Consider the following 72089-nt stretch of genomic DNA (forward strand, 5'->3'; position numbering starts at 1 on the left):
GTAAGAAATGATTCTAAATTGAGTGCAAAGAATTTTATAAACATTTTATAATCTACAATGACCAATGAAATAGGCTTATAATTATTACATAAGGTTGGATCTTTGCAACTTTTATGTACCAGGCACATTGTGGCTCCTTAAAAAGTGCTGGAAGTAGCACCAGACTCAATAAAGTGACTGAACAAACAGAACAGATGGGGAAGGATAATATTGGAGATATGCAGAAAAATACTACAGTAAAGTCATCTGGACATGGGGTTTTCCATGTTTTCAAAGAGTGCAATGCTCTAGAAATCTTTTGTGGGGTACGGTCCATCTTCAAAGAGGCAAAATATATATGAGGTGGTACAGATTTAGGTGTCTGTTGTAAAATGTCTTCAATTTGAAAATGTGGCACTACATTTTCTGGAGTGTATAAAGTTTTATAGAAATTGACAAATTCATTTAGGGTATCTTTGTGTTTAGTTAAGGAGACTCCTTGTGAGTTGATCAATTAGTCTATCTGAATTTCTTGTTTCCTCACTTTCAGATAATTAACTAATAGTTTGCCAGCTTTATTTTTCCCTCTATAGCACTGAGCATTACTTCTTAACGAGATGGAGGAGGCAAATTAGTGGTTAAAGTACTGAAGTGGAGTTTGGTGCTAAGTAACTTTTGAAGATTGGTATTCGATTTAGAGGTGAAATACTTCTGTTCTAAGGTCTGGATGGACGATAGTAATGATGTATATTCTTTGTTCCAAATTTGCTTTTTCTTGGATACATAAATAATGATGAATCTATGCACTGCTGCTTTAAATATGTCCCATAATAAAGGAGAAGGAGTAGTGGAAGAGTCATTAATGGAAAAGAATTAGGAAGTGAATGAGATAAAGGAGTTGGAGAATTGTGTGTTCTTTAGCAATGAGTTGTTAAATCCTCATCATAGTGGGGGGACTCAGTCCAAATCTGTGATAATCAGGGCGTGGTCTCAGAGTACTAAATGACTATTGAGGATTGCACTATATGCTGTGATAGAATTTTAGAAACAGAAATGTGGTCTAATCTCGTAAGGGTACCATGTGTAGCACAATAAAAAGTGTAATCCCTGGAAGTGGAAGTGAAAGGGGGAGCCTCCAAGAATCAACCATGACAGATAGTGGTACAAAATTGTTTGTGCATTTTGTGTGGAAGAAACTGGGCCCGGGATTGCCTAACCAAACTGATCCACCATTTGGCTACAATCTCCTCCTAGAATAGAATAAGTGCCACCGTATTGCATACATGTTTGTGCTACTGTGGGCCAAAAAGTATCATCAGGCTGAGTTAAGGGATAAATATTAAAAACAAGCAGAGGAATTTTATTGATTTGAATTTTGATAATACCCTATCTGTCCAAATCATCAATCTCTTGTGAGAGTACTATAACATTTAAGGTTTTCTTACATAGAATAATAACACCATTCCTTTTATTGGAGGTGGGAGACACAAACACAGAGCCAACCCATCCGCAGCTGAGTTTTAAAGCCTCAGGTTTGGTAAGGTGGGTTTCTTGAAGTAGGACTAAATCTGAAGCAGACTTCACCAAGTGGGGTAATACTCTGTCATTTAACTGAATTATTAAATCCCTTTATTTTCTATGGAATAACTTGCAACTTTAGAATAAAGATACATTAAGTAAACTACAAAGACATCAAACATCGATCAATTCCAAAATATGCAAATATAACAAGACATGAAGATGGAAAAATACAGAAAGTGACATTTAAAAATACATTAGGGATAAGTGAAACAGGGAAAAGGGAAAGTGGAGGCAAAAAAAGAGGGAGAACACATAGCAAAAAGAGAAACAACATGTCAAGAATTGATGACTAAAAGCACATACCTGAATACGATAAAGGGTTGAATGGGGTGGTGATGATACAAAATACAATAGTACACCTGACAAGAAGGGGGTCACAGCTACAGCCAAACAGCAGATGTATAAGGAGAGGGATGAGGAATGCAAACAATGATTGTGAATCTGCAATCAAAATAGGAAAGGTAATATTTACAGAGACATAACATCACCAGGAAAAGCAGTTTATCTAAAGTCACAAGATGAAGAGTCATCCAAATATTCCCATAGAGATGAGCATGTAGAAGGTCCAGCTGTATTCAAAGTCTCCACCATGTAAGAGTTTCTGAGTTCAGCAGGCTCTTTAAATGAGGTAGTCTTATTTTGATAGGTGAATTTAGACAGACCAGGATGAAAAAGGCAATATCAAACTCCCACATTGCTTAATTCGGCAGAGTTTAAGAAGTTCTTTCCTTCTGTTGGCTGTTGCATTGGAAGCATCTTGTGAAACAAAAATCTTTCTACTTGAGCAAATGGTATGCCTTTTGTATTTGGCAGCATTAAGAACTTTCAAAATGTCTGTGAACTCCAGAAACAGATAATAAACCCTTGTGATTTAGTAGGTGTCAGAGGAAAAGAGGGACGAGGACCCAGTCTATCAGCTTGCTGTATATTAAGAATGGTGGAGGGATGCAAGTCAAAAAGTTGCGGAAGAAAGGATACAAAAAAGAGGCAGGGACAGCACCTTCAATATCATCAGGAAGACTATAAATATGAAGATCATAGCACCTGTTCCTATTTTCCAAATCTTCGGAGTGCTTCTTTAATTGAAGGACCTCTTTCTCCCAAACAGCAGTTTTATTGATTTCTTCATTCAAGTCACTAAGCTGTTGCTCCACTAAAGACATTTGTGCCTTCATAAGGGACCATTTATCATCAAGATCTTGTATACGTTAGTTGGTCTCTTCAACAAGAGGACGGAGGGCTCATATTTCTTCCAACAAGATCTCCATTGATACAGGAGATGGTGACTTTTTTAATGAAGGAGTGTCTTGTTGAAGTCTCTTGTTTGCAAACAGGGAAGGCTTAGCCTTCTTTGAAGATACAGATACGGATGTGGAGCAAGGAGTACTAGAGTTTGCAATTTCAATAGAAGAAACCAGATTATCCATCAAGGAGTTCTTCGATGAGGATTGCACAAGTGTTTTAGGATTTGATTGGGCTTTACAGCTGAAATTAGGAAGTGGTATCTTTAGCCTACCCATACAATAGCCACGTAGAGAGTAATAGTTAGAGTTGCACAAAAATACTAAATATCAAATGTCATGTCATTATGTAGAGAGTGTTAGAAGCTTCTGTAAGAAGTAATATACAAAAGTGTATACACAATGGTTAAATATTGATACACATCTGCGGTGACTGAGGAAAACGTTGATGTGAGACTAGTCATAATTAATTCACTGGTGTGAATTAGGAATAGTAACAGCATTGACACAGAGCACAATGATATCAAGAGAAGCATCAAATACATGGAACTCCGTAGTGAGATAGTTCTGAATAAAACTCCATTGAGCGATGTGCTCATTAAAAATTAATATGTACTGGAATTGGAGCATGAAATAAATGAAGAGTAAACCACATCAAAAAGCATATGAGATAAAATAAAAAGAGGGCAGAGTGGATAGTACTGCAATAAAAAGAGACTGCTTCACAGTGTTGCATGTAGTGCAGCAGGAATGAGGAGTGATACTTCAAAACAGCTGCAGTAAGTCCCTTGTCGGCAAAGGGAGTGAAAAAATAATCAAAACAGGCTTCACCTTCCTTTCTGGACCAACATGACGTGCTCCCTGAAGTCCAACGACAAGGGAGCCTAAAATATACCCTCGAAGCATAGCGAACACCACCAACGATACAATGAAGGGCCGCAGAGGGCCGGAGCTCTGGGATCAGGTGGCCATGCCAGTTGGCGTCCAAGCCACACACCCTCAGATTTTGTCGATTTTGAAATCAAAGAACTGTAGGTGGTATTTACAGTGTTTTAAGATGCAGGAGCCTAAATTCCTTTTAAAATTGATATTTTATTAGCTGAATACAACATCCCATGTCACGTCCTCACTTCTCAGCAACTGCCTGCTTTCTGCTCCTGAAATTCCATAATCTAGAATACAGTAAGAAAAGCATCCAGTTGCTAAAATACAACATATTTTCATCCTTTATCACAAACATATTTAAAAATATATATATTTAAATAATGATGGAAAGCTCCTTTATGTACATACATAGTCATTATGACAAACAGTTTTTTTGGGCGATTTCTTGTACTTTGCACACTTCTTGGCTTCAGTTTGTCCTCCTCGTCAGAAACATTTTTATCCTCATCTTCACACTTGTACTTTTTACATTCTAACTCATTACACATAATGATTTTCCTGATGTTCCATCTTTTGTTAGCATCCAACCATACACTATTTCCAACCATCTTCCTCACTTCCTTTGGTTTGGACCACTTTGACCACCCAGATTTTTGACCGCCAACAAGAGATGGTCTCACCCAATCTCCCACCTTGAACTTGTTAACTTTGTGTTTAATTTATCATTATGTCTTCATGTATATTTTCCTTGATATACACTTACTTTTCCTTCCCGATCATCGATGTTAAGGTTTTTGTTATCTAACCTGTTAATATATGCGGGAGTCACCTTGGTGCTTGCCTGTCTACCTTTCAGCAAGCAAAAAGGAGTTTCACCTGTGGCAGAATGTGGTGTATTACGATAATTCCTTAACATATCCTCGACGACCAATTTGCAATCTTCTCCACGCCCAGCATTCAACTGTACACACTCTTTTATAACGCAAATAAATCTTTCAACAAGACCATTTTCCCTTTGTTGGTACACAGGAGTCTTATAATGTGATATACCCACACTCTTGTGTTCAGGGTAACCCTCTCTTCTGAATACCTCTTCACAAAAATGATCAATATTAGATGCCACATATGTCATTGGCGACTTTCTGCCATGGCTTCTCCAGTAATTTGGTGGGTAAAATAGGAGATTCTTCTGACTTAAGAGACTTATCACTGCACATACATGTCTCACAATTCCGTACAATTCTCTCCATTTCCCTGTCCATCCCCTGCAAAGAAACATCTGCACGGGCTCTCCTTTTAATACTTGACATGCCACCATGTCCTTCATGTAATAAATTTAACATCCTCATCCTTAAACGTGCAGGCTTCTATTTCTCCTTAGTATGCCATCCATAGAGACAGCTCTGACCATATCATTTTGTAGTCCCCATATTCCTTCTTTGCATATCTAGATTGGTATGTAGCATTAGGGAGATATGTAAATAATTTCACACCCCACCAGCATGCTAATGCTTCCCTTTTAATTACTGAATATGTTGATTCAGCTCCTTTCAATGTCCGGGATGCAAAGCTAGTACACTTTCTGGTCTGTTCTTTTCCTCCATTAACACAGCACCTAGACCGTATGCACTCACATCCACCACAATAATGGTTTTTACCTGGGGGCCAAAAGGTCTTAAAACTACAGCTCCTACGATCTCACCATTGATTCTCTCAAACGCTTGCTGACACTCATTTGTCCAATCACACTTTACTCCCTTTTTCATTAGATTCCTTAAAACATGTTCGTTATCAGCAACATTTTGCACAAATTTTGAATAATATTCAGCCAAACCGAGAAATGAGAAAAGTTGTTCCTTGTCAGTGGGTGAAGGTGCGCACTCTATCGCCTCGAGTAACTTCCTCTTGGGATTTACTCCATCCCAAGACAGGGTATGTCCCAGATAATCAATTTTTGATACACAGAATTTGCATTTTTCTTTACTTCCTGTTAAACCTGCCTTTTGCAACTTGGTCAAAACTTCTTTTGAAGTAATATCATGAGTGTCTAAACCTTTTCCCCACACTAAAATATCATCCTGGAACACAAGTACATTAGTAATTCCTTTTAACACACTTCCCATGAGCCTTTGGAATACAGCAGGTGCCAAAACTAAACCAAATGGCATGCGTAAATAATGGAACTCTCCTTGAGGAGTTATGAAGGAAGTAAGATGCTTCAATTCCGGATGTGATCAAATTTGATGGTACGTGTTAGATAGATCAATACTCGAAAAATATTTTGCATCTTTAATAGTAGAAATCATTTCATTTATGCACTGTGACGAATGACGATCAACCCAAATATTTGAATTTAGGTCCCTCAAATCCACACACACGCGTAATTTCCCATTGGCCTTGCACGCTAATACTATGGGACTAAGCCATTCCGAAGATTCTATAGGCTCAATTACACCAGCCACACATAGCCGATTCAGTTCTTCCTTAAGTTGTGTTCTTAAGGTTAAAGGAACATTCCTAACTTTATGTACTTTTGGTATGCTTCCAGATTTCAGTAAAATCCAATGCTAAAAGAAATTTAAGTATCCTAACTTATTGCAAAATAAATCCGGATATTTCACTTTCCAAACCAGTTCTTGTGTGTTCTCTGTCAATAGCACTTGTTCTGGATGATTAGGATCAAGGACAATTCCCAACATTCTTTGTTCTCTCCACCCTAATAAAGCCCTACCTTCCTCTGCTAGGTACACTTTACCTGCTGCACACCTGTTTTTATCTGATAAATCACCATTGACATAGCCCAACAATGGGAGTTTTACACCACAATAGCTTCAGTTTCTACATCAGGTGGTGATAACTTCCATTTTCCCATATCCTCCCACATGTTTTTATTAATTATGGTGTAAGGCGAACATGAATTTGCCGATATAGTAACATCTTTTCCATTAATTTTAAAAATGCATTTAGGAGGTCGATAATCTTCCTTAATCTCCCCTGGTAGGTTTTCATAAATCATCAGTACCTCAATTTCTTTTCCTTCACCACCTTCATTCCCCACATTCACAACTCGTTTGCTTAGATTCCGACCTTCTGCTTTATATACTCGTGAAAAGTGTGGTATTCTTTTACATTTGAAACATTTTGCTTTTGTGGCCGGACATGTTTCTGCATTCTCCTTTCACTTCCCTTTGTCCCTCATTAAGGCCCAGATTTAAGAGGGCCCAGTGCCATTCTAATGACACAGCATCATTTTTTTAATGCTAATGTGGCATTAGATGACCAAAATCGCAGTGCCATATTTACAAAGTGGCGCAATGCATGCATTGTGCCACTTTGTAACCCTTTGCGCTACATTATGCCTGCTACAGGTATAATGTATTCAAACAGGGTGTTCAATCATTGGGGAGGTGGGGCGAAAAAATGGCACAAAGAAATCCAAGAGATTTCTTTGCGTCAATTTTTTTGGCACTTTTAACGCCTGCTCAGAGCAGGCGTTAAAAGGAGGCTCCCATTGGTTCCAATGGAGCTCTGGGTGCTTTGCAAGATTAGTGTCAGAATCTTTTATGCTAAGCCTTCAAAGCGCTGATTTAGCGTAAAAAATTCTGATGCTAGCTCCCTATCTACCATCATGGTACGCCTTATATTAAATACAGCGCACACATGGTGACATTAGGGGGACGCCAAGGGGCGCAAGAAAAGTGGCACTGCGCTAGGTGCAGTGCAACATTTTGTAAATATGCTCCTAAGTTCCTTCACACATCAGGATGTGTTCTCTATACGTCTAGCTATGTTAATAGATTTTTGTAAGGATGGATCCTTTAGCTCTAATGATCTCTCTTGTATTTTTACATTGCTAGTCCTATTTATAAATTGATCTCTTATAATTTCTTCTTGTAACTCCCTGAACTTACATGTCGAAGCTAAAGTTCTTAATACAGATACATATTGTTCAACACTTTCTCCTGGCAATTGAGACATGTAAAAAAATGTATGTCTCTCTTCTACAATATAAATTGTTTCCATAGTTGTCTTCTAATGCTTTCATAGCACTTACATATATTCATTGCCAACTAATTCTTCTGATTCTGACACTTTTCTCCTTCCCAATCTTGATTTGTCACTGTGTAGTTTTTAGTTATGTTTTTAGTACCTTTCTTCCTTCAATACCTGAATTATGCTTTAACAAGGCAACTTACGGGAGGCCACAAAAGTTTTCCCACTGTAGCTTCCAAATATGTCTCAAATGATCATGCCAATCTTCCCAAATTATTACAGGGCACCCAGGATTTTATAAACATTTTGGAGGCGCAATCACTGAAGACATATCCATGGTATTCCTGCGAATATAACACTATACTGTAATATTTAACTTGAAATATTATCTTTAACATATGTTAACTATGACAATTATTACAAATTTGGCTGATTATAATAACTTGTTACACAATAATAATAAATACTTTATGCAAACAAAACAAACTAAAACACACAAAGTAGTCACCACCATTCTTTTCCCCAATAAACTAACTAAAATAAATAAGGTGGTCACCGTCACAAACAGTGAGAAACTTAGTAAAATCTTAGGTATGTGGTATTGAAAGAATGGTTTGTTGTCAGTAGAAAACAGCACCTAGGACAACATTAATAAGAGAAAAACATGCTTGAAAAGATTGGGGACTTTGGAATGTATGTTACAAGTCCAGAAAGGAGATAGGGCTTCATGTTCAAATAATTGTGAAACCCAGATAATACCTTTAGACCTCTAAGAATGCCATCAAGTCAGTCTGTTGCAAATATTAATAAAGTTATTATGCCATATGAGCATATTAAAAAAAATAGAAGATGTTAACATCACATGAACGAACATAGATCGTATCAAAGAAGTAGTGTGTTGAAAAAAGCGGGGACATAATAAAAGGAGTTTTAGAGGGAAAGAAAATAATTTATTTTGGAGCGAAAGTATGAAGTATAGCCTTCTCCATACCATACCAAACCATAAAGGAGAAAAGGGTGAGGTCTGGTTGGAAAGCCAGAAGGAAGCTTGATGCAGAGCAAAAGCTTTATGATAGTGATTAAAATCTTCTACATCAAATTTAGATTTTTGTAGAAGAGATAGAGAGATTCTTTCTTTTCTATTTTTCCACAAAGTTTTTTAAAGAGAGTTTATCTTCTTAAAGATAGCCTGGGGAATAGATACCACCAACATAGAGATAAAAAATAATAAAGACGAGAAATCATGATTTTAATGGCATCAAGCCTGCACCACCAGGACAAAAATAAGGGGTTCCCAGCAGAAAGTATGTTTTCTATTGTAGTAAAGAGTTCCTTAAAGTTAATAGAAATGGGAGGTTGCACTGAAACCAAATACCAAGATATCTCATTTCAGAAAGTGACGTGCACTGAAAATGAGACTCTTTAAAGGAATACCTGGGGGTGTATTTGTTTAGGGGAAGAATTTCAGTTTTATCTTTGTTGCTCTTATAACCTGAAACATCAGAGAAGAGGGCTAGTTCATTTAGCAGTACTGGTAAGGACGTTTCTGGGGATGAAAGAAAGAGAAGAACATCATCTGCATAAGCTGCAAGCTTCAATTGATGATCACCATATCGAAAGCCAGATATGAATGAATTAAGTCAGACACAGGAAAGGAAAAGTTTGAGAGCCAGGACAAATAATAGTGGGGAAAGGAGACAACCCTGCCGAATGCCTCTTTGAAGGGGAAAATAAGGAGAGGTTGTACCATTAACAAGAACAGACGTGTGAAGAGTCGGGTATCACGTAAGTGTTCTTTATTTCAAGTTCAATGTTCATTAATGCAGAACAGCAAAGTACCTCCAACCCCGACGCTCTCCCCAACCGTTCTCCCGTCGTATCTCGAGTCTCGAGGACAGGTTCTAGAATCCTTCCAAGACTCGACATACGAACCGAGAGAGAACCCAACATATCCTTCCCTTTAACACATGCAAAGTTACACTCAACAGTTGCAAAAATGTAACAAGTTATGCTAAACTAAAAATACATAATCACGGAACTTCGTAGGAAACCTCCTATTCCTAGTGGAAGATTTCATTTCCATGTCCATCAACTCAACTTCCTTCTTAGTATGACCTTCCAAATCCTTGACCTTCTGTGGATCATTTCTTGCATCTTGATTTACTTTGGTGGATTCCTTCAAAGATCTGTTCAAGAGTTCCACATCACGAGCCAAGGACAACCTCTCCTTATTCCACCAATTGCCATCTTCCAATTTAACAGCATTTTTACAGATTTTTATGACTTTCTTAGGATGAGAGAATCTAGATTCACCTTTCTGAACAATGCGGGCACTCTTGATTTTGACATAATCACCCAACTTTACACAAATTGTTTTTCTATAATCACCTTTGTATTTATTCTGAGCAGAAATCCTTTTTCCACTCATTTCCTCAATCAATGCCTCATCAACTCCATTTTCACCCATCCACTTCCTTTTCAACTTAGTACCAGGAGCTCTTCCCTTCAATAATATAAAAGGAGATACACCGGTATCTGCATTGGGTGTGGTCCGCACAGCCCACAACAACTTTTTAAGTTCATCCTTACAATTTAACCCTCCAGCTTTGGCCAACTGGATATTTTCTTTAATCACTCTGTTAAAGCGCTCAACAAGACCATTACTCCTAGGATGATAAAGTGAAGTCTTAACATGTTTAATGCCCATGAGCACTAAAAAATCAGAAAATTGAGAAGATGTGAATTGACTACCATTGTCGGTAAGTATCTCATCAGGAATACCCTCTCTGAGAAAAACAGATTCCAAAAATTCAATGATCTTATGCGAATTAGGTACTTTCACCAACTTAAACTCGGGCCAACGACTATAAAAGTCCATTAACACTATACCATACTCCGCTTGCCCATTGAGCAAATGGACAGGTCCAATCAAATCCACTGCAACCTTACTCCAGGCTTTCCCAGGCACTTCAATAACTTCAACCGGGGAAGGCAGGACAACCTGAGACTTGTCACTGATAGCACAGGCCAAACAATCTCTCACAAAGTGTTCTACATCTCTGTCCATTCCAGGCCACCAGAAATCCTCTCTTATTCTCCTTTTCATAGTCCGCATACCTATGTGTCCTTCATGTCCCAAAGATAATACTTTGTATCTTAAATCCTTAGGTACGACCACTGCATCCACACGCCTCAACACGTTATTTACAATAGATAACTCCTCAAAAACATGTTTGTACACTTCACACTGTTCCGACTTGCATACAGACCATCCTTGTGCAATCCCCTTCATGACCTCCTTCACTTGATCATCACTTCCACACGCTTGCCTCCACTCATCTTCCGTCACCGCACCACCCAAATGAAACTCTATAGAACATACCAGTACATCATCTTCTTCTGGTTCCTCATCATCTGACTTATTCTTGCAAGGAAGTCGAGAAAGAGAATCAGCAAGTGTATTCCTTGCACCCGGAATATATTCCACATGAAAATTATACATTTGTAATCTATACTGCCACTTAGCTATTCTAGGAGTGGCTCGATGCGCACCAGAGGTAGAAAACAATTGCACTAATGGTTTGTGATCCATCCTGACTGTAAAGTGCACACCCCACAAATATGATTTAAAATGCACGATGCCCCACCAACATGCAAGTGCTTCCCTTTCAATAGTTGAGTAAGTTTCTTCAGCACCTCTCAGACTACGTGAAGCAAAGGCTACCACTTCATCCCTACCATTTTTCTTCTGCATTAAAACAGCACCTAATCCAAGTTGACTGTCATCCGTCATTATTACTATTTCATCCCTTGTGTTAAAAGACTTCAACGGAACTGCCATTGCTACTTCCTTTTTAATGGCTGTAAACTCCCGTTCACACTCCAGACACCAATCAAATTTGAAATTTTTCTTAAAAAGAGATCTGATTCTATGAGTTTTACTTGCACAATTAGGAATGAACCTTGAATAAAATTCAATCAGACCCATGAAGGATCTGACTTGGTCTTTATTACTAGGGGACTGAAAATCTTAAATAGCTTCAACCAGCTTTTTCTTTGGTTCCACTCCACACTTAGAAATTTTATACCCCAGATAATCAATACTAGATACACTGAATTTACATTTGTTCGCTCCTAGTACAATCCCCTTTTTATTTAACAAAGTTAACACTTGTTCCATTCTTTCATCATGCTGTGCTTGATCCTTGCCGAAGATAAGAATGTCATCCTGGAAAGCAATTACACCTTCCATACTCCCAAATAGACTATCCACCACCCTTTGGAATACCGCAGAGGCTGCAGCTAAACCAAATGGCATGCGTCTAAATTGGAACAACCCTTCCGGAGTAATAAAAGCTGTCAAATGTCTTGACTCAGGATGCAGACTAATCTGATGATAAGCCGATGTCATGTCCAACAAACTGAACACGCTGGCCTCATCTAAAATGGATAGAATTTCAACAATGTTAGGTAATGGATGGCAATCCACCCAAATTTGTGCATTGAGATCACGTAAATCAACACACATGCGAATAGAGTTATTGGCTTTACGAGCAATAACTATGGGGGCCACCCAATCTGATGCATCCACCCTCTCAATTATGCGTTGATCACATAATCTGTCTAGCTCCTTTTTCAACTCTGCTCTCAACGCTAAAGGTACTCTACGTACCTTATGAACTTTGGGAATTGCATTCTCCTTTAACTTTATCTTGTGTGCAAATCCCTTGAACATACCAATTCCTTCTTTAAAAACACCTGGAAATGCATCGACCCACATAGAACTAATAGATAACACCTGGTTATAATTCTTGCTCAGTATAACTTGTTCGGGGTTGTTGGGATCTAACAAAATACCCAACTTTCTTTGGTCTTCCCAACCTAAAAGACAAGTCTCATCATTAGCTACATACACTACTCCCTTAGTCACATTACCTTGGAAACTCAACTCGACTTCACACTCCCCCAAAACTTCCACAGGCTTGCCACCATATCCCACAGGCTTAATGCTAGACTTCCTGAGTCCAACATGGTTGAAATTTTTCTTCCACACCTTTTGACTAACAAGTGTATAAGGTGATCCAGAGTCTGCAACAACAATTATTTCATGGCCATTAATCGACAATTTACAGGTAGGCCTTTTAGTGTTGTTAAACATAACAACACCACTCTCGTTAGAACAACACACAACAGTAAGAATTTCGTCATCCTCATTAGAGGAAGAATTAGATCCATCCAATTTGTCATTGTGTAACTTAAAAACCTTATCCCTTGAAGTGGAACTTGATATGTTAACAGCCCTACATACTCTAGCAAAATGCCCAACTTTGGAACATTTTGCACATGTTTTACCTACTGCAGGGCAATTACTTGCATTACCTAAATGGGTGGAACTACCACACCTAAAACATTCCCTTCTTTTGTAATTTTCCTTCCTAACTGATGTTTCAGCTTTGGCAATTGCTTGGGATTTGTTAAATTTCTGTTTGATTATAGCCACTTTCTCATGAGAATCTTTCTGACTAGTTATATTCATCTGTTGCATATACGTTGTTGTATTCTCAATTCTATTGGCTATCTCCACGGCCTTTTCTAAAGTTAAATTCGGTGTAGACAACAGGGTCTCTTGAACCTTCTTATTATTGGTTTTCTCGACAAGTTGATCTCTAATCATTTCATCCTCACACGCCTTGTAATCACAGGAAACAGCTAACATTCTTAAAGCCTCCACCTAATTAGCAACAGGTTCACCAGGAACTTGTTCCCTTTTATAGAATTTGTGTCTTTCCATAATAACATTTTTACACGATCTGAATCTGTTATCAAGAGACTTAATGGCAGAAGCATATTCATCAATACCGCCATCACCTTCACCCACATCTAATGCAACAGTCATCTGTGGAATGTGTTTTAAAATTTTACGTCCCTCTGGACCTAAACAGTGACGTAAAACAGCAAACTTTTTCCTATGAGTAAAAGAGTCACCGTCAATGGCATCTAAATATGCCTCGAAACCTTCTTTCCAGGAATCCCAATCCGCTTCTGAAGAAACAGGATCCGGAGAAAATACAGGAGGAGAAAGAATGGATTGCTGCATATTAAATGTAACCACCCTAAATGTTAATTAAAATTAAGCAATGAGGAATAGTTTAAAATACAAAGATATGCGTGTCCTGTTAATTTTCAAAACACACTGCGCAAGGAGTGCGTGTCACCGCAGAAAATATTATTGAATTGAATTGTAGAAGACCAATTTAACATTACTATACTGCTTGAAATGTTTTGAAACGCTTGGAAGAAGTAACTTGCAGAATGGAGCCACTTTCCATTAAGTAACGTCAAAATGAAATTTTCACGAAGAATTTGCCGGTTCACTCGTTTCCTGGCGTCTCCGTTGCCAGGAAACAAAGTCTCTCATAAGACGCTCGTTTCCTGGCGTCCCCGTTGCCAGGAAACAAAGTCTCTCATAAGATGCGTATTCAGCGTCTTTCACTCGTTTCCTGGCGTCTGCGTTGCCAGGAAACGAGGTCTCTCGTAAGACGCGTCTCCGTTGCTAAGCAACTAAGTAATCAACGCTGCGCGTGATGGGACGCGTGAATAACATCAAGAGGAGGCGCGCGTTGAATCAAACAGCCCAAAATCGATGAAAATTCAATCAGACATATAGCAGGCTCCTCAAAGAACTTCTTTCAGCAGGATTGAAACATTGAGGGCTGGATGAAGACGCCGTGCGTTGAACACCTCCAAAAATTCCACATCGATCTGAAAAGGTACACACGTAGGTCCCGCTGTCCTGCCGTCCTCGTCGCCAATGAAGAGTCAGGTATCACGTAAGTGTTCTTTATTTCAAGTTCAATGTTCATTAATGCAGAACAGCAAAGTACCTCTAACCCCGACGCTCTCCCCAACCGTTCTCCCGTCGTATCTCGAGTCTCGAGGACAGGTTCTAGAATCCTTCCAAGACTCGACATACGAACCGAGAGAGAACCCAACAACGTGCAAGGGAAATAATATAAAAGAGAGATCAGAGCAATGATCTTAGGGCCAAAACCATGCCAGACTAATGATTTTCACATAGACTTCTAATTCATCCTATCAAATGCTTTTTCTGCATCTATCATTATTGCTGTAAGAGGGGTTTCTAGGAAAGGAGATTTACTGAGTACGTTAAGGAATAATCTTGTTTTATCTGATGCTAATCTAGCTTTTATAAATCAGGACTGCTCTTTCCAATATGTTGCGTAAGAAATGATTCTAAATTGAGTGCAAAGAATTTTATAAACATTTTATAATCTACAATGACCAATGAAATAGGCTTATAATTATTACATAAGGTTGGATCTTTGCAACTTTTATGTACCAGGCACATTGTGGCTCCTTAAAAAGTGCTGGAAGTAGCACCAGACTCAATAAAGTGACTGAACAAACAGAACAGATGGGGAAGGATAATATTGGAGATATGCAGAAAAATACTACAGTAAAGTCATCTGGACATGGGGTTTTCCATGTTTTCAAAGAGTGCAATGCTCTAGAAATCTTTTGTGGGGTACGGTCCATCTTCAAAGAGGCAAAATATATATGAGGTGGTACAGATTTAGGTGTCTGTTGTAAAATGTCTTCAATTTGAAAATGTGGCACTACATTTTCTGGAGTGTATAAAGTTTTATAGAAATTGACAAATTCATTTAGGGTATCTTTGTGTTTAGTTAAGGAGACTCCTTGTGAGTTGATCAATTAGTCTATCTGAATTTCTTGTTTCCTCACTTTCAGATAATTAACTAATAGTTTGCCAGCTTTATTTTTCCCTCTATAGCACTGAGCATTACTTCTTAACGAGATGGAGGAGGCAAATTAGTGGTTAAAGTACTGAAGTGGAGTTTGGTGCTAAGTAACTTTTGAAGATTGGTATTCGATTTAGAGGTGAAATACTTCTGTTCTAAGGTCTGGATGGACGATAGTAATGATGTATATTCTTTGTTCCAAATTTGCTTTTTCTTGGATACATAAATAATGATGAATCTATGCACTGCTGCTTTAAATATGTCCCATAATAAAGGAGAAGGAGTAGTGGAAGAGTCATTAATGGAAAAGAATTAGGAAGTGAATGAGATAAAGGAGTTGGAGAATTGTGTGTTCTTTAGCAATGAGTTGTTAAATCCTCATCATAGTGGGGGGACTCAGTCCAAATCTGTGATAATCAGGGCGTGGTCTCAGAGTACTAAATGACTATTGAGGATTGCACTATATGCTGTGATAGAATTTTAGAAACAGAAATGTGGTCTAATCTCGTAAGGGTACCATGTGTAGCACAATAAAAAGTGTAATCCCTGGAAGTGGAAGTGAAAGGGGGAGCCTCCAAGAATCAACCATGACAGATAGTGGTACAAAATTGTTTGTGCATTTTGTGTGGAAGAAACTGGGCCCGGGATTGCCTAACCAAACTGATCCACCATTTGGCTACAATCTCCTCCTAGAATAGAATAAGTGCCACCGTATTGCATACATGTTTGTGCTACTGTGGGCCAAAAAGTATCATCAGGCTGAGTTAAGGGATAAATATTAAAAACAAGCAGAGGAATTTTATTGATTTGAATTTTGATAATACCCTATCTGTCCAAATCATCAATCTCTTGTGAGAGTACTATAACATTTAAGGTTTTCTTACATAGAATAATAACACCATTCCTTTTATTGGAGGTGGGAGACACAAACACAGAGCCAACCCATCCGCAGCTGAGTTTTAAAGCCTCAGGTTTGGTAAGGTGGGTTTCTTGAAGTAGGACTAAATCTGAAGCAGACTTCACCAAGTGGGGTAATACTCTGTCATTTAACTGAATTATTAAATCCCTTTATTTTCTATGGAATAACTTGCAACTTTAGAATAAAGATACATTAAGTAAACTACAAAGACATCAAACATCGATCAATTCCAAAATATGCAAATATAACAAGACATGAAGATGGAAAAATACAGAAAGTGACATTTAAAAATACATTAGGGATAAGTGAAACAGGGAAAAGGGAAAGTGGAGGCAAAAAAAGAGGGAGAACACATAGCAAAAAGAGAAACAACATGTCAAGAATTGATGACTAAAAGCACATACCTGAATACGATAAAGGGTTGAATGGGGTGGTGATGATACAAAATACAATAGTACACCTGACAAGAAGGGGGTCACAGCTACAGCCAAACAGCAGATGTATAAGGAGAGGGATGAGGAATGCAAACAATGATTGTGAATCTGCAATCAAAATAGGAAAGGTAATATTTACAGAGACATAACATCACCAGGAAAAGCAGTTTATCTAAAGTCACAAGATGAAGAGTCATCCAAATATTCCCATAGAGATGAGCATGTAGAAGGTCCAGCTGTATTCAAAGTCTCCACCATGTAAGAGTTTCTGAGTTCAGCAGGCTCTTTAAATGAGGTAGTCTTATTTTGATAGGTGAATTTAGACAGACCAGGATGAAAAAGGCAATATCAAACTCCCACATTGCTTAATTCGGCAGAGTTTAAGAAGTTCTTTCCTTCTGTTGGCTGTTGCATTGGAAGCATCTTGTGAAACAAAAATCTTTCTACTTGAGCAAATGGTATGCCTTTTGTATTTGGCAGCATTAAGAACTTTCAAAATGTCTGTGAACTCCAGAAACAGATAATAAACCCTTGTGATTTAGTAGGTGTCAGAGGAAAAGAGGGACGAGGACCCAGTCTATCAGCTTGCTGTATATTAAGAATGGTGGAGGGATGCAAGTCAAAAAGTTGCGGAAGAAAGGATACAAAAAAGAGGCAGGGACAGCACCTTCAATATCATCAGGAAGACTATAAATATGAAGATCATAGCACCTGTTCCTATTTTCCAAATCTTCGGAGTGCTTCTTTAATTGAAGGACCTCTTTCTCCCAAACAGCAGTTTTATTGATTTCTTCATTCAAGTCACTAAGCTGTTGCTCCACTAAAGACATTTGTGCCTTCATAAGGGACCATTTATCATCAAGATCTTGTATACGTTAGTTGGTCTCTTCAACAAGAGGACGGAGGGCTCATATTTCTTCCAACAAGATCTCCATTGATACAGGAGATGGTGACTTTTTTAATGAAGGAGTGTCTTGTTGAAGTCTCTTGTTTGCAAACAGGGAAGGCTTAGCCTTCTTTGAAGATACAGATACGGATGTGGAGCAAGGAGTACTAGAGTTTGCAATTTCAATAGAAGAAACCAGATTATCCATCAAGGAGTTCTTCGATGAGGATTGCACAAGTGTTTTAGGATTTGATTGGGCTTTACAGCTGAAATTAGGAAGTGGTATCTTTAGCCTACCCATACAATAGCCACGTAGAGAGTAATAGTTAGAGTTGCACAAAAATACTAAATATCAAATGTCATGTCATTATGTAGAGAGTGTTAGAAGCTTCTGTAAGAAGTAATATACAAAAGTGTATACACAATGGTTAAATATTGATACACATCTGCGGTGACTGAGGAAAACGTTGATGTGAGACTAGTCATAATTAATTCACTGGTGTGAATTAGGAATAGTAACAGCATTGACACAGAGCACAATGATATCAAGAGAAGCATCAAATACATGGAACTCCGTAGTGAGATAGTTCTGAATAAAACTCCATTGAGCGATGTGCTCATTAAAAATTAATATGTACTGGAATTGGAGCATGAAATAAATGAAGAGTAAACCACATCAAAAAGCATATGAGATAAAATAAAAAGAGGGCAGAGTGGATAGTACTGCAATAAAAAGAGACTGCTTCACAGTGTTGCATGTAGTGCAGCAGGAATGAGGAGTGATACTTCAAAACAGCTGCAGTAAGTCCCTTGTCGGCAAAGGGAGTGAAAAAATAATCAAAACAGGCTTCACCTTCCTTTCTGGACCAACATGACGTGCTCCCTGAAGTCCAACGACAAGGGAGCCTAAAATATACCCTCGAAGCATAGCGAACACCACCAACGATACAATGAAGGGCCGCAGAGGGCCGGAGCTCTGGGATCAGGTGGCCATGCCAGTTGGCGTCCAAGCCACACACCCTCAGATTTTGTCGATTTTGAAATCAAAGAACTGTAGGTGGTATTTACAGTGTTTTAAGATGCAGGAGCCTAAATTCCTTTTAAAATTGATATTTTATTAGCTGAATACAACATCCCATGTCACGTCCTCACTTCTCAGCAACTGCCTGCTTTCTGCTCCTGAAATTCCATAATCTAGAATACAGTAAGAAAAGCATCCAGTTGCTAAAATACAACATATTTTCATCCTTTATCACAAACATATTTAAAAATATATATATTTAAATAATGATGGAAAGCTCCTTTATGTACATACATAGTCATTATGACAAACAGTTTTTTTGGGCGATTTCTTGTACTTTGCACACTTCTTGGCTTCAGTTTGTCCTCCTCGTCAGAAACATTTTTATCCTCATCTTCACACTTGTACTTTTTACATTCTAACTCATTACACATAATGATTTTCCTGATGTTCCATCTTTTGTTAGCATCCAACCATACACTATTTCCAACCATCTTCCTCACTTCCTTTGGTTTGGACCACTTTGACCACCCAGATTTTTGACCGCCAACAAGAGATGGTCTCACCCAATCTCCCACCTTGAACTTGTTAACTTTGTGTTTAATTTATCATTATGTCTTCATGTATATTTTCCTTGATATACACTTACTTTTCCTTCCCGATCATCGATGTTAAGGTTTTTGTTATCTAACCTGTTAATATATGCGGGAGTCACCTTGGTGCTTGCCTGTCTACCTTTCAGCAAGCAAAAAGGAGTTTCACCTGTGGCAGAATGTGGTGTATTACGATAATTCCTTAACATATCCTCGACGACCAATTTGCAATCTTCTCCACGCCCAGCATTCAACTGTACACACTCTTTTATAACGCAAATAAATCTTTCAACAAGACCATTTTCCCTTTGTTGGTACACAGGAGTCTTATAATGTGATATACCCACACTCTTGTGTTCAGGGTAACCCTCTCTTCTGAATACCTCTTCACAAAAATGATCAATATTAGATGCCACATATGTCATTGGCGACTTTCTGCCATGGCTTCTCCAGAAATTTGGTGGGTAAAATAGGAGATTCTTCTGACTTAAGAGACTTATCACTGCACATACATGTCTCACAATTCCGTACAATTCTCTCCATTTCCCTGTCCATCCCCTGCAAAGAAACATCTGCACGGGCTCTCCTTTTAATACTTGACATGCCACCATGTCCTTCATGTAATAAATTTAACATCCTCATCCTTAAACGTGCAGGCTTCTATTTCTCCTTAGTATGCCATCCATAGAGACAGCTCTGACCATATCATTTTGTAGTCCCCATATTCCTTCTTTGCATATCTAGATTGGTATGTAGCATTAGGGAGATATGTAAATAATTTCACACCCCACCAGCATGCTAATGCTTCCCTTTTAATTACTGAATATGTTGATTCAGCTCCTTTCAATGTCCGGGATGCAAAGCTAGTACACTTTCTGGTCTGTTCTTTTCCTCCATTAACACAGCACCTAGACCGTATGCACTCACATCCACCACAATAATGGTTTTTACCTGGGGGCCAAAAGGTCTTAAAACTACAGCTCCTACGATCTCACCATTGATTCTCTCAAACGCTTGCTGACACTCATTTGTCCAATCACACTTTACTCCCTTTTTCATTAGATTCCTTAAAACATGTTCGTTATCAGCAACATTTTGCACAAATTTTGAATAATATTCAGCCAAACCGAGAAATGAGAAAAGTTGTTCCTTGTCAGTGGGTGAAGGTGCGCACTCTATCGCCTCGAGTAACTTCCTCTTGGGATTTACTCCATCCCAAGACAGGGTATGTCCCAGATAATCAATTTTTGATACACAGAATTTGCATTTTTCTTTACTTCCTGTTAAACCTGCCTTTTGCAACTTGGTCAAAACTTCTTTTGAAGTAATATCATGAGTGTCTAAACCTTTTCCCCACACTAAAATATCATCCTGGAACACAAGTACATTAGTAATTCCTTTTAACACACTTCCCATGAGCCTTTGGAATACAGCAGGTGCCAAAACTAAACCAAATGGCATGCGTAAATAATGGAACTCTCCTTGAGGAGTTATGAAGGAAGTAAGATGCTTCAATTCCGGATGTGATCAAATTTGATGGTACGTGTTAGATAGATCAATACTCGAAAAATATTTTGCATCTTTAATAGTAGAAATCATTTCATTTATGCACTGTGACGAATGACGATCAACCCAAATATTTGAATTTAGGTCCCTCAAATCCACACACACGCGTAATTTCCCATTGGCCTTGCACGCTAATACTATGGGACTAAGCCATTCCGAAGATTCTATAGGCTCAATTACACCAGCCACACATAGCCGATTCAGTTCTTCCTTAAGTTGTGTTCTTAAGGTTAAAGGAACATTCCTAACTTTATGTACTTTTGGTATGCTTCCAGATTTCAGTAAAATCCAATGCTAAAAGAAATTTAAGTATCCTAACTTATTGCAAAATAAATCCGGATATTTCACTTTCCAAACCAGTTCTTGTGTGTTCTCTGTCAATAGCACTTGTTCTGGATGATTAGGATCAAGGACAATTCCCAACATTCTTTGTTCTCTCCACCCTAATAAAGCCCTACCTTCCTCTGCTAGGTACACTTTACCTGCTGCACACCTGTTTTTATCTGATAAATCACCATTGACATAGCCCAACAATGGGAGTTTTACACCACAATAGCTTCAGTTTCTACATCAGGTGGTGATAACTTCCATTTTCCCATATCCTCCCACATGTTTTTATTAATTATGGTGTAAGGCGAACATGAATTTGCCGATATAGTAACATCTTTTCCATTAATTTTAAAAATGCATTTAGGAGGTCGATAATCTTCCTTAATCTCCCCTGGTAGGTTTTCATAAATCATCAGTACCTCAATTTCTTTTCCTTCACCACCTTCATTCCCCACATTCACAACTCGTTTGCTTAGATTCCGACCTTCTGCTTTATATACTCGTGAAAAGTGTGGTATTCTTTTACATTTGAAACATTTTGCTTTTGTGGCCGGACATGTTTCTGCATTCTCCTTTCACTTCCCTTTGTCCCTCATTAAGGCCCAGATTTAAGAGGGCCCAGTGCCATTCTAATGACACAGCATCATTTTTTTAATGCTAATGTGGCATTAGATGACCAAAATCGCAGTGCCATATTTACAAAGTGGCGCAATGCATGCATTGTGCCACTTTGTAACCCTTTGCGCTACATTATGCCTGCTACAGGTATAATGTATTCAAACAGGGTGTTCAATCATTGGGGAGGTGGGGCGAAAAAATGGCACAAAGAAATCCAAGAGATTTCTTTGCGTCAATTTTTTTGGCACTTTTAACGCCTGCTCAGAGCAGGCGTTAAAAGGAGGCTCCCATTGGTTCCAATGGAGCTCTGGGTGCTTTGCAAGATTAGTGTCAGAATCTTTTATGCTAAGCCTTCAAAGCGCTGATTTAGCGTAAAAAATTCTGATGCTAGCTCCCTATCTACCATCATGGTACGCCTTATATTAAATACAGCGCACACATGGTGACATTAGGGGGACGCCAAGGGGCGCAAGAAAAGTGGCACTGCGCTAGGTGCAGTGCAACATTTTGTAAATATGCTCCTAAGTTCCTTCACACATCAGGATGTGTTCTCTATACGTCTAGCTATGTTAATAGATTTTTGTAAGGATGGATCCTTTAGCTCTAATGATCTCTCTTGTATTTTTACATTGCTAGTCCTATTTATAAATTGATCTCTTATAATTTCTTCTTGTAACTCCCTGAACTTACATGTCGAAGCTAAAGTTCTTAATACAGATACATATTGTTCAACACTTTCTCCTGGCAATTGAGACATGTAAAAAAATGTATGTCTCTCTTCTACAATATAAATTGTTTCCATAGTTGTCTTCTAATGCTTTCATAGCACTTACATATATTCATTGCCAACTAATTCTTCTGATTCTGACACTTTTCTCCTTCCCAATCTTGATTTGTCACTGTGTAGTTTTTAGTTATGTTTTTAGTACCTTTCTTCCTTCAATACCTGAATTATGCTTTAACAAGGCAACTTACGGGAGGCCACAAAAGTTTTCCCACTGTAGCTTCCAAATATGTCTCAAATGATCATGCCAATCTTCCCAAATTATTACAGGGCACCCAGGATTTTATAAACATTTTGGAGGCGCAATCACTGAAGACATATCCATGGTATTCCTGCGAATATAACACTATACTGTAATATTTAACTTGAAATATTATCTTTAACATATGTTAACTATGACAATTATTACAAATTTGGCTGATTATAATAACTTGTTACACAATAATAATAAATACTTTATGCAAACAAAACAAACTAAAACACACAAAGTAGTCACCACCATTCTTTTCCCCAATAAACTAACTAAAATAAATAAGGTGGTCACCGTCGTCCTACCTTCACTCACCAAATTTTCACATTCTTTTGCACCAGCAATTTGCCTTTTTTTTCAAGTACGAGGCTTCAGTTTTAATGTGCAATAATCCTCAGTAGTAATCTGTTGCCACAGGTCTCTGTCGCTGTTCAGGCTTTCACACACAATAAAACACGGAAATTAATGCCGCGCTAAACTCAGTTGCTAGGTTATAACATGGCTTGTTAAATTGTATTATTTTTTATGTACGTATCATGCACGCTTTGTTCAATATTATTATAATAACTCACCATTTCTCCAACTTGCTATTCGTAAATCATGAGGACCAGGTGTTGCTCAATGGTTTGTTCCTCTTCACAATCTACATGTATTTTAAAATTTCTAAGGTGCAAATCCTTTCTTCTTCATAGGCTTTCCTAACCCATCCTCGTCGCAATTTTTAAGATGCGGGAGTCTAAATTCCTTTTAAAATTGATATTTTATTAACTATATACAACATCCCCTGACACATCCCCTGCTTTCTGCTCCTAAGATTCCACAATCTAGAATCCAGTAGGGAAAGCATCCAGTTGCTAAGATAAAACATAGTGTAGTTTGGAGTACCTTTCTGATGTCTGAGTTAGGCATTTGAATAGGTGCTACAAAAATACATTACGCATTGTATAGCTTTTTGACTCTTTAGATTGCTTTATGATAGCTTCACCTTAGTCTTTTGTAGCGAATTTCCTCTCCGTCAGTCTGAGACTTACCCCATTGCCTTTTCAAGTTTCAGCTGTTGTGGTTGAGCTCAACAGATTTCTCTTGAAACACTTGTCAGTGTATTTGAGGCCCACTTTATGTTTTCTAAGTTTTGTGGGTGCTAGAAGGTCTAGAGCAAATTATTTGTCATGGTAGAGATTGCTAAGCAGTGGTTTTAGGTCAGGTGATGCTGGCTGATAGTTTTTGCCGCAAATGTCGGTCGATTTGAACAGCTTTGTGCTTATGTCTCTAAAATGTCTGCTGTTGAAGGGGCATGCAGATGGGTATGTGGACAGTGGGCTTGTATGTTAGATTTGAAAGGTTAGTGGAGATGAAGGTGTGATCTGATCATACCTGGGTCTGCACCATTAGGTTGGAAGTTTTAAGGTTTTATGATTACATGAAGTCCAGCATGTGCCAAGCCATGGATGAATATGACCATTCATCACCTGGTTATAGGAGAAAGCCTGCATGTTGTTGAGACTGATCACAGGTTTGGCATTGTTTCTGTCAATCCACACATGAATGTCCCACAATTAGAATTTACGTTTGCTTTGTTAGGTGGTTGGTGAATTTAAGGAATTCATCCATGAAGGAAGAGATATAACTCCGGGATTGGAAGATTGGCCTTTGTTTGTATAACTGTGGGCATGGAAGATTGGGCTTTGCTTTGTAGGTGGATGGTTTAAGGAATGCATCCATGAAGGAAGAGATATAACGGCGGGCATGGAACATTGGCTTTTGTTTGTAGGTTGATGGTGCATTTAAGGAATTAGTCAAAAAGAATGAGATATAACTGTGGGCATAGAAGATGTTGTTGGCTTTGCTTTCTAGATGGATGGTAAGTTTAAGGAACTCAACCATGAAGTATAAAATATAACTGTGGGGTTGGAAGAATGGATGTTGTTGGCTTTGGTTTGTAGGTGGATGGTTTAAGGAATTCATCCATGAAGGATGAGATATAACTGTGGACTTGAAAGATTGGATTTTGTTGGCTTTGGTTATAGCAGGATGGTGAGTTTGGGAAATTCATCCATGAAGGATGGTGTATAAACACAGAGCTTCGATTTCCAGATGATGTGAAAGCCAGGAGGGAGGAGATCATTTAGGATGCGATGCTAGGTAATCCTATGTTATTTTATGCTGTGTCATGTTATTGTATGCTATATTATGCTATGCTGTTTGTTATATTATGCTTAGTTACAATGTTATGGTGTTGTAGTTTGTTATGCTATGCTAGTGACATTATTGTATGGCTGATTTAGATTTCGGCAGATGGGTTACTCATTCACAATGGTGACCAATAGTCCATGCGCCAAAATATAAATCCCATAGGATATAATGGGATGTATGTTTCGACAGATGGGCTATCCGTCGCCGTTGTGATGGAATAACCTGTCTGCCAAAATCTAAATTAGGCCATTTATTCTATGTTATATTGGGCTACCTATGTTACATTATGTTGTGTTGGTGGTATTTGGATAGTGCACACTTTGGGTTGTCTGGGATGCATGATTCATCAAGTTTCAGAGTTTTCCTTGCAGACCAGTTTAAATTGTTACCAGTATGTATTTTGGGCATTGTTCTCTAATGCCCCCAAAGAGTTGTGTTGTGTTCTTTGAGCGAAGTTTGAGTTGAAGCTAGATGCAGGCGACCATAAATGGCTCTATTGGATGGCAGGTGGGAAAATAAAAATCTCCACTGCTCTCAGAACTGTCTTCCGATCTTAAATCATGAGGGCTCAGTTCGTTTAGGTTGCCAGTCAAGCATTCTACTATATTTGTTTCCTTGGTAATAGTGACCAAGATTTGTTTCCTTGCTAATTGTGGCATTAGCATAGTTGCAACAATGTTTGTCAGTTTTAATCTGCATAATTATAATTCTAGTTAGCTTTTGTCACATGCTGTGTGCTTCTGGGCGAGTGTCATTGGTAAGGGTTTCAAGATGAGTTTGGAGGGAAATCAAAATCTTCTAATTTGTGGAGGAACCCCTAAATAGGCGTACACTGCTCAGCAGTATTTACACTCACACCCAGGAGCACAACGCCTCCATCAAACACCCTACATTGGAGCATGGCCAGCTTATTCTAGGTGAACCCGCATCACACGTCAAGGGTGTGATGTGCCTCTTCAAGTCTCCTAGATCTTCCAGCACACACTATGGCATATCTTGAAGAATATAAATCAATTTGGAAAGCATTATCAGATGGTACAGGTGCCTTGAGAAATACTTCATATGAGGGATGCTCTTATGTTCAGTACTTATGGAAGATACTGAAAAGCACCAAATTACAATAAAAAATCTGAAAATTAAAAGCCTGTGACATTTCATAAACAATAACACAACATTTTGCCAAAGTTAGTCCACTCATAATGCATGTACCCTTACCCAGCCTCTAGTGCACCTGCCCACACCCTGCTACTTCTACATTTTCCTAGATCCTTTTCCCTTTTCTTCTACCTATGTATCCTTACATATTCCTTTGTTCCTCGAACACTACATGTCCTAGTACTTATTCCCCTACCTATAGCCTTAGATCTCTACCCCTATCTATACTTTGGTGGCACCAACATCCTAGCATGTTTATCTCAACCTATACATTAGTAACGCAGTTAATACCTTTATGTATGTTATGGTATGTTATGTTATGTTCTGTTTCGTTGTCTTATGCTATGCTATGTTATGTTATGCTATGCTATGTTATGCTTTGTTATGTTATGCTATGTTATGTTATGTTGTTATGCTATGCTATGATATGTTATGTTGTGCTATGTAATGTTTTGTTATGTTATGCTATGGTATGTTATGTTATGCTATGCTATGCTATGTTATGCTATGGTATGTTATGTTTTGTTTTGATATGTTATGCTATGCTGCGTTATGTTATGTTATGTTATGTGGGAGATTTACATAGTTCAACAATTGCCCATATGTGCATCCTGTGCTAAAAAATATAGCAGAAGCAGCCAAATTTAGGAATTTAGAAAAGAAAGGTTTTGAGATTTTTTCTGGACCATGATTGTGTAGTCTGAGAACAACATGATTCGAGCATTGTCTACTTTCCTTTCAGGGAGTTGGCGTGATTCCCTTAAAACTGAGTCTCTGTCACTATAATGTAGAAACTGGATTACCAATGGGCAAGGGTTTGAGCCAAGTGGAGGTCCACGTGTCGGGACTCGATGGGCTGTCTCGACTGAGAAGAATTGTGAAAGAGCAGCGGGAGAGAAGGTCACGCAGCCACACAATGTACTGGATCCCGACCCTCAGTGCCGTCGGGAAGGCCCAACACAAGAATATTATTTTTACAGGATCTCCCCTCTGTGTCTTCAGCCCGTCTTTCCAGTATTTGTACTCATTCTGATAGAGTTTGCAGAGAGGATTCTATGCTTTGGGCTTTGATTGCCGTGTTTCAAGGATCTGTTCTTTTGCCATCACTTTGTCTGTGAGTTTCCGAGGGTCTGCATGTAGTAGAGTAAGATCTGTCACAATGTATCAATCTTGGCTTCCAGTGAGGACCTAGACTAGACTGTTCAATTGCCATCCAATTTGTTTTCCAGCGAGGCAGGGCAGTCAGTGCGGTCCCGCTTGTCTGATGTTGACGCCGTCTTTAAAAGTGAGGCCCAGTGTCATCAGGAGGAGTGTGGGTCATTCAAGCACAGATGTCCCATCTCAATACCACCGGGGTTGTGGTGTTCCAGGAGGAGTGCAGGCTGCACATCAGGGCCCACTTTGTTGGTAACTCGAGGTAATGAACTCATCGCAGCACGAGTAGCCCTGGTCTGCGCAATTGTAGATGAGCAAGAGAGATTATGGTGGTAGTTCCCGCAAGGTGCTGCGAAGGGAACATATGCCTAGTTTCTGTCCGTTTGTGCAGCTCTATGACTGGTTCAGCGGGAGTCAGTGATCGTGCAGGTGACCCTTGGATGGGTGAAGGACTCCCCCAGCAACTGTTAGCATCAAACTCAGTAGAGGTGAGGGGTGCCTGTTTGGGGGCCACGGTTGTGACAGCACTCCCCAGGTGGACCAGTTATGTTAAGTTAAGTTAAGTCAATTTATAGCGTGCATAGCTACTGGAGGCCTCCCAGCGCTTCAGCAGAACCTATCGGCAAAATATACAAGAGCTCGGTATAGCCATGTTTTCAGTAGCCGCCTAAAAATTAATTCATGGTCAGTGAGCCGCAAGGATAAAGGCAATGAATTCCATAGCTTCGTACCTAGATACGACAAGGACCTTCCACCCCATCTGGCCTTTTTTACAGAGGGGATTGCTGCTGAAGCTGCTGATGAGGACCTAAGGTGTCTCGAGGGCTTATAAAGCAAAGCCAGAGACCGCAGTTGTGGGGGCCCTTTGTCATGTAGGGCTCTATGTATGTGACATAGGGCCTTTCATTGGATTCGCCGCTCGACTGGGAGCCAGTGCAGGGTATGAAATGCCGATTTAACTGATTCATGTTTGGGGATATTAAAAGCAGTCTAGCGGCGGTGTTCTGTACCACTTGGAGTTTCCTCTTTACATACTTTGGAGACCCTAAAAAGAGGACATTCCCATAGTTCAGGCGAGAACTAAGCAATGCCTGAATGCTTAATCTCTTTGCCACAAACAGAAGGATTTTAAACACCTTCCTCAGGAGTCTGAATGTGCCAAAGCACGAGAGCCCAGAAACATGACCTCCGTTTTGTCTGCATTAAGTTTAAGTTTGCAGTCTGACATCCAATTGGAGACTGCACATAGGCCGGGGCCCAGTGATGTGTCTAAAGTGTGGTTGGAAGTCAGAGAAAACACCAATTGTGTATCATCGGCGTAGGTTATCAAAGAGAGGCCAAAAGGCTCCACAACCTTAGCAAGAGGCGGTATTTATGTTTCTCAAACCGCCCGTGAGGTTCCTCAATGGAGAGCTTAGTCATCAGGCAAGTTCTGTGGGTATGCTGAGTCAGTACTGGTGCGAATGCACAACATAGCCCGCATTCAATATTAGCTGAGACGTTATCCCAGGGGGCCAGAGCACAGCGATCATGTAGCAACAGTGCAGTTGCACAGGTTTAGCGCATGTCTTTCTTGGCATAGTCCTGGTGTTAAAGTCTGCAATCATGTCGGCCCAGAGAGATGTTTTTGGTTTGTGATGGAGGGGCTGCCTTCAGAGTCAACAGCAGCTGAGGAGTTGTGACCAGCCTTTCAGCTAAACTGGCACCTGGGGTCAATGAGGTGTAATGAAGATCTCGTGGGTCTAGGCAGACGGGATTGCATTATCTTCTCCTGTTCCATGGGGTATGATTGTCTGATAATGTGAAGCACAGGACCTGGGTCTGACCTCGACCCCTGACTCCAGTTTGCATCAATGCCTCACCTATGTTGTGACGTCCAGGCCCGCCTCAGCTCTCAACACCTACCCGGTCAGCAGGTCGATTGCAGGTCCTCTTCAATGCGCTCACCAAAGGTCTCACCCGATCGATTCTTCACTCCTGTCTGCAGCAACAGTCGCCATGTGTATCACCTCTGGGCAATCCAAGCCAGCATTCTCATGTGGGTGGGGTGTTCATTGGGTAGTGATTAGTGGTATAGTTAGCATAGTTAGCATATGAACTGAGACCGATATGCTACTCGGGACAGCGTCAACCATGTTTCACTCAACCGAATGGCAGTCCACCGGCAGCTTTTCCCGGGTCGAGGCGTTGGGCTCATGGTTGCCTGAGGCTTCTGTCAAAAGCTCCTTCTCTGCGCGTCATCTACTGTGACGGCCATTGTGCCAACACTTGTAGAGGGTCATGGTGTATTCCAGGCAGCGGCCAGTAGTGTGCTGTCACTTCTTTGTTGAAGCGTGCCCTGCCAGCAAGCCGGCTCACATCGCCATGCGGGTATGTGCCACACTTCTGTACCGGACCTCTCTCAGGCTGCTTGGAGGCGGCAAACTGCACAGCGCGGTAGCTCACAGGTCCTTCGATCGTAGGGACTTTTTCAGTCACACGATGGCAGACATTACCCGGATATGAGGAGGATAACAGGGTGATGATGCGGTGCCTCTTCAGAGCTTGTCTGCCATGTTGGCCTCACTTGTCACGCCCTCACTGCGACCTCCTGTCTGATATCAGGTACACCACACACAAGGTCCTATGTTATTTCACAGTTGGGAGAACATATGGTCTATTGCGCTATTGTGTTTGTCTTACACTGCTTTTCTATTGTTTGCGATTTGAAAACTCAATAAAAATAGTTTATAAAAGCCTGAGGTGGATGATTGCTGACTGCGATCCAGTGCTTGATTTGCAAAAGAATAAGGGCCTCACTTACAAAGCCCTAGTGGCACACTGCACCACCGGAGTGTCATTTTTTGACGCTCTGGTGCAGTGTGCCATTCCATATTTACAAGTCGATGCAAAGGCACCTTGCATGGCTTTTCCTGGCCTTGTAAATATGGACCCCTTTCATGCATAACACTGCGTGAAAGGGCTTTCCATGGGTGTTACTTGGGGTGTTCCCATGCAACACTCACGGGACACAAAGGTATCTGATACATTCTAGAAGATTTACTAGTCTGGGAATGCGTCAGAGTCATTCTCCACCTTGGGATGGCGTAAGAGTGATGCAAATGGGGAGAAATATCTTAATTTTTCCCCATTTTCCCTCTTTCTATGTGCGCTGCATTCTGCAGTACACATAGAAAGAGGAAAACAGCTCTTGGGATTGACCCTTCCTGCATAAAAACAATCATCCCCACAATGCAGGCACCCTTGTGCCATGGTGCATGGCAGCAATTTGTACGCCAGCACAGGCGGAGAGGACGGAAATGCACCACATCTTGTAGATGTGCCGCATTTCTGCCCTTTCCTAGTGGTGCAGGGCGGCGCAGAAAGGCACTTGCTGTGCTGCCCTGCGGCATGAGCCTCATAAATGAGGCCATAAGTGTCTGTGCTCAAAGTTTCATTCATAAGCCAGTGGCCATCAGTATGGAATGTCGGAGTGCCAAATGCCAATGCTGCACAGCCTTGATTCCATCTCATGCCTCTTTCATCCACCACCAGGCACTCCCTGCCCCCTTGTCTCATTCTTTTTCATTCCTGCTTTCTTTCTTTGTCACGGTTTTTCCATTTTGTGTTCTTTTGCTTCCACCTTTTATGTTTTTCTCTCCCTTGCTCTGGATAAAAGTTGGATGAGGAAAATATGTGGCATCTACAAAAATGAGTGCCGGTGGGCCCCACCTGAAACCATTCGCTCATAGCAGGCACTGATGCAGTCACTCGATTATTGCCAATTGTCCACATGGGAAGACAGCAATAAGGAGGAGCCCGGATTGCTGTCAATGGCAGTGATGCTCCTTTCAAGGGCCCTGGAGAGTGAAAAGCACCCAGAAGGTTCACCATTTGGCACTCTGTTTTCTTAGAATAAAAAAAGTAATTGGGTGCACCAGCATTCACAAACTTCCTATTAGTCCTTGGAGAGGTCTAGCAGCCCCTAATTGCGAGTGATCACCCCTGTACCTGCTCAGAATGAACCTATGCTGGATTCTGTGTCTGAAAGTCTGGCATTGCAGAGGGAGCGTCGTGTGTGTGGGTGAATTATGGGGGCAGGAGTTTTATACTTCTGCACTGTGCCTAATTTGTAAATAAAAACGTGCTGGTGCTCAAAGCCCTCCTCTGAAACACTCGGCTGCTGCAATGAAATGTGCGAACATGGAATACTGAGGCAGCGTAATCCTGAAGCCATCTCGGGCCTCTTTAATCCATTTACAGCCAGTCCCTGCCCCTTCAGCTCACTCTTGCAGCTTTCTGCTTTCTCGCATTGTGATGCTTTGTCGCTTCCTCCGTTTTTCCCATGTGTGCCTTTTGCTCGCAGCAAATGCTTAAGACAGAATAATAAGCGCTGGCTCTCAAAAATAAGTGCTGGTGCTTAGCTCCGTAAACAACAAGCACGAATTAAGCAGTGCTTCTGCACATTGAAGTCAAACCGAACTCCCCAACCCCCGCGTCCTTTTCTTTACCCGCCATAACATGGAAATGTTTGGCATTCACTGTACCTAACACAGATAAATGATGAGGTAACGCGTTTAATCACATTCAAATAGAGAAATCTTTCAGCGCCTATGATGGCATCACGGTTCTGTTCGTGAGATAAAACCCAGGTGAACACAGGCTGTTTTGACGGCGAGATAAGCGCGGCACGTAACTTGGGAAAAGTGGCGCATTAAACCTGCAAACTCTCTTGGCAGTGTGTCCTCGCGGGGCCGAAATGGGCCAAAAAATGTGCTGCAGCGAAGATCAAAAGAGGAGCTGCGCGACTGAAAAGGGTGAGATGACAGAAGAGCAAAATACATTCCCCGAAAACATCACAAATTGAGCTAAAAGAATAAATATGAACATTTGTCATTCCGAATAATTGTGCCTGTTTATAAAAATTGTTTTCTTAATTTGTGCTGGTGCAGGGCCTTTTCACATGGGATGATGCAGGAAGAAAATGCGCATTTGCAAAATATGGAGAGCCTGTGCTTTTTGTTTTAAAAAATATCCATAAATACCCTACTGCACTACAGGTACTTAGGTGCAGGCCTTGTGAGTGTGGCCGGTGATGCAGGAGTGGACGTCACCGTATTTTTCGCTCATAGGGGCGGTAACTTCCATTGGTGCAGTGGAGCGCAAATTGAAAATGAGCTAGGACAGTGCAGACAGGAGGACGTTCAAATCCGCCCTGAGACGATATCACAAAATGATCTGGACCACCAATCGTGCAACTCTGCCCGATCCATCGATGCCAGTACCAACAGAAGCAAAGCAATCTTTGCTACCAGGAAGAATTTCACCTCACCAGCGGGCGTCTCCACCTCGATCACCCCCTCGCAAGACCTCTGCAACAATCTCTCTCAATTCTTCTTCAGCAACAAAGTCACCAACATTTACAGGAAGTTCAACCCACAACCGGACCCAAACACCTCCCAATCTTATCCAAAGAACCAGTGCTAACCACATGGCCCATCATCACCCTTGGAAAAAACGCCGCCACCGTGAAGTCCATCCACTCAGGTCCTCCATGGGATCCCTGCCCCCGGTCCCCACCGCACTTACTCCACAGGGCTGCAACCCCTCAGAGTCATACTCACACCCATTCTGAATCCCTCCACCTCTTCAGCAATCTTCCCAGATATTTAGAAACACACAATTGCCCTCCTACTGCAGACGAAACCCTACATGGACACTTCGATGCTCACCAACTACAGACCGATGTCCCAGCTACCATTCCCGGCCAAGGTATCAGAGAAAATCATCAACAGATGCCTTAACAAATACTCAATGACCACCAACTCCTCTATCCCACTCAGTCTGGTTTCAGACCAAACCACAGCATGGAAACTGCCTTCACCACCACAGATTACATCTGTATGACTCTGGACAGAGGCAACACAGCAGCCATTATCCTCCTGGACCTTTTTGACACATTTGACACGGTCTCCCACCTCATCCTCTTCCAACGCCTACACAAAATCAGAATGCTAGGATATGTACTCCAATAGATCTGCTCCTTCCAGACAAAAAGGACCCAGTTAGTCATCCTGGCAGCTTACACCTCGGACACCCACAACCTCATCTGCGGAGATCCGCAAAGATCCTATGTTAGCCCGGCCTTTTTCAATGCATACATGATCCCTCTAGCTAGCATCATGTGCTCTCAAGACATTAATGTCTTCTCCTATGCTGATGACACACAGCTCATTCTCTCCCTCGCGGAGAAGATGCACAGTATCTGGAAAAAGTTCAGTGCCTGCATGACTGAAAATGCCCACTGCATGAAGACCAACTGTCTGTCATGAACACCAACAAGAACAAAATCATGATCTTCAGGATGAGCACTTCACCATGGGACCTGGTGGCCAACAGAGCTAGGAACGCCACCCACCCCCACCACCCACTGCAAGAACCTCCGGATCAACAGCAAACTCTACATTCACTGCCCAAGTCAATGCCGTTAACGCCTCATACGTCTATACCATGAAGATGCTGAGGAAGGTTTTAAAATAGCTCCCTAACAGCACTCAGAAAACCATCACACACGCCTTTGTCACAAGCAAGCTGGACTACGGGAACACCCTCTATGCCAGGATCAACAAAAAAACAACTCACCAGGTGGCTGTAGACCATTCAGAACACAGCAGCCAGAATCACTCTCAAACTCCCACTCCGCACTCACATCACACCGCACCTGAAGGAGCTCCACTGCCTACTTATAAACAAACTAGCATAATTCAAACACTCACATACATTTGCAAGGCACTACATAACACTTGCCTAGCATAACTCCACAACTGTTGAGTTGCACAAACATTCCAGACACCTCCACTTATTCAGGCATACATCCCACACATACCTAACAACAGATCCGGTGGTCAAGCCTTATCCTATATCGCTCCTAAAGTGTGGAATGCCCTGTTGCTACACATAACAGCTTCCTCCTCACTTCTTGAATTCTGCAACAAGCAGAAGACATGGGGGGTCATTACAACCTCGGCAGTCTTTGAAAAAGACCGCCGAGGCTGCGGGAGACAGAATACCGCCATTGCCGGCGGTATTGCTGGCTCTCTATTATGACATTTCCGCTGGGCCAGCGGACGGTAACAGTGTTACCTTCCGCTGGCCCAGCGGAAATGTCACATCAACATTGCTGCCGGCTCGTAATAGAGCCAGCGGCAATGCTGATGTGCAGTGGGTGCAGTAGCACCCGTCGCGCATTTCACTGCCTGAAATTCAGGCAGTGACATGCGCAACGGGGCTATGCCTGGGGGCCCCTGCACTGCCAATGCCAAGTGCATGGGCAGTGCAGGGGCCCCCAGGGGCACCCCAAGTCCCCTTACCGCCACGCGGTCGGGGACTCATAATCCCCAGGGCAGCGGTGCTTGCACCGCTGCCCTGGGGATTATGACCACCAGGCGGAAGCCTGGCGGTATGTTGGAGGGGCCGGCGGTATGGCCGTGGCTATTGCGCCACGGTCATAATTGCTGGCGGAACACCGCCAGCCTGTTGGCGGTGTTACCGCCATCTTACCGCCGGCTGCCAGGGTCTTAATGACCCCCCTGGTTTTTTGAGTAGTCCTACTAGATTTGGCTAGACTAACGCTTGCTCAGTGCCAGGATATCCTCTCAGGTGAACGTGCACTCTATAAATCCTCATAACGTAACATAACTTTCCTTCGAAAACCCTGACAGTATATGCTGTTTACAGCGCCTAATTTGTGCCACTGTTTGCCGGGACTCAGCCCCAGCACTTATTCCATAACACCGGCACATCTTTATATTCCATCACATGATAGTGCTGTCTGCATGTTTTTAAACATAGCATATCAGTGTGTTTAACAATTGAATGTACCATAAGCAAATGATATCAGTGTTCCCAGCCAATTCTTAAATCTTTGGATGAGTTGAAGAAGTAAAAACTGTAGCAGTGTGATGGTTAGCATGTGGCGCCGGAGCTGGAATTTGGCAGCGCCAGCAAGGACAGTGGGGGGTGCAAGCTGCAGTGGTCACCTGAGAAATATCTTATTTATTTTTTTACAAATTAAGCTCTGGCTGCCTATTCCCCTACGTAAAACCAGCAAAATGGTTCTGCATGAGCAACGCCCCACAGAAAAGAGCTAATGTTGTTCTACTTTAGAGTTTTTGAAAGAAATGTAGCTTCCAAAGACAAAGGCCCATAGTTATACTTTTTTAGCACCGCATTTGCGTCGTTTTTTGATGCAAAAGCGGCGGAAATGTACAACATATAATTGTATTTGATAAGTTTGTGTCGCTTTTGCGTAAAACAAATTTAGGCACATGCAGCACTAAAAAAGTATAAATATGGGCCAAAATGCGCTTGACTGGTTTGAACAGAATGAGACTTGAATCGCTAAATCTTGAAAATAAATTAATCTTGCACCGAAAAAACGAACTTTGCACACCTCTGCTGTATATGACATGCTCACAGGATACTGTGCCATAGTAGAGCTTGTGGAATAAAACAGCTACTCTCCCCCTGACTGCAGGTCCTATTTTAATTAGGTTTTGTGTTAGTCAAGAACTATCGATTTTACTAAAATAATGTATATTATAAACTAATAGGGACTTTCGGACAGACCTTTTCATCAATTGGTTTGTTGTGATATCATTCACATTTTAGTTCTGCCCACTGCTAGAGCATAGACCGCTGGGCAACGGATCAGTCCACTTCAGCCATTGGCTTACTTAACTGTAAGTGACAGCTTTCCGCCCTTTCACAAAGATCACATCCACACCCAAAGTAGTTCCCTTGGGTGCTAGGGACTGCTACCCAAACAATAATTTTATTTTTAGCCATCTTTTGTTTTATATTGTTGAGGGCCCTGCTCCCCCCCCCAATAAAGTTTTACCAATATCACGATCAGATAAAAAACATGCATTGCCAAAGCCAACAGTCTGGCTGATAACACCAGCCCTGTTGGCTTCGAATCGTGACATGCATGTAAGACGTCATGCACATGACATGGGGATATTGTCAGTCGCGACTATAAAGATATTCCTTTCTGAATCTGTTCCAGAGTGACATGCAAGCTGGAGAAACGTCTCCTCGATTAGTCGTTTGATGACAAAATGAATACAAGTGTATTCACTAGACGAGGTAAGAAAAGCAAAGTGAGTGAGGAAATAAGAACGAAAGCAGGACGAGGCTCGTATAGGTGCATGAATATAAGTTAAGAAGTTAAAGAACAGGTAAGAGGAGGCAAAGGAAAACGCAAAAGTGAATAATTAAAGAATTGAAGGGATAAGTGAGAGGGGGCTGTAAAGGAAGAATATGGAAGCAGGAGCTGAATAAGGGGGAATTGAAGATAGGAAAGAGGGACAGATCAAAATGAATTCAGGAAGATAGGAAAAGTGTGGGAGAAAAAGAGGGAACAGATCCAGGTGAGATACTGCAACCAGGGTGTGAAAGCAATTGTGGGAGTGTGGAGAATGAGCAAAGAAATGAATAGAGAGAGGCTGGATCTTGCAGAAAATGAGTTAAATCAGGAACAGAAAAAGTAAGGGCATGAGTCCAAAAAGGAAAGGATTAAGTGGTGATGAGGAAGGCAGACAAGGGTACGGCGGTGGGGGGGCTGGGAGGATCGAATGTGGGGAAAAAGGATAAAATAGGTGTATGGAGACGGGCAAGGTGTTACAAAAGATAGGATAAATCAGAAAAAGAAAGGCATATAAGGAAATGAAGGGTACATAAGGGAAAAAACAGGAAGAAGTATGTGATAGAAAAAGGGAAATGGGAAATGAAGAAGTAAATATGAAAGTTGAAGTAAGTATCAGATGGGGATGCAGGGGTGAATGAAGCAGAATGAAAGTGAGGAGGAACAGACGGGATGCTATGATAAGGGAAGAGTTATAATCACATGCTTTTTTACTTGACAATCCACACCATCATTTTTGCTTTCTTTTAGCATCAAACAATCAATCTTTCATGGTTTTTATAAAGTGCGACTACTCCCCCATAAGGGTCTCAAGGCGCTGAGGAGTGGATCTGCGGTTTAGTAGAAGAGCTAGGTCTTGAGGTCCTTCCTGAATTGCGGCAGTGATGGTGATTGCCTGAGGTGCAGAGGCAGGGAGTTCCAGGTCTTTGCAGCGAGGTAGGGAAAGGATCTTCCTCCAGCTGTGGTCTTGTGGATAGCATGGTGAATGTCAAGTGTTACTCTTTCTCAGTTTGATGATACTTGATTCACTGGCCTCAGAAGGAACGAAGGCGGATTAGTCCTTCCTGGCATTCAAACTTTGTGCCGTGAAGACCACAACAGATGTCAGCAGAAAGCATTTGACTTACTAGGGCCTTCTTACGTAGTGGAGTATTTCACCCAGAGTGATAACTCCTCGTGAAATACCTCAAATCACGATTATGGGTCCCTGGGCCCGGAATTATCACATCTGAAAACAATGGACATAATAATTCCGGGTCCACAATCACTGGGCCTGTTACTTTACCTGCAGTGGCAAGAGCTGCGGCCAGCATCATTGCTCGGCCCCTGCAGAAGATCTGGGGGAGCACACAGTGCTACCTCTCTGGGACATCTACAACAATGTCTCAACAGGTATTATTAGCATCACAATTTGATTCATAATGAATAAAAATATCACAGGAGATTATGAACGTCAAATCACCAAAATGCCGGGGTACCGGAAGTGACATCACACACCGTTTAATCTTTACTTCTAATCACACACACATGCTTATGCCTACACACATTTACTCTCACAAACACTTTATTTTACATAAGTACACTCTCACCCACAAGCATGCACACAACATACATTTAAATGTGTTTTTTTACTTCCCTCAGGTGCCATGAAAGGGCATATTCCGGCTAACTGTACTCCATTTGTATTACACTAATAGTGAATAATATGCTATTATTCACTATTCCTGTAATAAAAAAATTATTGAAAACAACGAAGTGGATCCCCAAGCAACATCCATAATGAGGAACTGCCCCTCCTTCCTAGCACTGATTTTGCCACCTCTGGGCAAGCTGGGTGTCGCAGCTGCAACTTCTGGCGACCCTTGAATGACACCCATGTGAGCAGGGCCGGCCTGTGCGACAATGTTTGTTAGCAGCCCACTCCATTACCACCTCTGCCAGGGTTTCCCTCACTGTCACGCTTTAACAGTGCCCCTCAAGTTTCCATAACCACTCTCAGATGCATTTAATTTGTTTTATAGCGCCATTCATAACAGTGTAGGGTGTCATAGCACTTCACATTGCGCACACATTACACAGAGACAGAGACAATCAATCATATGTGTGTAAATCAGTGTTAAGGAAATGGTACATACGACAGAGGATCACAAGGTGTAGGAGTCACATGTCATCCATAAAGGTAGGCTGTATAGTATAAGTGGGCTTGGTCTGGAGAAGCACACACTCAAAATTAAAAATGTGGTGCCATGGTTGGAGGTTTCATTTAATAATAATAGATTTCTACCCAAATGAGCCCTTTTTGCTACACCTTCTTTGCAGCAGGTCTATCAACCCTCTGCGCTACCTTAAAACTTCCACTAGAGAAAACTCCAATTTCTATCAAGGCAGAACATTAATCACCAAAGTTATCTTGACATATTTAATGTTGCCTGAAATTTGCAGGTGCTTTTAAAACCATAATATGCCTGCAAAAAAGGCGCCCCCTCCCGAAGTCAGCACCCAGTGCAGTGACACTGGTTGCACCGCCCTAGAGCCGGCCTGGCATGTGAGAGAGCACTCATGGTACTGTTTATGTCAAAACATTTAAATTTCACCTGAGCAGGTTCCTGCCCCTGCCCCGTTTTACCTGCCCCTCCATTCACCATCTGAATGCCTCTGCCCCATACAGCCAGCTCTCTGTGCACAGCGTACTCCCCCTGCTGGCCTGCCCTATGTGGTCAACTTGTTGCCCCTGCATCCTTCTCCCTGGCCCTTGGTCCTCCGTGTGCATGCCCCTGGCCGCTCCCTCTCGCCATAGTCCATTGTGCTGCCCCCAACCAAGCAGACCTTTCCTCTGAGCTCAGTTTGCTGCTCCTGATGCCTTCTTCCCTGCCCTCTAATGTCCAAGTCCATGCCCCTGCTCCCTCACTCCAGCCCCATGCAGCCGTGGTACTGCCACTGCCCTTCTTATCTGCCCTGCAGGGTTAGCTTGCAGCCCCTACTGTACCTTCCCTGCCCTCTGTTGTTTGAGTACATGCCACTGCCCCTCCTTCTTGCCCCCCATGCCTAGATTGCTGTCCTGGCTCTTGCCCCCTCCCCCTGCCCTCCATTGTCCAAGTCTATGCCCCTGACACTGCCCTTCTGCTTTTACATCATAAAATATCTACATGTCACATGATAACTTACAAATTATCATGACCGTTACAAATGTCCCACCATTGTGAAGCATGTTTTACACAGATATGAGTACACAGCGTTGGAACAATGATCTACATATAAGATAGCTGTATTTGAGATTTGGTATGTGTCCAATCCCTAAACACACCACTGTATCAAGCAGCACTTATCAGACATGATACATATATTATCACACAAAATACATGTCACATATATGCCTATAATGACACATATCAGCACACTATCTCCAACATTTTGCATGCATGGGGAACCATATGTTACATGTGTTGCTCTGCATCATTAAGTCTGCTCCTTACAACACACCAGAGTGTGCACATACGTGCACTCACATTTAAATGGCTTACAGGATCTTATGCCGGCCTTAGTCAACAGCATCCTTTGTTGAAGATTTATTAAGGGTATGATATGCCTGAACATGTATTACACATGGCCCTTCCTATCTTATGTTGTATCTAGTAACATACAGTTGGAACTCTGACATGACAATGTGGTAGACACACAACATGAGTAGCATCCCATATGTTCCCTGAGTACATATGTGTAAACATGTATCTGGCTAAGAGTTTTCATATACAGGCACAATTGCAAATGGTATCAGTCCTCACATGTATCACACACACATACGTACATAAAGTAACACATTCTTATGTTACCGGTACACAATAAAATCCACATGCACACACATGTATCCATACCATACAAACTACATAGATACATAGCCCCTGTAACAAGGAATGTGAATGTGGGTGCACTGTCAGCCTTTTCACCAAAATCCACGCATGGACGTTATGTGTCAAAAATGTTGATGCATATGGTCATCTCCATACTGCGCAAATCACTAAAATTATGCCTGGCACCATGCGCCTCTGAATTGTCGTACTGTCTCAAACTTCCAGTGATGTAACAGGACTTTCTTGCTGCACACATGGTAAATTGAATTTACTTTCACTTTGACTTTACAGCCTATTTTATCTATTTTAGAAAATTCTGGCATTTTCTACGCCTGCTCAGACCAGGTATCAAAAGGGGGCACACCACATATTATGATGGGCCCCTATGTAATGTTCCAGGTTGGACCAAAATCTTGGCACTAACCCTGACCTGTCCATCAATACCGTAAACAATTATGATGCCATTGACCCCCTACCCTGCGCCATGGTGCACCGTATCTTGGATAAGGTGCACACATGGTGGCAGTAGGGAGGTGGGAAGGGGCGCAAGGAAAGTTGTGCTGCAGGACACTTCCTTGTTATCTGCCCCTAAGCTTTTCACAATTAACAGTGTCCTGTCCGCCAGTAAGTGTGACGTATGAATCAGAGACATGTATGTATGGATGAGTCACATTGCTATATATGTTTTTGAGTGCTACCTATGTCTGTCTGACTGACATGTTGTAGATGGCAGTGGGTCATTCCTAACACTAGGTCACTCAGCTAAACAAGTGCAATGTGTAACAATTGTCCATGCTAATCTTTGTTCACAAATCATAAAGCTATGTTCTCCTGTCATGTCTTGCAGGCAGACCTTCACACTACACTACAGGAGAGGTTTCCACTTTTGAAGCCCCCGATGCAACCAGTAAGTGTCACCTTGTATGTCTCATTTGTGTACATACAGTGTTGTGTCTGAGAGGGTTTGATGTGTATTAAGCCATGTACAAATGGCATATGTGACAATTTCGACACAATCATTTATCCTTGGGTATCGACATCATGTCTGATGGTATGCTGAGGATGTGGAATAGATAGTATGTTGCACAGGTGCCAACGTGTGCTGCCATGGATTAGTGGGTCTCAGGAAGTGTTTTCTATGAACACAAACACGCTGATGTCAGTCACGATATGTGTCAGAGATCTGACTTTCTGCAATGCATGGATGTAGCAAACATATGTTTTCACAGCACCCGTTTAAGCACTGTGTGCCACAAGGTGCACTATTACTGGTTAGTGCAGAGGATCTAATGCTAACACTGGAATGTGCATAGGGGACCTTTGTGACCAATGGTGTGCCCCCTTTAATTCCAGCTCTGAGCTGGCAATAAAACTAGTAAAAACTAAATGAAGCAGCTGAATCTCTTAGATTGCAGTGCGCCATTTTGGCAGTCACTCTACCAGGGTAACGCAACCCTTGCCTACATCATGCCTGGCACAGGCCTAATGTGGTACAAGGGCTGACAAAGTGTCACAGTAGAGGTATTGCACCACTTTGTTGATATTCTGCTGACCATTTGGCCTTGTTGTGCCTTATTAGCGTTATATTGCTTATGACTCTAATGTGGTGCACGGAGGCCCTAGACTCTGTCATATCTTGGCCCTAGTGTGCAACTTTGGAGGGCTGTTATCCCCGTGGCATATACTATATGCTTGCTAGGTAGACTTGTATGGACTTGGGTCGGGCCCTTGTTGTTGGCTTACCAGTTGACAACGTGTGTCATCAGAAAATGCTGTTTACAATACATGCTTGTTCTTCCTCTACCAAATGCAGTTACTGATGACATGTTCTCCTCATGTTTTAGTTGCCACAATGAGCCCAATACAGCAAATCACAGAACGTGTAGAAAGGGTCTGGCACATTTGCAAGGTCCAGACTGGTTACAGGAAGATGGAGAGGAGGTACAGCAAAGAAAAGTCATCAGGAGCGTGGAAGGCCTTCCTTAATTGTGGACCTGCTCAACAGCCTAAAACCACCTCAACTACAGGAGTTCCCTCGGCACCCAGATTCCTTGTGCTCCTTCTGGTCCAACACACTCAACATCAGCAGCACAGCAGACAGCACCAGCACCATGACAGCCAATACCAAAGGCCACTGGGTCCAGGTTTGAGGCAGAAATGAAAAAGACATGGCCTAGGGGAAGGCTAGGTTGGCCAGACTCGAGGCAGACTTGAGGCAGACTATGCCAGAAATTACTAAATTGTATTTAAAAAAAGCTGAAGAAGCTATAGGTGTGGCCACTCACCACATCCATGGATCTTCCCTTCCCCAGTGTGCATTGTTCTAAGTTTTATTGGGTTTTAGGGGGTTAGACATAGGTTAGGTAGGATAGATTCATTTAACTGTATGATAGTGTAGGTTGGGGGGGTGGGATTTAGGCATTGTTTTTTTTGGAGGGGTAGTTGGGTGGGGGGTTATGTTTAGAGGTATATGTACAATTTCTTTTTTTTAAACAAAAGAAATATTTAAAAAAATACAAACAAATATATATTTGTTTAGAACATAATATTAGTTAGTATATATGTAGATTTAGTTCATGTTGTCCTACATGCCTATAGTCTCATTAGGGGGGTGGAGGGTCAATGTTTATTGAGTGGCATTATGTGTATAGATTAAGTTTAGAATAGTATAGATCACTGTAGGGTTAAGGTAAGATAAGTTAGTGTAGGTTAGCTTAGTGTAAGTTAATGAGTAGATTAGGTTTTTAAGAAGTTGTGTTTTAGGCACAAATAAATCCTATACGTTTGCGACAATTAGGTGTCCATGATGATTGACTGTCTGGGTGTTCTTATGTCTGCACTGGCTAAGTTAGGGAAATGCCTTAGGGTAAGCATTCATTACTGATTTACATGTATGACTGTATGTATCCCCAATGACCAAGGGGCAGTCTGATTGGCAGCGCTATGACATCAGCTACTCAAGACAGTTTTCAGCACAGTTCCTTCCTGACACTTAGATTGTGTATGGATACAATATCTTTGACAGGTAATGATGCAACATCAATTGTCATCGATAAGATTTGTCAAAATCATTTTAGAAAAGTGTAGCACAATACACTCCACCTTATTTTAGGTATGGATACTGGCAAACTGACAGCTGCCTGTCACAGTCTTAAATGTGCTCTTCATTTTCTCACCTAGTTGTTGTATTGGTACATTCATAAGGGAAATTTCTTGAGACTTGAGTTCTGAATCATTCACAACATATGTCAACGTGCATGGAAATATGTTCAATACATGCTTGTAAGGCTCAGTAAGGTGTTTGTAGTCCTCAATACTATCGGTCACCTTTATCATGTTTGAGTCCTAGTGTGCGCCTTTGGGTCTGAGAGTAAGCAACACGTCATTTGGTTCTGTTCTCATTGACATTGCTTCACACAATGCAGACATTTATACTAGCTGATTAAACGCTGAAAAAAGTGCATGATATATTTGACTTTGGAGATTTATTTACATGTGCAAGTTTCATTTCCAATACAGTACAATGTCCAGTTCACTAACCTCCATGAGAGGTCCTGAGCCATTTGATGTACATTCAGAGTTCAAGGGTGAGGGGCATGCCACGAGACATGTGTAGGAGAAGTGTGCAGTAGTGAGGAGGTGTCCAAATTGACAATAGGTAAGCATAGGGAACATGAGAGTCCATGGAAGGCAAGTCAACAGTGGTTGAGTGAAGAGGGCACATTGCCAGCTGTCACAACACTGGCATGATCTTAAGCACAGAATTAAGGAGGTACTGTCCGTGTGGCACAGACCGGTGCTACCGGGTGGTTTTACGTGTGAATGTTGTTCCGGACGCATCTTCATCCTCTGATGTGTGTGGTGCCTCCTGTGCCATGGGTGGTGTTGTTGTTGAAGTTGAGGGGGCCACATACAAAGCAGGGGTTAGAGATGTTGAATCAACGGTCCCGGCAGCTGCCATTTGTGGGAACACATAAGGCATCACTGCAGCAAGGAGGAACTGCTGACTTCTTAACACTGCAGCTACATCACAGTGGTAGGCAGCCATTTTTACCTGAGGGAGGCCACTTCCCGCTGTATGTGCTCCAGGGCATTTTGTATATCCCCCAGCCTGTTATCTATCATGCTGCAGCCACTTTGGGAGGGCAATTGTTCAAGCCTTTGCCTCCTGCCTCATGACAGCAGCTATGTCAGCCAGGGACTTCTGGAGTCCACATAGCGGGTGCCTCCAATGGCAGCTGAGTTGTCCTTATTAGGACTCAGGCACCTCTGCACTCCCTCTAGGCCGCTTGCCATAGTCTCCATCCCCACCTGCACCTGCTGTGCCACTTCCCACTGGACTCCTACCGCTATCCTTTGAAAGGTGATGTCTGGGTCCTCAGAGTCCAAGGTAGTTAAGTGATTCATGTGGAGACCCCGCAATGCTGTGTGTCCTCCCTGCGACTAAAGGTGGTGTCTGGAAGGAACATAGGACATCCTGGAGAGTGTCTTCATTGAGGGTAGGCAGCTGGTCATCCATGCCATCTGTAAAATCCAGGACAGGCAGGTTGGCAGGAGGTAAGACATCATCCTCTGCTATGTGATAGTGAAATGTCAATATATGACTGTAGTGGTTGTTGACATGGCTCATTATTTACTTGCTACTGGTGGCTCAGTGACATGTTACAGACCCCGGATGTAGATGTTTATTATGTGTTGCATTGCCCATCACACATAGGGCAACCTTTTCAAGGTATTTGGTGCATTGATCCACACCACCATATTCATTGCAGGCCCCTTGACCCAGCCACTGACACCATGTTAGCTTGTAATTTACATTCCTATTCACCATGGTGGACATTCCCACAGTTGTCTGATGAGTGTTATCACTATTTTGGTGCTTTACTGCATTTGCACCATGGATGATGGCACTAGTGCAGCAAAGCACAGGGAGGTCCATTGCTTAGAATGCTTGTGTCACTTTGTCATCTGCCTGTAGCATGTCTCACACGTGTGGTAATAAGATGGCAGAGTGCAACCTTTATAGATTGTCAGCCCCATTAGTTCATCCCTCCCTGCATAAGGGACATTTCCTTGCATACAGGATATCTGCCACAGGCATATATTGGTGTAAGGATGTACAATGTGGATCAAAGCATGCATTTTGTGACTTTGTTAATGTGGCACAAGGGGAATGGGCAGCTTGTATCCACATTTGCAACTATTTGTATGATGGTACTGTTGCATTACGGGCGAGAGACCTTGGGCCCATAGTGCGACATTGATGCCACTTGTGGTTGTTCTTATGCATGAAGGTGTCCCTTTGTGCACAATGTCAACTATTCCAACAACACAGGCAACCTTGTTACATGGTGAAATTGAAGCTCCTTGTACAACATCACAAATGATGATCACAGACATGCCCCAAATGTTGTATTTGTTCACTTTTGTGCCCATTCCCAAATGGTGCATGGAGGTGTGTGAGAGTTGTTGTTGGGCCACCCTGTGCAACTAGCATAGGACATGTTGCACACTGAGGCCCTGATTTATTCAAAAGTGGTGCAGCGCCGTTCTGTGCCAAATATAGCAGCACCCTGCACCACTTTTAAAATGCAGGGATGCACCGTATTTACTGGAATATGGTGCACCCCTACGTTTCCCCCGTGCCAGCGCAGAATTTAGCTCCATGCGCTAACGCAGGCATCCTTGCACCATAGAGCACCATAATGCAAAGGTGCCTGCGGTAAGGGGATTGATTGTTTATGTGCAGGAAAGTGTCCCTTCCTGCTCATAAGCTATCTGTAATGGCAAATTGGCACTTCTATGTGTGCTGCAGCACACATAGAAGTACCAAAGGGTCTTTTTTGAATTATTGTTAATGTGCAGGAAGGGGCACTTTCCTGCACATAAGAATTCACCGATGGCATTTGCTCTTTCTATGTGTGCTGCGCAATGCAAAAAATAAAAGCATTCCTCCTCGTTTAACCACGCCAATGCCATCCCTGGGATGGCGTTAGTTTTTGGCGATCCTACAGATTTATGATTTCTCTCAAATCTGGGGCAGCATCACAAGCAATGGGTGTTGCGATGGAACACCCACTACAACACCCATTGCACACCCCTCTAATGCAGAAAACTGTGTCAAAGGGGCCATTATTTACAAGGAGGTGTAACGCCACAAAAAGTGGTGTTACACTTCCTTCTAAATATAGAGCAGTGCTTAGCGCCACCGGAGCATCACAAAAAGTAATGCTCCGTGGCGCTAGGGGCTCTTAAATCTGCCCCTGAGTGTTACACATGGGCAGGTAGATCAGTGGCAACAGTTATGCGATTGCTGGAATGGCTGTAAATTGGTTGGTGCATATGGGGGAAAGGTTTGGGTGCATCTGAAGTCTTGGCCCAATATTACCCAGGTTTCAAGGAAAATGACGGAGTGCAACAAAGCACCACATTTGGCTGTGCCACAATCCGTCACTTTCAATATGGTTGGATACACCATTTTACAGCGTATATGGGGCAGCCCTCTGTTGGCCCCTGCATCGGTGCAGGTTTTGCTGCCGAGCACCAATGCATACAACCTTGCACCATAGTGCAAAGATGGCTGCTCTGCAAGGGTGATGGATTTTGGGCAGGACGGTCCAGACATGCTGCTGAAAATACAATCTTCTGCAGGATGCAGCACACAGAAGCACACATAAGAAGGGCAAATACACGAGGAGGAACGAAAGCATTTTGCCTTGTTGCGCCATCCTAACACCACCCCTGGTAGGGTGTTGGATTTAGTTGCAGCCTCAGGTTTACATGTAGTCTTAAATCTGGGGCAACAACAATATGCAATGGGTGTTGTTGTGGGACGACCACAGTCACAGATTGCACACACCTTCCAGGCAAAGTTCTGGGTGTTTAGGGGCCATATTTACAAGGTGGTGTTAAGCCACAGTAAGTGGCTTAACACCCCATTGTGTGTATGGCGGAGTGCATAGTGCCACCAGAGTGTCACTAAAAGTGAAGCTCGGTTGGCGATGGCGCCTTTGATTCTGGCACTATGTGTCCCAGCGTGACCCTTTTGCATGCATTCAGTGTATCCTATGTGCCGCCCCCTTCTGCATTTGTAAAGATTCTAGATAGTCCCCCCTGCAACTTACCATGCATTTGTGATCGGTCTTGGTAGTGTGAGCTGTCTTGTCCTGCGATTCCATTTACCAGCTCCTCCGGGATGACAGCTGCCATCATCTCCTCCAGGTGATCCAGGTCCTTCTGGGGTGCGGGACTTCCACCTCCAGTCTGCAGTGCTGCCTTTCGGTTCCTGGCCAGTTTCTCCTTAGTTCTGCGCTTGCAATTGTGCGATTGCTTCTTACAATCAGTGACAGTCCTCTTCACCTCTGCCATGCTGTTGACTTTATCTACAATTGATTGCCATATAGCCTTCTTCCTACCTATTGGCAATTTGGAGGTGATAAAGAGTTGGTGTTGGTGCTCCATCACCTCACTAACCAAGATCTCATTCTCCTCCTCACTAAAGCAACACTTCTGCTTCCTCTTCTCCTTCTCCTGGGACTTTGCTGGTCCCTCCTGGCTCGTACTGGGCTCATTGGGATCTCTCTATGGTCTCTCCTGACCTGCATTCTCCATCTTGTCTCCCTATTTTTGTTCTAACTCGTGTTTTTTTTTTTTTTTACGCTAATGCTGTTAAATATGACGCTAACACGTTTTGTGTCAAAAACGTGCCGCAAAATGTTCTAATGCTACTTTTACAGCATTAGAATCATTTTCCTTTCCGGCATGTTGCAATGGTTAGCGTCATTTTTTTATGCTAACCTTTCCTAAAGTGCCATGATGCGTAATTTTTTTAATATGGCGCACGGATGGTGCTAAGCAGTGGCGTTAGCCGTCGGTAAATTTTTTTGATGCACAACTACGCTAGGGCAGTTGTGCGTCATTTTTCTTAAATCAGGGCCTTAGGGCCATATTTACAGGAAAGTAGCGCATCAGCTTTGAAGCGTCACTTTTCTTGTGCCACTCCTACGCCCCCCCCTAACAACACCATGGGTGAGCTGTATTTGCAAAGATTTTTGACACTATTGTGGTATTTTGCAGGTTGGCGCTAATCCTGCAAAGGAAAGGGAGGCCCATTGAAAGTAATGGGTGTGTCACTAAGCCAGGCGCTAAATATGACACTAAAAATGGCGCAGTGAAATTTTGTAAATTTCCCTTTGCCATTTTTATGGGCCTCCCTGTGTGGGAACGCTCCCCTTGCATACATTATGCCTAGCGCAGGCATAATGTGGCACAAGGGTTACTAAGTGATGCAATGCATACATTTGCGCCACTTTGTAAATATGGTGAAGGAGATTGGTCTCCTTAATGCCACATTACCATTAAAAAAATGGTGATGTGGCATTAAGGCCCATATTTATACTTATTGCCGCAAACCAGGAGTCATGCCCCCTTGCCCAATGGCCATGCCCAGGGGACTTCTGTCCCCTGGGCATGGTCATTGGGCACAGTGGCATGTAGGGGGGCCCAAATTAGGCCCCCCTATGTCACTTTAAAAAAAATTAAAAAAAATACTTACCTCAACTTACCTGTACTTACCTGGGATGGGTCCTCCCATCCATGGGTGTCCTCAAGGGTGGGCGATGGTGGCAGGGTCGTCCCTGGGGGCAGGGAAGGGCACCTCTGGACTGCTTCCATGGTCAGAGACCATGGAAGTGAGCCCACAGGTCCCTTAACGCCTGCCCTGACCCAGGCATTAAAAAATGTTTTTTAAGGCCCGCCCTCTCCTGTGCGTCTAAATGACGCAGGAGTATAAATAAGGCACACAGGCCTTAAAGTCATTTTTTGGGTGGGAACGCCTACCTTGCATGTCATTAACGCAAGGCAGTTTCCGGCAGCCAAAAAATTACTCACACGTAGGAATTTTGACGTCCGCGGGCGTCAAAGTTTAAATATGGTGCACGGTTTGCGCCGATTGTGCACCGAAATTTTTTACACACATTTGGTGCAAACAGAGTATAAATATGCCCCCAAGTGTGGTGCTAAGAGGCGCCAGGGCCTTATAAACCTGGCCCTTAAAATCCAATTTTACCATTGAAGGTGGTTTTAAATTACAATTCTTTGGGCAATAGACTCGACTCGACATCCCTCCCTGCTCCCAACTGAAATTTGTCACTTATTTAATGTAATACGTTAACCTAATTTTATCCTATAGGGGAGCCAGGCCTTGCAGTAGTGAAAAATAAATTTGAATGTTTTTCATTAAAAGGACATGTAAAAGTTAAAAGTACATGCCCAACTTTTTATATACACTGCACCCTGCCCTATGGGCTATAAAAGGCCTACACTGGGGGTAACCTGTTTGTATTAAAAGGGAAAATTTAGGCCTAGCAAAAGGTTTACTATGCCAGGGAGAAATGGCAGTTTTAAAACTGCACAAACAGGCTGCCGTGTCATGGATATGTTTAAAAGGCTACAAAAGTGGGTCGCACAAGAAGTGCTGCAGGCATACTAGTAGCATTTAATTTACAGGCCGTGGGTAGAGCTAATACCACTTTATAAGGGACTTACAAATAAGTTAAATTGCCAGTTGGGTGTAAGCCAATTTCACCATGTTTAAAGAAGAGGGCATACACTTTAGCATTGACTAGCAGTGATATAGTGCACAGAGTCCTAAGGTCAACAAAAACAAGATCAGAATAAAAGGAGGAGTAAGGTAAAACATTGAAGACCACCCCACGGCTGACAGGTCTGACCCTCAACTAGTGCAATATATCCTTGTAGGAAAAGCTTTCCGTTTTACAGCTTTGATTCCATCAAGATGGCGTTCAGATGTGCCACACTTTTGTCAAAAATACAGAATGGTAGCACTCGAGTTGATCATTAGAAGACTATGGTAAAGCTGAGGTTGATCAGCAGGAAGTTAACTGGCAGGCTGCTGCTGGTTTTGAAAGTACTTTTCAGTTTGCATATCAGAATGTTTTTATGAAACGGATTAGGAAGATATTTGAGAACTCATACAAAATGGGTAATTTTGCTTTTTACAGTACAAGCCATAATTCCTATGACAACACAAACTCCCTAATTTTGTTCAGTTCGAAAGGAAATGTTTTACATCTTTGCTCTAATCAAGAAGACTTCACTTGTGCCAGACTATTGCCATAAATCACAAAGTTAGTTCTCTAGTTATTCATTAGAACTCTGTGGGAGGCTGCAGTAGAAACTGGGGAATCAATACCAGGCTGCTGCTGTTGGATGTACGTGTTACTCAGGAAGTCAAACTTTATTCTGACATTGGTGAGGAAGATAGTGCGAAATACAAAAAATATGCTTTCAAACTTGCTTCTGGAGCACATTCCATTGCCTCTAAGAAAAACCCATAAAAAAATCATGAGAGAAACCAGTTTTTCTTTAAACATGGTTCATAAAATCCTAGCAGAGGATCTGCTTTTTACATAGAGTAAAATCCCATTACAATACCTATAATTAGTAAGGTACCACCAACAAATGATTTAGAATGAATTTAAAATGTGTTATCACCCTTTATATGTGCTTCATCTTTTGTTACCTCAAAACAACCTTTCACTACATATCATTTCATATGGGACCATGTCCTGAGCCCTGTAATGGCTTCACAACTTGTTGTCCATGTTCCTTTGGGACCTTCCCACATACCCTATGGGGTAGGCTGTGCTTGCCCTGCCCCCTTAAATATATTTTTTAATTTATTTTCAGGATGCAGAGACCATATCCCTGAGCCCTGTTTTGGCTGCCAAAACATATTGTTCATGTTTTGCCCAACCAATCAGGATTGACAAGTCCCTTTCAAATGACCAATATTTGCATGTCTGGACCAACAAACTAACAGTAAAGATAGCTATAAATTTTAAACCTTAATTTCTCAAAAACTATGAAACAACTTTAAACCAAATTTCAAAAGCATGCTTTCTGGGTAAAGATTTAGCTTTCTACTAAATTTGGTGTAGTTCCGTTCAGCTGTTTTGGCTGTGATGCCGTTCAAGATTCCATATGGAAATTGCATGTGAAATTGCATTTTGTCCCCACCGCCCTATTCTCAGCCCCCACTTGACGAATCAGCCCGAAACATTCTAGTAAGAAAGTGAGGTGGATCCCATTTTTTAAGCTTTTTCTTGAAGAGTCGCCAAACTAAGCCAGTTATTAGCAAACAAAAAATACATTTCCTATGGTAAAGTAGTCCTAATTATAACTACCATGATCCTTCTTTCATGTCAACTCAAGAAACCAAATTGAAACTGTGGAAAGAGAAAGAAAGAGAGATATAGGCTTTGATATTTACTTTAAACTGTCCAGAAGGATCATTTAAAGGCTCATCTGCTCACGAAAGTGGATCCAAATGAGTGGAATAAGTGAGCCTAAGTAGCCAAGGCCACATCAAACAGTGTCAGGCTCATCAATGAAGCTTTACCTTTTGATTAACCTCTTTAAAGGGGGATCAAAATGATGACAGTACTAAATTAAGGATCCCTCTTGTAGGTAAGATGCTAGAAGGCCAGACAGAGCTCCATTACTGATGCGCAGACTCATACAGACAAAAAAACAAGAAAAAAGGACCGCATGACAGACCATATCAAAGAGGGAGATCCAACAAAACAAATGTTACTCCGCTGCCTTTCTCTCAGGTGCGGCTCCTCCACAGTAACAGAGGGGCGTCGCCCCCCTGGATGAGCCAGCAGATGAAAAATAAAACAATAGCTTGCTATGGTTTTATTTTTCATCTGCTGGCCCAGCCAGCAGGTGTAGGGAGGGGTGGGGTTCGGCCACAGGGAGGTGGGAGAGTGCACTAAGTGCATAAGTGTGTTTGACTGGCCGTTTCACATGCGCACAAATGCGCACTAAGGTTTCTCCAGCCCAGAAACAGCACAGACCCCAGGCTTGTGTCTGAGCGGCAGTAACTGCCGCTCAGACTGATCCTGGAGCTGCTTACATTCTATGTTTAGCATGAAAGCAGTGCCAGGATTGCTGGGGAGCCTGTGCTGGTGTCCCAGCAAATTCTGGGACACCACAAGAGGAGCGAGGCAGCAGGAGATGGCAACAGGAGACGGGCAGCGCAAGGTAAGTGTTTTCTGTTTTTTTTAATGATTTCCCCATCGTTCGTACCCACCCTGCCCACGCCCCCCCTCCTAGACAAATGCGGCAGCCGCCACTGCTTTCTCCATGATCCAACCAAGATCACCATGAATGTAAACAACTGCTGTTTCCATGCTATGGATGGCAAAGGTCTGGAAAAACAAATCTTTGGCAGTAGCAAGCAGCCTACTATGAACCCTTCAAGACAATACAAAATACTGCACTGGTTTAAGTGTAATACATGGCATGAGGCCTCTTATAAATGTATGAGTCTCAGGTTTATCTTTAATCACTTTCAACCTAATCTGTACTACTTGCATTCTGGGACTTGCAGTCTACTTCCAACATTATACATATGAGCTGTGAAGTATCAGCATGGAAAATGCTGCTGAATACATGTATATGTTAGAATGATAGTTTGTGTCAAGTGGCAGGCTCTATGATACCACACCAGTGCATTCTGGTACTTGTTGTTTTGTGTTATTGCAATTTACCCTATCATCATATCTGCACACAATGACATAAAAAGAAAGATAAGCTCTGGAAAGGGTGCATTCATGGTACATGGGGTCATATGCCACTGGGGCTACTTTAAAACTATGCTCCATACTTTCCCTTTTCCTAGGGGCAGCTGATAAACAAGGGAGGCTGGCACAATGTGGATGGCTGTCGTGGAGAAGGGGAGCGGGGGTTCTTATTGCCAGTCCAGGTTTTTCAGACATCAGCGGTAAGCATTCTGGGCATTATAGGCTGATTCTAATAATGAGAGAATGGTGAAAATATTATTATAATTATTATGATTATTATTATTGTTATTACAAGCAGGCATATTGTTGGCTGAAAAACAGAACTGCTTAAAACCCACCCTCTTGAATTAGGGGCCCGGTGGCAGTTATGCACCCAGGTATAATACTTACAAGCATTGACACAGCCTGCATGTCTGGCTTGCATTTTAGCTCACAGTAAAAAACTTTAAAAGCCTTTTGAGAAGTTTGTGAGCCTGTTTCATGGCCAGATGTGGCAGATTTTACTGTTGATTTCCTCGATATTGCAGAAACATTGCCTGTATCCAACACAAATGCATGCCGTGTCACATACCTTCCAAATACCCATACAATGTTTCCTGAAAATTCAAAATTGGCCTGAATTGCAAAAGTGGGACACATTTTAGCTATCTGCTTCGCTAATGGGGGTCACTTTAATTTTGTTGCCCGGGACTACTTTTTGTCCCAGTACGACACAGCCCACTTCATATGCACTATTGTAAAGAAATGTTAACAATAGGTTTAGAAGCTGCTGCATTCTCAAGCCAGACGTAAAAAGTATTTTACTCAATCTAAAACCTCACATCTATATCGAAACAAGAAATTATTAGCAGATTAGTAGCACTGGAGCGACAGAACAAATCACACAGCCTTGCTCAGGGTGATTTAGAAATTCATTCCAAGCTGCATCTCAAGTGACATTCCTACCCTCAGTTTAATTAGTTTTGGAGAACAGGGTTATTTCCCCAAAACGAAACAAAATAAACAGAAGTAAAGGTTGCAGCCGCTTAACCTTAATTGACTGTTCATTGCTCTCGGAGCTTCAATGACTTGGAGCTGAGAGCAGGCCAGGCGGGGTCTGCTTTTATTTTTCAGTCTGTAGGGCACAGCCGCGGCATTAGGAGGTATTAACAGGCTTCTTATTCGCCTGCAGAGTAGAGAACAAGAACAGACCCATAATTAAAATAATAGAAACTAAAGCTGCTTTCACTTCATGGCTGCAGCTTTTCAAGGTCTGTCTGATCAGTGAGCTGCTGAATAAGGAGTCTAAACACAGGCTTACCAAAAAGGAGATTTGTTTGCTGAAAATCATAAGCACTGAAAAAACAATCCACAATAAATTTCTGTGGAAACTTATAGAAAGTTGGGTTACTATTTTGCCCACCTCAGTGGGACTCACTCTAGGAAGCTAACTCACAGGTGAATTAACGTTAGGGCTTGACAAGGTTTTCCTATTTTTAATTAACTGCTTTGAAAATCAAAACATTTTGGAGTGATTTAAGAAACGTAGCTTTTAGCACCCCCTACCGCCACCATGTGTGCACTGTATTTAGAATATGGCGCACCATGGAGCGGGGGGGGGGATAGCATTAGAATTCCTGATGCTGTTGATGTTCTCTGCAGGAGTAGCGCTTTGAGCAGGCGTTAAAAGTGCTGAAAAAAATGGTGCAAGGAAATCTCTTAGGGGGAATGCCCCCCTGTCATACACTATGCCTGGCGCAGGCATAATGCGGCACAAGGGTTTACAAAGTGGTGCAATGCATGCATTGTGCCACTTTATAAATATGGCACATGTAAAAAGCCACTTTAGTGCCGCCTTAGTGTAAAATGACGCTACAGTGGCACTAAGGTGGCGCTTGGGCCTCTTAAATCAGGCCCTTCTTTTTTCCCAACTGTGAATTGTTTTTTCACTGGCTGATTTCGATTCCTGAACTGCTTATTTTTTATCGATTTTTTAAGAATAATTTTGCTCTAACTATTATTATGTTTTTCATGGCCTGTCGGTGCACGTTGCTTGGCTGAAATGGGGACGATTGGAATTTTTCGTAAGTGAACTTTGTGCTACAATCTACTACATTAAATGACATTATTTTTAGTGAATTAAAGTAAGCCACGTCCAGTTCAGCCCTCTGACCAGCAGGTTATAACTTGACTCCGAAGCAGGCGCCAGATTTCCTAATTACCTTACTCTATACAGTGTCTCAGAGTCCACCATCAAGAGTACAGCATGGATGCACATTGAAGTTGCCACCACATTCAGAAGATTTTCATCCCAAAACGTAGCATTATTTTTTAAGATACATCCAGTCTGCTGGAAATGGCCTTTCTGCAGGGTCGCCCTCAAACTTTTTGCCTTCCTCCTCTTTTTCTGACCTCATTTTTGCTGGCTTTAGGACTCTGCGCACTTTACCACTGCCAATCAGTGCTAAAGTGCATATGCTCTCTCCTTAAAACATGGTCACATCGGCTCATCCCCAATTGCCTTATTTAATTTGCTTGTAAGTCCCTACTCAAGTTCACTACATGTGCCCAAGGCCTGTAAATTAAATGCTACTAGTGGGCTGCAGCACTGATTGTGCCACCCACATAAGTAGCCCCCTAACCATGTCTCAGGCGTGCCTCTGCAGTGCCTGTGTGTGCAGTTTCACTGCCACTTCGACTTGGCCTTTAAAAGTACTTGCCAAGCCTTAAACTCCCCTTTTTCTACATAGACGTCACCACTAAGGTGCGCCCTAGGTAGCCCATAGGGCAGGGTGCTATGTAGGTAAAAGGCAGGACATGCACATGTGTGTTCTATATGTCCTGGTAGTGTAAAACCCCTAAAATCGTTTCAAACTGCTATGAGGCCTGCTCCTTTCATAGGATAGCATTAGGGCTACCCTCATATATTGTGTGAGTGGTAGATCCTCATCTGAAAGGAGTAGCCAGGTCATATTTAGTCATATTTAGTATGGCCAGAATACAAAATCCTGCTTAATGGTGAAGCTGGAGTTTATATTACTATTTTAGAAATGCTACTTTTAGCCAATCCACTTCTGGCTAGGTTTAGTTGACAGATTCCTTGTGCATTCACTCAGACAACCCCAAACACAGGATGCTCAGTCACACTTGCATACATCTGCATATTGAATGGGCCTTCCTGGGCTGGGAGGGTGGAGGGCCTGATACTTACATGTCAAAGGAGAGTAGCCTGCCCTCACACAAAGGACTGCCACACCCCCTACTGGGACCCTGGCAGACAGGATGGAACTGAAAGGGGACCTTGTGCACTTCTAAGCCACTCTTTGAAGTCTCCCCCACTTCAAAGGAACATTTGGGTATTGAAGCAGGGTCTCTGACCGTACCAATTTAGACACTTCTGAGGTAGGCACTTCTACTTCATTAGACACTTCCTGGAGAAGAACCTGAACCAGAATCTGCAACCTGGCTGCCTGGCTGACCAATGGACTCACCTGACTGCTTTCTGAGAAGGACTGCTGCCTTGGTGTTGCACTGCTGCCTTGCTGCTCTCTGTGCTGAAGAAGTGCTTTCCAAGTGCCTAGATAGAGCTTGCCTCCTGTTCCCTGAAGTCTCATGACCAAAAAGACTTCATTCCTGCAAGAAGAACTCCCTGTGCAGCGAAATTTGACGCACAGCCTGCAATAAACTACACACAGCCTGCATCGCAGTGAGAAAATCACCGCAGGCCGAACCGGAACAATTTAGCCCGACTTTGCAAGGAGAAGATCGACGCAGCACCAGCGTAGTGACCGGAAATTCGATGCATGGCCCACTGTATCGATGCAAAGCCGAGCCAGAACAACGCAGCCCGACTTCCTGAGAGGAATCAACGTGGTGCCTGCCGTGCGGTAGAAATTTCCACGCAACACCCACCGGATCAACACAGCCCCTATGACTTCGTCCTGCAAGCGCCGGATTTCAATGCATTGTACCCGGGGCGTCCAAAAACCCCGCAACCCAAAGAGGATCCTAGTCTATGCACCGGAAATCTACGCAAAGCCTGCCCTGCGTGAAAACTCGACAACACATCGCATGTGTGCGCCAGAAAAATTGACGCACATCTCCCCGTTTTCCACGCATCTCCTCCTCTTCAGTCCCTTGCAGAGAATTTGAACGCAAACCAGGTACTTTGTGCTTGCAAGAGACATTTGTTGCTTTAAAGAGACTAAAGACACTTTATATCATTTTTACAGTGATATTCCAACATATACTTATTACATCTTAATCGTTTTTGATCTGCATCTTCCCAGATAAATATTATATATTTTTCTAAACACTGTGTGGTGTATTTTTGTGGTGTTCTACAGTGTTATTGCATGATTTATTGCACAAATACTTTACACATTGCCTTCTAAGTTAAGCCTGACTGCTCAGTGCCAAGCTACCATAGGGTGGGCACAGGATAATTTGGATTGTGTGTGACTTACCCTGGCTAGAGTGAGGGTTCTTGCTTGGACAGGGAGGAACATGACTGCCAACCAAAGACCCCATTTCTAACACAGTCCATTTTTTTGTGTGTTTCCCTAGCATCCTAGTGGAAGATTTAAGGAAAGTGGCACTGCACCCAGTGCAGCAACACGTTCCTTGAGCCCCTTAGCGCCTCCTACCGCCAACATGTGTGTGCTGTATCTAAAATATGGTGCACCATGGTGCAGGGTAGGGGGCAGTAGCGTCATTTTTTTACACTATTGATGTGCTACTCCTGCAGAGTACATACGGGCCCATTATAAATGATGGTGTGCCACCCTTTAACGCCTGCTCCGAGCAGGTGTTAAAAGTGCCGAAACAAATGGCGCAAATAATTTTTTTAGACTTCCTTGTGCCATTTTTTCACCCCCGCCCCCCCCCCCACGGGGGAACGTGCCCCTTGGATGCATTATGCCTGGTGCAGGCATAATGTGGCGCAAGGGTTTCCAAAGTTATGCAATGCATGCATTGTGCCACTTTGTGCATATGGCACTAGGAAAATTCCACTTTAGTGCCACCTTGGCATAAAAAAAAAATGACACTATGGGGGCACTAAGGTAGGGCTAGGGGCTCTTAAATATGCCCCAAGTACTTTCAACCTTGCTTTCCAAATTACAAATCCAGGACTGCAAGTGACACAGCACGAACAACACTCCCGGACTGGATGAGATTCTCACGTATGGGGTAATGGGCAACCTGGGAGGTGAGAGTTGTATGAGCAGAATATTTCATCAGCAGCACTGTGCAGCATTTTGTGCTACCTTTAGGGACTGGCCTGTTTTAGCTTAGTCTGCATATACACCAGAAGGCCCGGGCCTGCAACCCAATTGCAATACATTGACAGTTCATAAATTTAAGCCTAAAACTAAGTAGAATCCCTGGTTCTCCCCACTGAAGCTTGATGCCCGCCCACTCGAAAGAGGTCCTATTGAAGGCTTCCCCAAAAGCATAAGTCAGGTCCCAAATTTAACCAAAGAGCTCCCCAGAATTATTTCAGAGCTCCTTTCTCCTCAAACCTCTCACGCTACAGTTATAGCCTTAAACAAATTATGCAATAATCCACCCAGCTTTTATAAAAATAGAATTTCGAAAATGTGGCAGTACATTAAATTGGAGAACTTCCCTCAACCGTCGCTATTCATTGCCAACACTGATGCGAATTCTACTGAAATTGTTAACGTTTCACGTCGGAATACCATATAGTGATTACATTGATAATATTTTTTCCGATAATTGGATGAAAGTTCTAGTATTAGATATACCTTATTTTATGGTTGCTCTCTTTAACTCCAGACTTCTATTTACTTATCTCTGGCATTACACAATCACAATGGAAACCTGCAATCACCTAACCTCTTAAAGACCAGCATCATATCCCAAACATCTCAGTAACCATAGACCAATTTCCTTACTTTCATTTTAGGCAGACTTCTTAAAACAGGCTTGCTTTCATCCAGCTTCAAGTTTTAATCGAATGATCTCTGGAACACACTCCAAGCATGGTTTTGCGCTGACAGAAGTACATTATTGGTGAATGTGTCCCTCTTGATGATCTTTGTAGCAGCAGCGAAATAGGAACTTAGATTTTATTGGACCTCTCTGCTAAGTTGAACACCATTGACCATGCACAACTCACTCACAAGTTTTCAGCTTCTAGGATTCTTAGAATAGCCCATAAACAACTTTTGTCTTTTTTGGCCAGATCAACAACCATCAGTTGCCTTTTCCGTATCACTTAAGATCTAGAACTCTCAGCTGTGGTGTCCCTCAGGGATCTATACTATCCCTACTTCTATTTAACATCCCTATGTGCCCCTCATCTTCTTCACCGGGCTGAGTCACATTTCTACATAAATGCAGATATGACACCTAATCAATCTATCAAGCATAAAGCTAAATGAGGATATCACAGGATACCCCATCCGGAAGGGAAGAGATTTTTTCAGTATAGGAGGAATGGGGTACACGCCCCCCAGTCAATCTCGCACTTCACAAAAAGTATCCCAAACCAAACTTATTTGCTATGTGGAAAAGAATGGACCTCTATTGAAGCACCCTGCTGGCAAAAGAATTTTTTTTTTTTCTTTGTTAGACCCTTGCCCACTCCAATAGTGGGTGAGGGTCTAACTAACTCCGGGTGGAGAAGCCTACCAGCATCCCTCCCTTGACGAGTATGAGACTACAGGGGCATGTCACTCTTCTCCTTCCATGTGGCTACACAGGATTCCCTAGTGGGAATCAAGACACCAATGCAGCATACTTTAGGCAAGTAATAACACCAATATGCATGTATCAGTGTGTTGCTTGTTATGAGTGACTGAAAACAAGTACTGGGGTAAAGTGGTTTGTCTGTCCTGATGAAAGCCCTGGACCCAAGCGGCTGCTAATATATGGCTGAAACATGTCAACGGTTTTAAGGTAATAGGACCATTATATCCTTACTCCCTTATAACAAATCTGTTAGCCATACTCAAACAAGTATGAATAAAGTGATATATTAGTTGTTTGAGATATTTTTAAGATTAATATGAAGACCCTGGCTAGAAAAAAACTCAAAGTGCTCCCTGGAATATGGTCAACGCCATCCTGGTTTTTAGGGACCAGATGAGACCTGATGATAAAGCATGCCGCTACTAGAGTGGGTGAGGTTTTAACAAAGAAACAATCATTTCTCCTTTTCTTTGCCAGGAGGGTGCTTAATTGATTATTTTCCTCATAGCAAATAAGTTTGGTATGGGATACTTTTTGTGACGTGTGTACTACTCTCTCAAATCATCATCTTTACTTTCTACATCATGTCTTTCATGATCATCACTCCTGGTGCCTCTGTCACTTTCCCCAGCTCCCTAGTAAACTGCACCAGCCACAGGAAGGCTTGAAGAGAGAGAGCGAGAGAGAGAGTGAGAGAGAGAGAGACAAAGTATGGATAGAAAAAGAGAGACAATCTGAGAGAAGGATTTTGAGGTCATAGGCGATGGTATGTGAAAGCTAGAGTCTCCAAGAATGTTGTGATGTTTTCTTTTTAAACATATATTTTTAATGGCAATTTGTTAGTAACAAATAAACAGTGTAAAGGACTGTAACTAGGCCTGGGCAGAGTTCGCAGAATTCCACGAAACGACCAAAAAACTCAACTGCACTATGCAGAGATCTGCAGGTGGCAGAGTGCATTAGTTCGCACTGATTTTAAGTGACAGGTGTTTTTCCACCATGGATGGCACCACGTGTAGGAGGGTGCTGCTTCTTGTCTGCCGCTCGAGTAGATTTTCTACTCGAGCAGCAGCTTCCTCAACGCGTACGGAAGGTTTTGAAACACGAGCGGTAAAGACCATTGAAAAATCTCACTGGGAGGTGCTCTGGAGTAACATTTTCCTTGCTCGCCAACGTTAGGTTGGCGACCATGAGCAAGGAAAATAATTTCTGCTCAGCACTGTCAAGTTTTTCGGAACTCCATCCTCTAAGCGGAGCGCAGAATGGGAAAAACTCCATGAGCAGAGCGAAGTTCACCACCCACCCCTAACTGCAACTCAGTGATATTGGTCAAGTAAGAAGTAATGAGCATGTGACACAAAGACATAGCAGAAAAAGTGAATAAGCATCAATCAAAGTCTCTCATGAGCTTACCCAGGAAGTTCTAACAATACACAGCCTGACTAAAACGGTCCAGTGTAGCAATATGAAATTGCAAGGTCTCATGTGGCCTGTTGGACTTTGGGGCAGAAGGGAGGGAAGGGGGGAACATGGAAAATGACATAAGAAAAAATTTAATCTAACTGTCTCAGAGTGCGTATATCCTACATACGAGGAGTAACGTCAGAAAAAGTGCAGGTAAGCAGGGAACAGCTGGCCAAGATCCCTGGAACACATCAGGGTAGTTTCACCACATCCATGGGGCAGGGAAGGGGTGGGGCACTAGGGCAATTGAAGATCACAATAGGTGGGGGGGTCATAATACCCCAAGCATAGGTGAGCCAGTTCTCAGTGTGCTCCTACTCCATTCACCACCTGGGTCCCTGCCCTGGTCTCCATCGACTGGCTCATCCTGCTCCTTGGGCTCTGACCCCACATCTCCCTCCGGGTCCCCACCACCGACATCCACAGACCAAGCTATTGGGCATCTCCGCACCCCACATGCGCCTTCCCTAAGCAAGGCCCTGTCGTCAGCTTTAGTCCACATGGTAACACCCTTCACCCGGCTCAGAAGAACAACTCCCACTACAGACTTCCACACCATTGCAGTTTGGCTCTAGGCCAATATAAGGGCCAGGTCCAAGAATCTAGTGCCCACCTTCTGTACCTTGGGTCTGGGACTCCCCCTCCCCCAGGAGGCAAGTCTTAATTGTGCATGGAAGAGTGCGATCTAGTGTAGTGTGTAATCTCTGGACTACTGCATTCTAGAATAGGTGTTGAATAAGGCAGCTCCAGGTCATGTGACAAAAGTCTGCATCTGGGTGGCTACACCAGGAACATTCCCATTCCCATGGTTCCCCTCCATAAATTACCTAAAGCCTATGGGGTGTCGGGTAACTCATGTGGACATAGTTAAACTGAATATCCTACTCCACACCCAGTCGATGAGATCGTGGCCAAGCACTTCAGTCCATCTTATCCTAAGCACTGCCAAAGGTATCCACACCATTCCATTCAGGACTCTGTAGAACCCTGTTACTAGGTGCCATGCTGACTTCATAGACAGCAGCAGCTGGAGTACTGCATGGGGCACCAGTTCCTTCTTCCCACTGTCCCAGAAAGCTTCAAAGGTCCACACCAGGGTTTCATAGGCCAGGAATTGTCCCAGAGGCAAAGCGTGATGGTTGTTATTTCCTCCAAGGGAATAAGAATGCCAAGATGGTAACATTCACCAACCAACACCAGCCTTGCCTCTGTAAAGTCCGACAGCTGCGGGGCCCTCAAACAGTCAATAGGAACCCCATGAGGCAGCCCCACCAGCGGCAAGGCAGGGGCATAAATTGATATGTTTCTAGTTCTCACAATGCAGCGCTGCCAACATTTTAGGCCCACCATCAACAGGGTACCAGGTTGTGGAATAACCACTGCTGGTTGGAGCAGTCATGCCATCAGCATTCCCTAATGGAGCACCTGTCCCATGAGGTCCAAGTTGGCATGGTGGGCCTCATCAAGCCTTGGGACAACCCACTGATGCTGTGCCACTAAGAAGTACAGTGGAAATTGGGAGGCTCCATTCCACCTTCATCTGTTGGATGCCTCAGAACATCGAGGGAAACTCTCTATGATGGCCCCCATCTCAGATTAATTCTCGGAGTAGGGCATCTAACTATTGGAACCAGGTGACAGGTACATTAAACAGGAGATTTGTGAAGAAATAGAGTAAGCGAGGGAGCATCACTTTTTTGGAGATGGATATCCAGGCCATTATTGGCAGCCTAAAGGTCCTCCAGAAAGGGATGGAAGACTTAAGGAATCTGAGCACCCCTCCCAAGTTGCCCTCTTGTGAATCTTCCAGCCTGTGGTACACCTGAATACACAGATATTTGAAAGATGAATGGGGCCAGGTCAAGCTTGGACAAAAGTCCAGCGGTTACTGGGCCCCCTGTACAACCGGAAATAAGCAGGTTGTAGCCCCTATTCACTGGTAGCCCCAAGAGTGTCCCAAACTCTTCCAACTGTCGGGGTGCATTCAGGTCATCAGCTGGGCCATCAGTGAAATAAAGCAGGAGGTTGTCTGCATAAAGTGAAATGATGTGTTTGTGGCCATCCACAACAATACCACAGCCCCTGCCCTCCTGTTGAAACAGCTCCACCAAGGACTCAGTGGGCAAAGCAAACAGGAGGGGGGACAATGGGCAATCTTGCCTTGTGCTCCAAAATATATCATGTTGACGGGACAGCGTAGTGCCCATCCTGACTCTCATAATCACGCTAAAATACAGTAATGTGACTGTTAGACCTGGCATCCTTGGCGTGGTCTCCCTATAACTTTTTGTCTCTACTTCCCAGGTTGTTGCTGTGTGCTGTTTTTGTTACTCTGGGCACTTTACCACTGCTGACCAGTGCAAAAGTGCAAATGCTCCCTAGTGAAATTGTATGGGAATTGACTTTTCCATAATTGGCACATTTGATCTACTAGTACGTCCCTAATAAAGTGCACTAGAGGTGCCCAGGGCCTGTAAATCAAATGCTATTAGTGGGCCTGCAGCACTAATTGTGCCACCCACATCAGTAGCCATATAAACATGGCTCAGACCTGCCACTGCAGTGTCTGTGTGTGCAGTTTTTAAACTTGACTTGGCAGTGCACTCACTGGCCAAGCCTAAACCTTCCCTTTTTATACATGTAAGGCATGCCTAAGTTAGGCCCTAAGTACCCCCATGGTGGGGGTGCAGTCTATGTTAAAGGTTTTCATATCCTGACAGTGAAATACTTCCAAATTTGTTTTTCACTGTTGCAAAGCTTATCTCTCTCATGAGGCTGACTTTAAATATCCCTAAAGTGCACTTTCCCTTTGAGAGCAGATAGAAATGTGGAGTTTGAGGTCACAACTCACAATTTAAAAATATATATTTTAGTGAAGCTGGTTTTTAGATTGTTAGTTTGAAAATACCACTTTTAGAAAGTAGGCATTTTCGTGTTTAGACCATTTTGTGACTCTGCCTATTTGTAGATTCTTTGTCTAGGTCCGACTGACAGTTGGGTTGTTTCTGCATCTCTACTAGACAGTGACACAAAGGGTCCTGGGGTGTAACCTACATATCCTGATGGGCCATCTGTGCTAGGCTGGAGGGAAGAGTGGTCACTTACACATGAAAGGGCTGTACCTGCCCTCACACAAAGCAGTCTCCAACCCCCTGGTGTGTGTCTCAAGCCAGGCCTGGGCAAGGCAGGATCCTGTAAACAACAGAGACTTTTTTTTGAAGTTGGGCAACTTCAAAGGCAGAAAGGGGTATAAGTATTGGACCCAAAACCCCAGACTTTAGATTGCTCCAAGGATTCAAAAGGAACCTCTGCCAGGACAAGAGCTGAAACACTGAGGGGAAGTGCTGCCCCTTCCTGTGACTGTGCTTTGTTGGGCTATCTTGCAGTTGCTGCTTCTGCCTGTGAAAGGGGACAAAGACTGGACTTTGTTGTGCATTCCTGCTTGAGAGGTATCTCCAAAGGCTTGGACTGAGCTTGCCTCCTGTTTTTGAAGCCTCATGGACAGCCAAGGCTTCACCAACCAGTCTCTGAGTCAGCATGCTGTGGACTCTAGCTTGCCAAAGGGTGCCATTCCAGTTCCTGGGCTCCTGGAAGTGAATTTCTGGTGAAATGATGCCAGACTACTCCGTGCGACTTCGCTAAGGACGCTGCTGCACAAAGCCTGCAACTCCTCCTACACCTGGATCTGTCGAACTCGCCAAGGCACAACCTTTGAAAGGCTTGTCACCCACTTTCACCGGGCCCCAAATGCGCAGGCACTCAGATGTGCACTGTATGTCTTGCCAAACTTGTCAGGCAAGTGGCAAGAATGAGGGGAAATGTAAGGCTCCACTCCAACCTTTTCCTGTTTTCAACCCCCACTTTGAAAGGGTTGGTATTGACATTGTGGTGCCTCTAGATCCCAAGACAGCCATGGGCAACAGGTTTATCCTGGTCTTGGTGGACCATGTCACCAGGTACTCAGAAGGCAATACTTTGAGATCAATCACTGCCCCTGTGGTGGGATGTGCAATGATGAGGTGTTTTTCCTGCATGGGGTTCCCAAGGAGGTGGTATCTCATAGAGGTATCAACTTCATTTCTACATATATGAAGTTTCTGTGGAAGGAGTGTGGAGTAACCTACAAGTGTACCTCTCCTTACCATCTCCAAGGAAATGGGCTGGCTGAGAGATTCAACCGCACCTTGAAGGCCATGATTATCGGCCTGTCAGAGCCCTTGAGGCGCAAGTGGGACATCCTCTTGCCATGCCTTCTGTTCGCCTATAGGGAGGTGCCACAAAAGGGTCTTGGATTTAGCCCTTTTGAGTTGGTGTATGGCCACCTTGTGAGGGGACCTTTGAGTCTGGTTAGGGAAGGCTTGGAGAAGGCCTCCAGTAAGCCCCTCCAGCATGTATTCATTTACATGCTGGCCATTAGGAACCAGACTGCCCGCTTCATGAAGCTTGCTCAAGAGAACCTAGAAGCAAGCAGGAAGATATGAAACGGTGGTAACCCAGAATGCCACTTTGGTTGAGTTTCATCCTGGACAAAAAGTGTGGGTGATGGCCCCAGTGGAGCCTTGTGGAGCGCAAGAGTAATGTCACCTGTCTTGTGAACTTGCTGACTCCTTGGAAGCCTTTGTGGGTCCTACATGTGAACCACCTCAAGGGTCACTTTGAGAGGACAGAAGTGACTATGCTCTTGGCAGAAAATGATGGGGTGGAGGAAGAAAGTGAGCCTCTTCCTGACCTTCTGTCTGCCAAAGAGAAAGATGGTTCAGTGGAGGGTGAGAACCTCTCCCCCTCACTGACTCTAGAACAACAGAGGGACTTTCTCCAAGTGTTGGAACAGTTTGCCTCTCTCTTTTTCTTTATCACAGGGGTCATGCACTTGTATTCACATGATATGGACACTGGGGACAGTCCACCTGTGAAACATAAAGTTTACAGAGTGACTGACAAGGTTAGAGCCAGCATTAAGGTTGAGGTATCCAAAATGTTAGCTCTTGGGGTTATTGAGTTTTCCAGTAGCCCTTGGGCCAGTCCTGTGGTCTAGGTCCCAAAAGCTGCTGCTCCTGGTGCCACTCCGGAACTCAGGTTCTGTGTGGATTACAGGGGACTCAATGCGGTCATGAAGACTGATGCAAACCCCATCCCCCAAGCTGATGAGCTCATTGATCGGTTAGGAGCACATTTGATTTAACGTCTGGATATTGACAGATTGCTCTGACTGAGGGGGCTAAGGAGAGGTAGGCATTTTCTACCCCAGATGGACACTACCAGTTTAGGGTGATACCCTTTGGGATGAAAAATGCCCCTGCCACCTTTCAGAGGCTGGTTAGGCAGGTGTTGTCTGGACTGGATGATTTCAGTGCAGTCTACCTGGAAAACATTGCTGTGTTCAGCTCCACTTGGGAGGAACACTTGCAGCACCTTTGTAAAGTGTTAGAGACCATGTAGAAGGCAGGCCTCACTATTAAGGCTAGCAAGTGCTCTGTAGTGTACTTGGGGCACCAGGTAGGGAGTGGCCAATGGGTACCCCTAACCCAACCCAAGATTGACACTATTCTGGCTTGGGAGCCCCCAAAGACCCAGACTGAGGTGAGAGTCTCACAGGTTACTATAGGAGGTTTGTTAAGGGGTTTGTCACCATTGTTGCTCCCTTAACAGAATTAACTTCTGAGAAGCAACCAAAGAAAGCGATCTGGACTGAGTCTTGCCAGACAGCTTTTGATGCCCTGAAGGCAGCCATGTGCACGGCACCCATGCTGAAGGCACCTGACTTCTCTCAGGAATTTGTTGTGCAGACTGATGCTTCAGAGCATGGGATGGGAGCAGTGTTGTCACAGCTAAACGAAGAGGGCCTAGATCAACCTGTAGCCTTCATCAGTAGGAGGTTACTTCCTAGGGAACATAGGCAGAGTGCAATTGAGCGTGAAGCTTTTGATGTGGTCTGGGTGCTAAAGAAGCTAAGACCCTACTTTTTTGGGACTCACTTCCGGGTTTAGACTGACCACAGTTCCCTCAGATGGTTAATGCAGATGAGGGGTGAGAATCCAAAACTGTTGAGGTGGTCCATTTCCCTACAGGGGATGGACTTTATGGTGGAACACCACTCTGGCACAGAACATGCCAATGCTGATGGTCTGTCGAGATTCTTCCACCTTAGTGAAGAGAACTCCGAGGAGGGTGGGTAGTTCTTCCCACTTTCAGCTGATGGGGACACAAGTTGTACCTGGAATCCTTGGCGTTGTCAGCCCCAACTTTTTTCCTTTACTTCCCAGGTTGTTGCTTTGTGCTGGACTTCCTATTTGCTGTTTTTGTTACTCTGGGCACTTTACCACTGCTGACCAGTGCTAAAGTGCAAGTGTTCCTATGTGAAATTGTATGTGTAATTGGCTTTTCCATAATTGGCAAATTTGATTTACTAGTAAGTCTTCTAATAAGTTGCACTGGGGGCTGCCTTTAAATATAAGCTGGAACCCTAGAAGTAATGGGCTGGGGTCAGAAAAGGTGTGGCCAAGGCAAGTTCTGAAATGACTTGATCTGTCAGAACACAGAAACCTATCCAATCTAGTGTGTAGGGCAAAGATATGGGGATAGTAGAAGTAATCCAATTCCACCCTATGTTGGATTCACCAGATGTCAACCAGTTCCCAGTGCTGTAACCAGTGACAGAGGCTTGCTGCTTCTCTGTGGGCCTGTGCTCTAGGTAGAGGGGCATGGAGCAATCCAACAATACCTCCATGACACAATTAAAGTTTTCTCTCAGGAGCAGATCATCACTCGCTAGCTGTCCTAGGGGCGCAGAGAGGGACTCGAAAAATGCTACATGGTCCTAAGTCATGTATACTCCCTAGTGTGCTTTCCTTACCCAGTTGCTTGCCCAAGACCAAGGCATATCTTCCCTCAAACGGAAGAGTGTTCTAGCTCAAAATGAGTCCCAGCCCTAATTCACACAGAGGCCCCTTGGGAGTAGGAAGTGGCGTATAAGTGGCAGCGCTACCGATCCCACAGACACTCCACCTCTACACATGTAAGGTGAGTCTCCTACAGCATAGCAATATGCACCCCCCTGCATCTAATATATCTGTGCAAGCTATGCCTTTTGGATGCAGCCCCCATTCCAAGAATGTTCTATGTCATAAATATGAGACCTAGGCATTGAGCAGCCATCTACCCAAATGGAACATGAGACCCATGCAGTCGGCTCCAAACCAACCCCATTCCTACACTCCCACAAACAGCACACACTACATTCCCTGAGAAAAACAACAAATCCCCCAACATCAAACTCCCCAACCCAAGAGTAGTCCAGCAATGGCTGGCCACCCAAACACATGGTAGAAAAATATTGTCATAAGCATGACTCTGCTAGACTCCTGGTAGGGGCCAAAAGTTGGGGGCAGACAAAAATAATTCAAACTCACCATTCCCACTTCAGCCCTGGCTGAGCATGTCATCTGGAAGCAAAACATGGCCCGATTAGGCCACTTGGGCTCTCCTCACCTAGGTGTCCCAGATCTATTGACAGAGGCACTCACCCCAATCTCCACAGTCATTGCCATGGCAGGTAAAGCACCCAGCCACTAAGAGGCAGGGTACTGAAGCAAAGGCCCCCAGCAATCCACTGTCAGCAGGGGGGACCACAGGGCAGGGCAAATCCCAGTAAACAAACACCTCCGAGCTGCATCAGGTCCTCTGCAGATTGTGGGGTCACTTCTGGGAAACCTCCACCATTCACTGTCCAACTTTCGGACACAGATTCTGCAGGCTGCCACTCCAATGGAGAACCAGTCTCTGAGTCTAACAATAACCACCTTGATCTCCGCCATTGCCTGAAGTGCAGTCAATCAATCTTTTTCTGTCTGGGATCTAGTTACTTTCTTCAGGGCCCTCATGATATTGGCTCAACAAGTGCATTTCCTGTGCCTGGTTTTGCCCCTTGCAGCCCAGAGGACTGGCGGGGCTGACCCTGATCTGTAAGCGTCCAGCCACTCGCATGCTGTTTTGGGGTCTTTGTAGAGGTGCATGGCACCATCCTGAATTATGTTCAGTTTGGCCAGGAACATTAATGAGTATTGGAGACCCTCTTCCTGAAGCACTGTCTTCACCTCCAATAAGGAGGCTCTCTTGGCTCGCACAGCAGTGGTCAAGTACAGGAACAGTGATACTCTCCCATCACCATTGATGTATCGGCCCTCCGCATGCACCCTCTGCAGTACCACATCCATGTCTCTGAAGTAACCTGGCCACCTGTGCTGGGGCGGTCATCCAAGTGTCAGCGGCTGAGCCGGCACCCTGTGTGAACGGTCTAGGGCAAAGAAGGGCGACAGCTGATTCAGAGCAACCTCCATCCGCAACCAGTGCTCAAGGTAAGGCACCATGTCTTTACCCTCTGTTCCATCAGGGAATCCCATAATGCATACATTGTTCCAACAGTTGCGGCCCGCTGCACCTTCAGCATGATGTCCTATGGTGCGCACCTGTCACTTAGGTTTGTTACTTGTCTGGTTAGCGCCACATGGTCCGAGGGCAACTCACTCACCACCGTCTCCACATCTTTCACTCTATCCACCAATTTGTTGTGGTCTGATTGTAATAGTCCCAGGCCTACCGAGACAGCACTAATGTCTTGCTGGAGGGTAGATTTAGTATCTGCAATGGCAGCGAGAATCTTATCCAGTTGAAGCTGTGGTGGGGTAGGATGGGCTCAGCCCAATCCATATACACTGGTGGAGGCTGGGAAGAGTCTCCTGCCCCTGCCAGTACGCCTAACGATTTAGCCCATGGTCATGAATGGGATCTCTGTTATCAATGGAGGTGTAGCCGAAGGGGCAGGTCTCACGAAGACTGTGGCCTACCGAGGTCTCCGAGGAGAGTCCACTTCAGAGCCTAGGGGGTCCACCAGGAATTGCTACTTGAGAGTGAAGCAAACAGTACTACATATAATTTAGCACCCAGTGGGACCAGCATCAATCAATGTCCAAAAGTGGTATTGAACCCTGTCAGGCCGGCATGCGATCAAGATCACCAGGTCCAGAGAGCTGTACAATTGCACAAGCCACATGTACCAGTTGTTTCACTGGGTAAGCTGTCAGGCACTAGCAGGGATCATGGTGCTACGCAGGCACTGTCTTGTAACACAGATCATTTCCATTGGCCCAGCGCACCCGGAGCAGAAATTCCAAACAGTAGGCCCCCAACATAAAGAGGTGCTGTGAAGTTCTTCTGCAAGCCCCTTGAGGCCGCCTCTTAATGCTAGGGGAAGCGCTGGATCAACCAGATCTCTCAGGCCAAACCTAAGCGCCCTAGACCTCTGCACTGGCACAGAGCCCAGTATCTCACATCAGTCACGGGGGGGCAGAAAGAGGCCACACCCACACAATTACTGCATTGCACCTTTGGTCTGCTGCCAGCAGCCTTGCTCAGCAGAAAGGGCAGCAACCCATGCCCTTCCGGTTTGTAGGCAGGATGGCTGCAACTCAGGGCCACGAGGGTCCCCACCGGCTGGGGCTAGGCACCATCCAACAGTCACGATGTGGGGCTCAAAAATGGAAGTCCTCTCCTCAGCAGCGGCACTGCTTTTCTGGTCTCTGCAGTCAGCTGCCTCCATTATCAGCACGGGCATCGGCCCACCACAGCCTTTGACGCTCTGGGATTCCCTGCAGCTGGCCGATTTCGGCTCTATGGATCCCATCCCCTGTGGCTCGGCCTTTTATAATTTAGTTTTATGTTGTGGAGGGGGGCATGTGGTCCCCATCCCCTGGGCCCGGCCTGTTATTATTAATTTTATTTTTTTGCAGGATGGGGCTGCATAGCCATAGCAGGAGCCTGGCATGGGAGGTGGCTGTCCCCAGGGCCATCTATGGCTCCTTAAGGGGGTCAACTGGCCCCCATCCAACATATAAATAGCCCCAGGGAGGTGGTGGTCCCTGGGTCAAGGGGTCCATCACAGACCCCCTCCATTGTTTAAATTCAGCTCTGGGAAGGTGGCAGTCCCCGTGCATGTCTTTCACTATTTGCCCCAGGGAGGTGGCGGTCCCCTGGGCTGCGGGAACCGATGAGGCCCCCCGCATTTCTTTCACTATTTCTCCTGGTGAGGTGATTGTTTCCAGGACACAGGGGTGGGCCTTGTGACCCCCCTGCATATTATTAAAAAAAGCCCCGGGTAGGTGGTGGTCTCCAGAGCAGGAATAAGCCTAAGAGGCGGGCCCTATGAGCCTCCCTTCTTTATTTTAAAAATGCCCCTCAGCCTGGCCCAACCAGGGGCTATATAAGCACAAGCGTGGGAGGCCACGCTTGTTTTTTTTTTTTTTTCACTGGATCTGTGGATCGGCCGTGAGTCGTGGCAAAAATAAATAAAAATGCTTTTTTGCCCTGGGACCCCAGCACCAGAGCTAAGGAGTCAGAGTATCTTACCCTGGCCCCTCTTCTTTCTTTTAATCTTTTTTGTGGGATTCGACTGAAGCCAAGTCCCAAGATTGCTGCCCACACTTCCTGGTTGAAGTGTTGGCAGCCAATTAGAGCTCTGCATTTCCCTACACGAGCTTGTTATTATTTGCTAACCCTTTGCGCCTCTAGTTATCTATATTTAGTATATCTAGTTTTCTTTTAATATTTCTAAAAGTACTGAAAAGATTTACACCAAATAACATTAAGCACTCTTTATGAACCAAGAGATACCTTTCTGCCAAATTTGGTGTGATTCCGTCCAGCGATTCGGGCTGTGTAGTTGTGTCTAAAATCCGTATGGGAATTATAATGGGAAATCCCTGTTTTTTTACTCCCATTTTTCTCAGCCCCATTTGACGGATCACACTGAAACTTCCCATGTACAACAAGATAAACTCGAACACTTTTTTGGAAAATTTCATTAAGATTTGTCAAACAGCGCCAAAGATATAAAATGCTTTTTCAATGGACACATGATCCTAACTATA

This window comes from Pleurodeles waltl, chromosome 3_2, assembly GCF_031143425.1.
Source record: "Pleurodeles waltl isolate 20211129_DDA chromosome 3_2, aPleWal1.hap1.20221129, whole genome shotgun sequence".
Classification (NCBI taxonomy): Eukaryota; Metazoa; Chordata; class Amphibia; order Caudata; family Salamandridae; genus Pleurodeles; species Pleurodeles waltl.